The sequence below is a fragment of the Amphibalanus amphitrite genome, unplaced genomic scaffold (assembly GCF_019059575.1).
Source record: "Amphibalanus amphitrite isolate SeventyFive unplaced genomic scaffold, NRLGWU_Aamphi_draft 000896F_arrow, whole genome shotgun sequence".
Lineage (NCBI taxonomy): Eukaryota > Metazoa > Arthropoda > Thecostraca > Balanomorpha > Balanidae > Amphibalanus > Amphibalanus amphitrite.
The window spans coordinates 198,564-270,183 of NW_024882390.1; the positions used below are offsets into that span (position 1 = coordinate 198,564).

The window sequence follows — 71,620 nt, forward strand, 5'->3', positions numbered from 1 at the left end:
GTTGGTAAATCCAATGTTTTTGGCTGATATTTGCATTTGCTTCGATATTTATCTGAAAACAACAGCACTAATCTGCACTCCCACGAAACGTTAAACAAAACTATCAACCAGGCTCAAGGGCAAAGGGGAACTTACTGAATGTGACAACTTACGAAAAAAAAATCCATATGACGGACCTGTGTTGGATACCTCAAATACTCTGCGGCGCACTGTCGGTGGTCCGCACAGTCCAATGTCTAATTCTGCAGCCCGTCCCCATCTGATCATCCCATGGCTCTGTAATGCCCTTTTCAGGTCGAATTAGCTTGCTCCCACCAAAACAAGCAAACGATCAAGCAAGCAATATCTCCAATGAGCGATATTGTCGAGGTGGAGATAAGCACTGCACACTGCTCAGGTTGCTGTTTTCACTTATCGTGCTACAGTGTCGTCAATTCAATAATTCATTTTTTCTCTCCGCTTGAACAAAGCATACCTGCATCATTTAACTGATTTGCCTGTAATATATTCAACTGTAACTATATATCTAAAAATATTTTAACCCTCGCCGGACCTATTGGTTTTCTACATACGCGCCGCCCGAGGGGGGGGGGGGTGGCGGTACGACCCCCTTCGCCGTTTCGCCCCTAATGGAGCCAGAGCGTCGCGGAAAAAACGAGAGTGTGCGTCGTTACGAGACGCAGCGATTGATACCCGATTTTAAGGTCTCAGGTCAACCGGTGACCTCTGTGGTCAGGTCAAGTGGCCCAAGGTACGGGTTCGGCTTTTGGCGAATAACTGCGCATGAAGAATGATCGCAGAGCCGCGATTTTGACAGCATCGTGTTTGCCTTGCTCAGACGCGTCGAATGGTATACTTTTTGTTTGGGTGAGATTAACTTTAGGTGTTGACCTCGGGTCACGGTCAGGTCAGAGCCCCCAGGTCACGAACGTGGTCGAAGGAGGTCATGTCGCATATCATTCGATTTGTCAGGCCTTCCCCAGTTCATTGGTGGCTTTTTCGACTCGCCAGCTTAATTTGATCAGGAGTTATTAACTGAAAACTCTTATGGCCCTAGTGGCTAGTAACGTCATAAATGACGTCACCCAAGGTCAACAATGCAAATGTGAAGCATCGACACTTGCAAGGATTGCATAAAATCACGATTCCGTGTAGTTGAGATGTCTTGAGATTGTTCCCGGCGCCAAAATAGCAGTTTTCATTTTTCCCCATTGACTTAGGTATAGGTAATGGTGAGGTGACGAAAATGACCTGATCTCATAAGTCATATGACCTTTAGGAAAAATCTGAGGTATACAAGTTATGAGTCTCCTAATGGATACTACTTAGGACCTGTAAGTTTCATCTCCCTGAAGCTCCTCTGGCAGTGAGGACGTTGCGAATTTGCGATATCTGAAGACCGTGCAGAGGTTCACTTATGACGTCATATGTCAGTGACCTGACCTGACCCGAAAATGCGGTTGGTGTCAAAAGATTCGGCGGCTTGAATCAAAGGTTAGGTGTGCCAAGCTTCAGCTCTCCATCGCCGGCGTGTTCGGAGCTATCGCGAAAAAAACCCTATGGGGGGCGGCACCCCTCCCTCCTCGGCCGGCGAGGGGATAACCTTTTTTAGCGTCTAACGTTTACACATAAGAGGGATCCGTAAGGCACTCTCCCAGCCGCTCGTTCACTGATCGGGATAGATATGCAGAGTTACGCATAATGCGAGCATTCTGCTCGTGATGAGAAGAAGCCGGTGATACCCAACAGCCGTTTTCACGACGGCCGTCTGGACACATTTAGTGCAGATTGGTTTCAGATTTGGTACAAATTTGGTCGAATTAGTTTCAGGGAGTTTCTTTAAAGTTGTCAGTTTGGCCTGCACAGATGCTTACATGCCTCATTTTCAAATATCAGAAATTATTTTATATTAAAACATTGAAATAAGTGGTCATGTCATTACGATGCGACGACGATTACATTGACTGTCAAATATTGAGAGTCAATGTAACTTCCTGGTACAATGTAGGCATAACTAGAAAAACACAGATAATTGAAGCCTACCTGTCTGAAATATCAGACGGCTACGGCTGGCCTCAGGTCCACGTCTGATACACGGGTTATAAGGAATTATCGACTCAACCCCGATCCAGGCCATCTCTGTCGACGAGCCGGGGTGCCTGGTTTGGCCGGCAGGGGGACACGACGCGCGGAGCTCCAGTGCCAGATGGCAGCACACAAGGGTTACGTGCTGGTGATGGGGTGCGGACGAATCTTCAATCACACAGATTCAGTGGCGGATCCAGGGGGGGGGGGCAAAATGGGCGTTTGCCCCCCCCCCAAACGGCATAATTTTAACATTACGCCTATGGACGATGCATGGAAAGAATCGATAAATTGTTATGGTTTGCCCCCCCCCCCCCTCCCAAAACTCTGAGCTGGATCCGCCTCTGCACAGATTCGTGTCAAGTTAACGTCAGCAAATGTACCGTAGGACCTATCTTAAGTGGTCGTAGGGCATTACGTACAAAAAGACAAAACTTAAGGTCAGGTTTGATTATGATGGGCTGCCTATGATAGGTTGGTTTAGGTTATGCTGAATATGGTTGGGTTAGGTCAGGTTAGGTCAGGTCAGGTCAGGCTAGGTTGGTAAATTGTTTCTTTAGCGATGTGAAGTTTTTTTTTCCAATTACGTACTTTATCGCGTGCGTGCTAGGTCGTCAGGTCGACACATTGCCCTTAAGTCAGATTTTAAAGCTGACCTTTTAATGTTAACTTATATCATTCGAGGAACGTCGATTAGAGAAACACGATAGCGGTAAAAACAATTCATGTGAATTGTTAGGTCAAAAGGTATTGCAAAAAATCAATTTCCCCAAAAAGATGGCAGGTTTTACCCCCATGCAGGCTTAAGCGTTGATCTGAGGTCAAATATGAAACCATCAATCGGAAAGAGAGGTAAAAGAACTATTAAGTACCTACGCGCCCCTTATTAAGTACCTTCCCGCGGAACTTTATCTCTCTTCGTTCCCGAGTTATGCGCCGACTTGTCGAAAGTTGTCGAAATAGGGTAACTTTGCCCATTGATGATCAATAGCCGCGTTTACATAGGGCTAGTTGCCAGATAGTGGAATTCCGATACCAAGACATTTATTCCACTAACGAGACATTTCAGGCACATTCTGCTGGTTCTGACGACCTATACGGCCAGAAGGACCAAACCGATTGATATAAATAAATCCATCGTGGCGGATGAACACTATGAGGTAATTCAGGCCAATGGTGACCTTGACCATTGACCTCACCTAATAAATGACTGAAGTATTTTCCTCATTATCTTCTTACGTTCTTTGGAAACCCCCTGCCGCGTGTCGTTACGTGGTCCTGAAGCCCAATTGGAAGGAGTGGGTGTTACCGTTTACATAGGGCTAGTTGCCAGATAGTGGAATTCCGATACCGATACATTTATTCCACTAACGAGACATTTCAGGCACATTCCGTTAGTTCTGACGACCTAATAGGTCTCAGAACTAGCGGAATGTGCCTGAAATGTCTCGTTAGTGGAATAAATGTCCCGGTATCGGAATTAAACTATCTGGCAACGAGCCCTATGTAAACGGGGCCACTGTTAGCCCCCCCCCCCCCTAGCAGGACGTCCAGGAGTTTCAGCGAGGCGCGTGATATACGAGTAGGTAGAGAAAACGTAACAGGTGTATTCGATAACTCGAGGCTATTGCAACTTGCAAGACCATGCTGTTGTGTGCCTAAATAAGTCAGGCTTTTCCTTTTTCGAAAGGGTTAGTATTTGGTAAGCGAACTAAACGTAACTTTACGAACTTCTGCTGCGTACGAGATATTCAGTAGTAACGCGTTTAATGAAATACGGGATAGTACTTTCATTCAGCGCACCTTTTGCTATGATCCATGACGCATTTGATGTCCCCTCACATCGAGTACGCATGCTTCCTATGAAGTGCATCTGCGTCAAGCATTTGAATACCATCTCTCCATTATACATCCCTACCGTTGTACGCCACTGATGCACCTCGGAGAGCTGTGACGTCACTATGACGTCACGGACAGGTGACCAGTGCGGAGAGGCGAGGTGTACCCGGGCGCGCCGCGGCCAGGACAGACCAGTTCAGCTCTACGGGCCGCCTCCTTCGCACCATCCTCCAGCGGTCGGTTCACACCGTTCGCACAGTGACTGTCAGCAGGTTGTGGCAGACGCACTTCTCCAGAACACTGAACATCTACAGATTCTCACCGATCCGAACCAGCTTACCTATCCAGCACAAGAGACAAACTTCAGCGGATTATCTCCTAAAGAGTATCCGTCCAAATCCGAAACACTCTTCACTCATCTTCTACGTCATCTCAAAAACCTCCACTGTTTTCTCCATTCTGCAACCATGCCCGCCTGGAGTACCGCGCGTGAGGCTCTGGGCCTACAGGAGGTCATCGCCAACAAGGACCTGTGGAAGGCGCTGCTGGCAGAGTTCGTGGGCACGCTGTTCCTGGTGTTCCTTGGCTGTCTGACTACCATCGGCTGGCAGGACGAGGGCTACGCGCCGTCCATGGTGCAGATCGCCATCGGCTTCGGCATCACAGTGGCCACCATGGCACAGGTGAGGGCGGGGTCAGATGTCAGAGGGCAAGGATCAGTGAGCGGGAAAGAAGGGTCAGAGAACAGGTCAAAAGTCAGAGGACGGATCAGAGGTCAGAGAATGGAAATAAGGTCAGAGAGGGGTCAGATATTGGAGAAGGGGTGCCATAGAGTGGGAGCAGGGGTCAGAGACAGAGCCAGAATCCTTATCAGGGGTTAGAAAACGGACACCGGTCAGGGTTCAGAGACTGGATCTTGGTTTTGGTGACTGGGATAGGTGTCACTGGATGTGGGTCGATGACCAGGGAAAGGGTGAGGGACGAGGGTTCTTTGACAAGGGATATTCTGGGCGGGGACACTACAAGGACACTGTGGGTGGTGTCGTGGTCAGGGATAGTGGGTGGTTATCCTGTTAAATGTCATGTTAAAATGTTAAGGTCATGTTAAACTATCTACCAAAATGTGATGGAACAGATAAATACCGGCAGGTATAAGGTAAATTTATGCCTAGGTATGAATTGAACATATTTGTACGGATCTTCATTGCCTGTGAGAATAGTTGTCCGTCTAGCACCGTGTTGACTAGCGATCAGACTTGTAAGCGATTCAACTCTGATTGAATCGATTCTCATGAATCGCTTGAAAATGCCGACTCACTGTGATTGAGTCGGTTGAATCACCTCTTGTCACCATATGAATCCTGATTGAATCGGTCACACACGGCAACTGCAAGTGATTGAGTCGGCAACTCATCGATTCAAGTTGATTGAATTAACAAAATGATTCAATCACCATGTGCTGGAAATTGAAGTTATGACCATATTTAGTACTATATTATGTAGAAATATATGTGGCATTTGCAGCATAGTCACACACAATGCACTGCAAATTTTTCAGGTATTTTGTCAGTATTATAAATGCGCACAGCCATTATTATTGGAAAAAACATAAAAATTTTGTTTTAAGTTTTTAATCAAACTGTAAACACAAATTATACATAAATGTCAGTGCATGTAGATGAAAAAATGAATGTAATGTTTCTTTCCAGTGCCCTAAAATCAGTATAGTAATCAAGTTAACAGTAGCAGTAAGCAGGCGCACATTGCTCAACACACATGTTTTAGATATCATGTTAATCTTTATATTTTCAATACCCTGTTTCATCAGGACATTTGTGAGTAAGCAAAACATATTGATGAATACACAATGCATGTTTACATTATAATTTGGTAACCTTAGTTACTGATTTGATTTTGGGCTAAGGGTCATAAATTGCTTGATTTAACCCATGGTCTTCTCACTCACTTTACATTTCCCAGCAGAATCAGCGTTTACCTATCAACGTAAATAATTGGAATACCTTGGCTTATGATCGTTGATGGATCTGTCACATATTGCCGTGGTGGCTCCCAATTACACAAAAGTAAAGATACAATGGCAAAAAGTAGATACATACCCTACCAGGTATTAAAAAACAACCACCTTCCCATCACCTCCACCATCACCCGAAAACTATTGTTTTCTTAGCTCAACAAACAATCTTTGATCCGTTTGGTGTTCTTCACCTTTTAGTTTTGAGGACCGCTAACAGTTTTGCATTCGATGGTAAATTCGGATTAGAGATTTGCCAGACTGCCCGCAATATTTGCCACATGCAAACCACGCAAAATACGCTTTTATGTCGCAGCTGCGTCAATATACGCTGCAACTACCTAGTGCTGGGCTAAATACATATAGATTTCTACTGTTGGATATTTTTTCTTTAATGAATTGGACAGGATAAAAAACTGTTTTACACGCATGCATAAATATGCTTAATTGAATCTAAAAATATAAACTATGTATTTTATATAGTTAAGTAATCCATGGTTCTGCTGCTAAATTAAAGATGGCTGCGCACTTAGCGCATGCGTACTTCAGTGTTAAAGACCTGGCTACACTATGCGTGTTCTGCGTGCGTTTTTTTGCGAACTTGCATGTTTTGCGTATATTATATAAACGTTAATAAAACCTTTTATGATAATTTAATAATTAATTTTTTTTTTTATAAAAATATAACAAAAAGAAAACATTCTATCGTTCCTTTCTAGAACCGTATATTATGCAAATCACGCAAACTCGCAAAAGCAAAAAACGCACGCAGAAAACGCGTCCTGGTAGCCAGGCCTTTACAACTTGCAACTCAGCTCCGCCGCGTATGAAGTTTGGTGTCTCGTGGGGCGGGCTTGGAATTGTTATTTAATATTTTGTCATTGAAAATATGGACGGTTGAGGTAGTTTTATCATGAGAGCATTCAGTTTATATTATGTAACTATTGAATAACTTCGTATGTGTCGATATTCCGTATTCTTGATAGTAAAGAAAACTTGTAGCACGCCGAAAATGTCTAGTCCTGTGTAATGCTTTACTGGCTTTACCACTGCCTCATAAAGTATCAATCATTTTTTTTTTTTGCATGGCTGATCACCAGCTATTTAAGCTTGGGTATCACAATTGATTTGAAAATTTTGTTCCTTTTCGATGATGCTGATAATATGTGGCAGTGTCCTGTGCAATTTTGCATGTTTCTTTTTGCAAGCGCCAAGCAGATAAATGAATTTTTATAAGTCCTCTGGTAGCTTCATTTGTAACAGAGCTTGTCTTTTCTGTACTTAAATTATCATCTTTACACAGTATTTATGTAAATATCTACAACTTTGTTGAGTTCAGTATAGATTTAGTACTTTTCTATGATTTTTTGGTATTTTTTAGTATATCTGGTTGGCATCTGTTTGGTATCAGTTTCCAAAAATGACTTAAATTGATATCACATATGTATAAATTTTGGATAACATCTTGATTGAATCGCGTTGAGTTAAATCATGAGTTGAGTCATTCCCTGAATCACGGATAATGGGATGAGTCGTGATTGAGTTGAATCACAGGGTCCATGAGTCGTGATTGAATCGCTTGGAAAATCAGTCTGTTTGATTGAGTTATGATTGAATCGGTCATTTCATCAAGTGAGTCGTGATTGAATTGATTGAATTTTTTTGAATCGCTTACAAGTCTGCTAGCGATTACTTAATTCTCAATTTTGAAAGACTCTTCTTCCGGCATTTATCCTGGCTTCTTTTCTCCGCTTATCAAAAACGTAATCGGAAAATGATGCGTCGGCTCAGAGATTTAGCTCAGCGGAACTAATGACGTAACGATTTCTGACAAGAATCATCTCCAGATCTTGTGTTTTGATCCGTGGTGAATAGCGGGGACTGGATGGTTCAAAACACCGTACGCGTGCCTGAGATTATTTCGCATTTAATCACGCACAGCTTAACTCGCCTCTGAATGAATGAAAGATGTTTCGGCACGGATGAGATCACCTTGATTCAGTGTCTTCGACAACTGATTGGCTGAAATTATAGTCTCTTTCGGATAGGAATGATTATGGAAAGTTCGAAATACTTTTCGTGTATATTTCTTCGTAAGTAGGTTATTTAATATTTACACTAGCTGAACTAAAGCGATAGCACCTACTACTGAGTGCTGATATCATTTTTAGATTATTGAAACACCCAAGCAACGCCAACTTCTTGCTATGTAGAACCATGAAAAATAGCAATACCGAACAAGTTAAGGTCAAAGAAAAAAAAAAAACATTAAGCATATTGATGCATGAAATTAAACATTTTCATGAATGTGAAGTCATATTTTCCAGTGGAAAGCATCAACAAAAGACGGAAACTTTGCAGATGTAACTACAATTTGAATTATGACATTGATTGTATAAATATGTATCACATTATTGAAAAACTCAAACCAGGCTCTACAGCAAGTTAAACTTTATAAACAGGGTTTTAAACTAAATTAAACTAGGGTAAACTAAAACTAGGGTTTTAAACTTTATAAACGTTATAAACAGGTTAAACTTTATAAACTTTATAACTTTATATAATTATGTTACATTTAGCAGCTGTTTATCTTATGCTATAACGTTTTGTGTCGTTTTTTCAGAGTATCGGTCACATCAGCGGGTGTCACATCAACCCTGCCGTGACGGTGGCCATGTTTGTGACGCGTAACATCCCGCTGTTCCGTGCCGTCTGCTACATCGTGATGCAGTGCCTGGGAGGCACCGCCGGATCGGCGCTGCTGAAGGTAAGGAAGGATACGGTGGGGCTGCTGCCCGAGGGAGATATGGGCATCGGGAAATAATAGTGCACACCGCATAATAAGTATTTTCAGAAATTATCGGAAGTGCCGACGTAGTTTGCACCAAACGAAAAATGTGCAAAAGTCGCGTCGTTATACCAATTACTGTGAGCTGTGACAGCTCCAACAACTCAATTATGACGCGAACTGCGAACACATTGCTGTCCACTACTGTTAGAAATCAAGCCAAATTATAGTCGTACTCAAACACTCAAACACAAACACAAAGATCAAACTCAGATGATTCAGTGGACTAAAACTGGGTGTATGTAGGTATGTAGCTACGAAACAGCTGCTGCGCATTGCCCCAAACACCACGCATGACATTATTTGCAAGTTAAAACAACGTTATGTAATGATGCACGGATTTGAAGCAGCATATCATGAGTTACTCAACCTTTGCACGACGATCTTTCTTGGTCAACACGTCGTAGGGGGAGTATGTTAACATCGAACGTCTCTGTCATCTGTTTATTAGCATTTTAGTGATATTAGTGATTATTAGTGATCACTAATAGTGAATTAGTGAAGATATCACTGTTTATTAGTGATATCTTTAAATGGCGGTCATATTTGTCAGATCAGAATCACGTGCGTAGCTAAGTTATTACTTAAAGGGAGATAATGACCTTTTTCCACAAAATCTGAGTTAGGACCATTTTCTGACAAAACACAACAAGTTATAATGTAAATTAAAACCATTTTGCTCAATTCGGTACCTTGCCGCAAATATCTCAACTTGAAGTCACGTTAGCGGGGAGCGCTGAAAATGACCGTTGAATAAGTACATCACTTTTTGGTACTTGCATGTAATTTTGTAAAATGAGCGTATTCCTTACATTTGATCTTCATCACATCTTAATTAATGGTCGTCTATAGTGCCTTCAAAAGATATTCATGGTTTGGGGGTGGTTTTTGTCTAAATTTACGCAACTATTTTTCCTGTTCATCATCTGACGCCATATGCTGCTATTTTAGTAGCAACGACTCAATTTTGAATCGGTCCCGCCGACTGCACAATAAAAGAAGATAGATACAACACTTTTGCGGCATCACTGAAAAACTTATGCAGTACTATTATCAAAATTCTCATAACATCGTTCGACAAACCTGAAGTCTTTTTGAAATAAATATGCTTGTATTTTTCGCTTCAGGCTCTGACGCCAAAATAATGAATTTCGTAGTCGCAATCGCAAGATTTGGCTGCGTTTCTGGCGCATGCCGTTCATTTGTGCCGCATGCCGCATGCCGAAACAAAGAAGAGTAGGCAATATGTACCCCCGAATTAGAATCTAATTAATTCTAAACCGAATTACCTCTAATTCAAATTAGAATCCTTACAACCAAGCAACGACAAGGCGATAACATAAACAAAAACCCAAGCGTCGCTGTTTGAAACAAAAGCGCCATATACTGCGACTTTTTTATAGAGAAGGACAACGCATTTCGGTGGGTGTTACAAGTACTGCAAGTACTGCTTCTTTTTTGCAAAAATAAAAACCTTTTTCACATACGAAAATGTGCTAGGAAATTTTCATATTTTATAGAAACTACAGTAGAAATAGTATAGATGTCGAGTAATTTTTATTTAAGAAAAAAGAAAGCTCATTATCTCCCTTTAAATATAACCTGTGTAAGGTGCATGAAACAGAACGCGACTCTGCATAGCAGAATAGAATGTAATGCTTTTTGGTGGTAGTGCTATGACCCATTCACACTTCTTGAGAAGCGGTGAACGTTATCACGGTGTCTGCATTCTCGATTATCCCGAACACCATTTGCGAGGATTGAGAAATGCACCCGTCGGAAATCAACCACGAGCGAATCGCTCATCCGTCCAGGAATAATAGTAGCACTGACAATCGGCAACCGGCATGCATTGCAAATAAGAAAGGTGAGAGCCCACCAACACCAATAATTGCGCAAGATACGACCACACTGTGCGAAGCTTTCAGTCTGCGTGAAGTGTTGCGTGGTCTCTTGAATAGCTACCGATCGCACGTGGAACGCCTGAGCGGACGTATTTACATACAAACGCAGCACACAGAGGATCTCCTTCCGATCTTTTTTTACGTAACCGAACTTCTGAGAGAGGCTCTCCGAGTTTTACCGGCCCAACATCTAGAAGACTCCGCGGGGCCTTTGGTCATCATCTGTCACCGAGCTGGACACGAGTATGAATCTGATGCGACATGACCGGCCGGGTGTGGGCCGGTCGAGGGCCGGCCCTTCAGCCGCTGCCGTCCTTGGGTGGAGGGGGATGTTCTTCCGATCACCATAGTGGGATCACCTACCGGGAGACAGCGTCTCCTAATGGACGCGGTGTCACGCACCCGTCGCGTGGCGCGTGGCTCGATCGGGAGAGACAAACAGGAGGTTTGGTGGTTGACGGTGGGGAAGACCGCCGCCGCCAGTTCCGCTAACCCTCACCACTGGCGACGGTGGCGGTGGGAGCATGGAGAGTTCACAGCGAAGCGATGTGACTGTAATAAATTCAGTGAAGTGAAGATGGCCTTTTTGATAAGGCACAGCGTTTTGTCTTGTGACATCACCATGTCAAACCTAGCGATACAAATAATGTTTGAAATTACGCTCCTCGTGATAAGATATTCCTTTCATATCTTTGCTAATTGACAAAAACAAATGCTAAGCAAATGCTTCGAAGAAATGCCCTACTTAAGTGGGATTGAGAGAGATTGAGAGAAATCAGAGAAGCTCGTACTTACTGCTTGGACCATCTTGGCTTGGCGGCTATTTCGTAAAAAGGAGAACCTGGGCAGCGCTTAAACTAAAAGAATCAAAGGTTTCAAATTCCAGCTGGAAAGCGCGACCCAGAACAAATGTCAAGTGGAGGAAGAGAAAGCATGCGAGTGTGCAGTGTGCACCTTGTCACCTTTTCAGCCACAGTGGGAAGAAAAACATTGTCAGATGCATTATGTAATATGGGTCTAAGCTGAATGCATAATCAATCAAAGATGCATTCTATCACTCGTGTCTGCGTCGCATAGTGGACACGGGACCCAATGACCTTACTTAGTTTTCTGCCACCTGTTCGTCTGTCCTGTGAAACCTCGTGACGTGCAGCGAAGAAACTGGTGCAAACGAGCGAACGCAGTGCGAAGTGATCCATCCTTTCGAGGCCGATCTATTCAACACCTCGTGTTCGCACGGTTTCACCATCGCCCGCTGAAGGACCATCTCACCTGTCCGTCTTGCGCGTGCCTTTACCGGTGTCGGGTCCGGCCGCAGCGGGTCATCCTGCAGCCGGTAAGGACGTGTCTCTGACGGGTTCCGGACAAAAAGTCAAATGATAAAAGGTAAAAGGATGATTAGACAACAGACATTACGTCAAAAGCAAGAAGTCAAAAATCTTAAAAGTCAACAGGTAAAAGGTCAACAAAGAGGAAAGTCAAAAGGCAAAAAGTCAAAAAGGATAAAACGTCAAAAGATAAAAAGTGAAATTGCCAAAAAGTCAATGAACAAAAAGTCAACTAGCATAGAAGTCAAAAGACAAAAAGTCAAATGGACATAAGGTCAAAAGATAAAAAGTAAAAACGGCAAAAAGTCAAATTGCCAAAAAGTAAAAAGGACAAAAGTCGAAAGACAAAAAGTGAACAGGACATAAAGTCAAAATCCAAAAAACCAAAAGGACAGAAAGTCAAAAGGACAAAAAGTCAAAAAACAACAAGTCAACCGGGCATGAAGTCAAAATAAAAAGTCAAAAGGTCAAAAAGTCAAAAAGACATATAGTCAAAGTCCAAAAAGTCAAAAGGACAAAAAATCAAAGGAACAAAAGTCAAAAGGACAAAAAGTGAAGAAGACAAAGGTCAAAAGACGAAAAGTCAACAGGACATAAAGTCAAATTACGAAAAAATCCAAAGGAAAAAAGCCAAAATCCAAAAACTCAAAAGGCCAAGTCAAAGAGACAAAGTCAATGACACCTGGATCATCAGTCATTACATACATGAGATAACATTTACAAACAGCTGTACACAATTAAGCAGGATGCTGCACAATATAACCTGCATCATTGGACATTGAAGCGAGACTGCCTCCATTGCGCGACTGATGGGATTCCCATGGCCCGCAACCGCGACTCAGCTGGTCACACGGGCATGCTTGGCTGAAATCTGACACACATCCGTTGACACTTACGTGCTGGGTGGGAGCTCGCTCGCATCGTAAGGTTGTCATGAGGCAGCGTTACATGATCCTTCGAGACAACTGGCTGTCCCAGGCGCAGTTTACTGGAATTATTTCAACAAATATAGTAACCCGGAATGTTATCGATACGAAAGGTTCGCTTGTTCAAATTTCCTATATTGTGTAGGGAGACGTTTCTCATCAATTGATTCCGTCACGGGTTCTATGAGCGATTTCACACTTTTATTATAGTTCAAGCGTATTGTATGGTGTACAATTGGTACAATAGTAAAGCGCGTCGTTTCTTTTAGATAGGTGAAAGTTGGAACGAGAGGCAATTGTGTGATTGTCGGATTGTCCTGCCTTGAAAGGAACGCTCATATCAGCATCAACAGACAACACCATGTTAATATTCACGGACTGCATACAATTAAGGTGACCAATTTTCATCGAAATGTATAGGTCAATTATCGAGATGCGATTGCTAAAAACACAATTTTTTTAGGACCTCGGAGCTGTGACATCCAAGGAGAGGTGACAAGTATAGCGCATTGTGGCCACCCCAGTTACTGTCCCTTTCCTTCATCTTCGCCTCCGTCCTACGTCTCCTTATCGGAACTGCCCCCCCCCCCCCCCCGCCACCAGCAGGCACAGTACGCCAACTTTATATAGACCAGTAAAACGCCTTTTGGGCGAAGAATGAGCGAGCGAGATAGTGAGCCCTGCACGTGCGGAAGGGCGAGAGGGTACTTCCAACGGGCTTGTGCAAAGCACCCTTCTAACCGGTCGCTAGCGGTGTGCCAAATTTGAACGCAATCGGCCCAGCCGTTCCTGAGATCTGGAAGCGGCATTCTGCACGTGCGCACGTGCAAACGGGGTCCAAAATGACTTTTGCACGGCACCCTACTAACCGGTCCCCAACCGTGTACCAAATTTGAGCGCAATCGGCGCAGCCGTTCTCGAGATCTGGAAACGCCCCCTGCACGTGCGCACGTGCAGTAGCACCCTAACCGCAACACATGGGAATGCATTGCCTGGTGGGTGTCTACCTGTATGCCAAGTTTCAGCAAAATCGCCCCAGTAATTACCGAGTTACTGAAATGGGAACAAATTTGACACCTCTTATTGTTGTATTTTGCACGTGCACTGGGGTTGACCCACATGCATCAAGAGTATCCGTCCTTTGGTAGAAAGGATGCAGCTACCCTATAAAAATTACCGCAAGACAATTGCTCAAGCCGCTACTGAGATATGGGCCTCTCAAAATCACTACTTTTGCAAAACTGCTTGAACACCCTTGACTTTTCACGTGGCACGTGCCACGACGGTGACTTAGATGCATCACAAGTAGTCAATTACGGGGTAGAAGGGATGGGGCTACCCAACAAAAAAGACCGCAGGCCAATCGGTCCAGCGGTTGCTGAGATATAAGCCTCTCAAAAGCGTTACAGGCCGGGCCGGGCCGGGCCGGGCCGCTCATACTGAGATTTTTCCGTTATATTGAAAAGACTCGCTTCGCTCGCTGCGCTCGCTCGCTCGTAATAAGTTCACATTCCCATTATGCTTTTTAAAGCAAAGTAAAAATAGGTAGGAGCGTTCTTATCGGTAGTGTCGGGGCACGCACGGGGACGCGCCGAGACGCGCTATGCGGTGCAGCCGGCGCCCAGCGGGCGGCGGCCGGGGATCAGGTGGCCCGGCGCGGGTCAGTCGCCGACCGGAGACGCGGGCTGCGGCGTACTTGTACCGACTTAGCTAACGACTGCTGTTAAAGACTACTTTTTGCTGTTGACTACATTTCGCGCATCAACTTTTCGCGCACCTATTAACTATTTGCTTGTTGCCTTTTTGTGTGTTGACTTTTAGCGTGTTGACTTTTAAGCATGTTGACTTTTAGCGTGTTGACTTTTAGCATGTTGACCTTTCGCGTGTTGACTTTTAGCGTGTTGACTTTTAGGCGTGTTGACTTTTAGCGTCTTGACTTTTTGCGTGTTGACTTTTTGCGCTTTGACATTTTGCGTGTTGACTTTATGCGTGTTGACTTTTAGCGTGTTGACTTTTAGCGCGTTGACTTTTTGACATGTCGGCTTTTTGTCTCTTTGACATTATGTTTTTTGACTTCTTGCGTGTTGACTTTTAGCTTGTTGACTTCTGGCGTGTTGACTTTTTGGCAGGTTGACTTTTTGTTCATTTGACATTTTGTCCTTTGACTTCTTGCGATGTTGACTTTCTGTCTGTTGACTTAATGTCCTTTGACTTTTTATCCGTTTACTTTTAACGTTTTGACTTTTCATCCGGGAATCGTCTCTGACATCGATATACCTGCGTACGTGGTGAGAGGCCCGCGCGGCGGACACGCGAGCTCAGCTGAGGGGCGCCGCCGACCCGCCCAGGCCACCTGCGCCGGATGGAGGCCGGGTTTGGGAGGCCACCACTCTGCGTATCTCTGTCCTGTCGCGGTGCTGCCGAGGTCACACCCTGCAGGACCAGTTGGGAGTATTGTCCTTCGGGGACTCCATGTATATGGATCAGCGCAGAGAACATGAATAGTTGATGTGGTAGTGACACGCCGACTGGCACGAGGCGAGCACGCGGGTACACGACTGTAACTGAGGGCTGATTATAGACGTGCGTGAGCACTTGTGTAAAATATGTAACAATGCCATGTCTCCTTGAATCACGGATGTATATTTAATGGTTAAACATTGAACTTAGTCTCTTTCTTTCACTCTCATTTTTCGTAATTATGTGAAATATGTAACAATGTCATGTCTCCTTGAATCGCGGATGTATATTTAATACCTGTAACATTGAACTTAAGTCTCTTTCTTGCACTCTCGTTTTTTCGTAATTTTAATTTCCCTTATTTCACACAAACAATAGAGGTACATATTTGTGAAAGTAGTTTTTTTCTAATTTGTCTAAGACGTGGAAAACCTGCATATATTTGGACCACAACTTCTCGCCCCATAAATCTTGCAAGAATTGACGAGGCTTATACGGACATGAGATGAGACATGGACGTACCAAGATTTACGTTACCTATCCGTGACAGATCATTAATGCAGTACACACCCCTCGCCTTGAGCGGTATAATTTTGTCAATAACCCGTTGGCAAATGCCTTGGCACGTCTTGTGACCGTTAAGTCAAGGCGCACTGTCATCAGAGAAGCCGTATATACGGCAGATCAGCTGGTCTCGTGTCCGGTGTTCGTGAGCCAGCATGCCTCATCGGTAATAAACCAAGCCTTGATTTACTCATGCGTTCTGTCTGGGCTCACAGTCTGCAATGACAGGAATTCAAGACATGCAGTCGAGTTGTCCGTTACGGATGTCAGTGTTCGTGATTAAGTCTATTGCGGTATATGCCACTTCATAGCCAATGAATGCGTTGCAATTATTGTTGTATGGCCTCGGCCCTTGCATTGCATCTCGTTGAACCATGCATTCCGACGTGTTTGTCCAACATATTTCTCACATGCGTGCCATGTCAAAAGTGTTACACATCATCACAGAATCATTTCAGATAGGATTTAATATTACATACAAATAAGTGACCAAAATATGCACTTCCTAAAATACCATGCTTCGACTTATCGTGTCAATAATCGCGATAAACAATTTATACCCTACACCTGCACCGCATTCACACGCGCATTGTCCCACATCTGACCTCTCCCTCTCCCCCCGCAGGCGCTGACTCCGGAGGGCATCCAGGGCTCTCTGGGCATGACCCAGGTGCACCCGGAGCTGACGGCCGCGCAGGGGTTCGGCATCGAGGTGCTCATCACCTTCGTCCTGGTGTTCGTCGTGTTCGGTGTCTGTGACGAGAAGAGGACAGACGTGCTCGGCGCCGGGCCGCTGGCCATCGGACTGGCCGTCACCACGTGCCACGTGGGAGCGGTGAGTGTCAAGGGTGTCAGGGGTGTCAGTGTCAGGGGTGTCAGAGGTGTCAGTGTCAGGGGTGTCAGTGTCAGGGGTCATCGGACTGGCCGTCACCACGTGTCACGTGGGAGCGGTGGGTGTCAGAGGTCTCAGGCGTGTCAGGGTGTCAGAGGTGTCAGTGTCAGTGTGTCAGGGTATCAGGAACAGAGAGTGTCACGGGAAGGTCTGACTGTCCCGGGAAGGTCCCTACGTGTTACCCCGAAGCTGTGTCCAGTTGCCAGAAATCAGAGGCGTGAGAGTCTCTGTTGTCAGGGTTTCAGTCGTCAGGGTGTGTCAACAGGCGAAGTATCTGAGCAGCGTCGGGAATGATGAGGCCCTTTGTGTTTTCACCTATTAGTTCTCAGTTTTTTCCCCGGCTATTGATGCTTATAAGGATGCTTTCCGGCGCTACTCTTCTTTGTTGATTTAGTTACTAAGGACCTCCTGCTTCCTGACAGTATCCATCACTTAGTTAAATCAGTCGGCGCTATTTTTGCACACCGACCTCCTGTTGTGATGACTGATAGACTACAGCCGTCACCTGGGGCTATTGTGAAACATGGTGACGGCCCGACTACCCGGAACAACTTCAACAACCTGCCGCCTGGCAACATTCCTGCCAAACCATATGCCCAGGCGCGAGAGAGCCTAATGGGAACATACTGCTATATCATGGTGCTTCTCATTAGGGGCACCAGTGCGATCCATAGATGAGAGGACGTAACATGTGTAAATTTTGGGGCTCAATGGTGCATTATTCATGGTTCTAGAGTTTCCCGAGTAGTGTTGGGTTGAACAGTGATCAGCACTTTATTCGTGTGTGTTTCCATGAGCTTCAATGCAATTGACAATATTGAATGGAATTGAACTTAGTGCATTGAAGTACTGCATCCAACGCATCCATGTGAAACATTACGATGCTTCTGTAAGCTAAGGAAAACAGATCTTACGTCCTGCAATGTTATCTATTGTGATGTTATAACAAATGTGGTGGAGGGGTCGCTCAGACAGACCGAATTTGGCTGTGAAGTGTGAATTCAGTGTTTTTGTCGGCGACTTGATGTATGAGGCTAGTTCATCACACAGCCTAGCTGTTTATGCATTTCAGTAAAGGATCGTTGTGATGTAGAAATTTGCATTTCTACGAGATGTGACCAATTTTATAAATGACTTACTGTACGCAAATTAGTTATGACCTATAACTAGTTCAATGCATGATAAATGCCGACATTTTTTCCTAGCGAAGAGTTGAAGGCTAAATTATAAAAAAGCTCGCAGTCATCATTCAAGTCTAGTCGAAATCCTCTTTCGTCAACAAATTCTTGTCTTGTTCTTTTCCCTTAGCGTTTTGTTGATTTTTTTCTATAATCCTAGGATTGTTTGTTTGAGCGCTGTACGGATCATCGTTCAACATGTTCTCGTTTTTATTTCATAAGGGTAATCTCAACGCAAAAGAGTTTCTTATTTAAGTATGTCTTAACCATTTTCACAGTCGTATCATTTTAGTCATATCCTGTCATATCACAATTTTAGTCATCGAGTCATATCATACGCTTAAGTTATAACAAAAGTACGTATTACATTAACGCATACTTTGTTACATTTAGCTCTGAACTTATTGCTCATTTCTCCGTTCGCAGCTGAAGTGCACCGGTGCCTCGATGAACCCGGCGAGGTCGTTTGGACCTGCCGTTGTCACCGGAATCTGGGCTAACCACTGGGTGAGTAACGGGGTCAGGGGTCGACTCAATGGGTGTGTGTGTAGAAAGGGTAACCTGACGACGCGGTGTGTGTTCTTGTCGTTCGGTTCAAATAGCGAAATGACGTTTAGTGGGGACAGTAAGTTTTTATTTCGGAGGATCGCTCCGTCGGTTAACATCCAAGAACCAAAGTGCTGATATAAAAACACTGGAGCTATCAATCTGAGCCTTTTTCTAGTAACTTTTAGATGTTATCACTTTTATTGGAGTGTAAGTATTCGCTCTAAGTGGGGTTTTCTTGTTAGTCGTGTTACACTTCATTCACTCGTCACCAGCGACATGTTTTCAAGGATCTTATTCTCCTACGAGTATATTTTGCTGTTACACCGTCCTAAGTGGTATCGGAATTTCGTACATCTCAAACAAAATAGCAGCGCGGCTGTCGGGCATTTCCCCAAATACCCTTTACGTGGTGATAGGTGAAGTAGCGCGCTCATTCCGCGAGTCATCGGTCGTGTTTTGTCTCGACGTTGTCTTGTCTCAATAGTACGCCTGGCCACCGAGCCCGCGTTTGGGAATGTTCCGGTCTCTGATCCACGTGGTTGGCACGGTGTCAATATTGACCCGACCGGTCTCCACCGTTATGTTCTGCTCTCCACCGCTGCTTTGTCGGGTCAGTGGGCGTCGGGCGAACAATCCCACCGGATAGGTCCGCCTCCAGATCCAGTAGCTCAGGCGACGGTCAGGTCAGGAAGACAAATCGACCCAGGAAGGGTGTAGTGTTACCGGGAGGTCACAGGAGGGCACAGCGGCCCAGGGAGGGTGCAGTGTTACCCGGAGGTCACATAGAGGTTACATTGTTACCGGGAGGTCACAGGAAGTCACACCGGCCCAGAGAGGGTGCAGTGTTACTGGAAGGTCACAGGGAGGGTGCAGTCTTACTGGTGGTCACAGGGAGACACACTGGCCCAGAGAGGGTGCAGTGTTACTGGAAGGTCACAGAGAGGTGCGGTGTTACTGGAGGTCCCAGAGAGACACACCGACCCATTGAGGGTCTTACAGGAGGTCACAGGGGAGAGCGAGGGTGCAGTGTTGCTGGGAGCTCTCAGGGAGGGTGCAGTGTAACCCGCAGGTCACAAGGGAAGGAAGGGTGCAGTGTTGCTTGTAGCTCTCAGGGAGGTGCAGTGTAACCCAGAGGTCACAGGAAGGGTGCATTGTTACTGGAGGTCACAGGGTAGATGCTCTGCCACATGAGTTCACAGCGGCGAGTGCATACTGTTACCAGGGGACGCCCCGACCCCGCCGGGACGTATGCTCACGGCAGAGAGAGCCGCGGTTCAGGGCCACGGCGCCTGACCGATAGCGTTTATGAATAAACCAATAGCAACAGAGACGTCGTGGTCGTTATAGCTGCAGGGAGACGGACACCTGGGGCAGGTTTCTAGGTGTCAGACAGACGCTGGAGTCACAGGATCGCTGTGTTACTCCTGCCACAAACAGTTGAAAATTCGATTCGATACATCAACCTTGAACAAAAAATTTGCTCTAAGATAGCAGCTTTGAACATTGAACAATCCTGTTCAAAATCGGAAACGGAAAAAGAATAGCTCAAAATATTAAAGGCAAGGTGTATGCTTTCATTTGAAAAAGCAGATCTGTCAAGAATCAGTCCGGGCAACTAAAAGCTAGACCCTTGGCTTGAAATCAATCGTTTTCTGAAACTTTTGCTGAAGCTGGAGCAGCGCACAATAACATCGGATCGCTTTATTTTTAAAGTGATATGTAAAGTGGGAGTAGCTGGTTAAACCAGGAATTTTACTGGTTAAAAATCTTAAATGTAATTAATAAATTTCAAATTAACCGATCACCCCTAAACAATTAACACGTCGGTGACAATAGCCTGCTCAGTGCTCAATCTGTCCGTATGTCAGTGTGTCGGTGTTATGATCTGTGCGACCCGTCTGTCCGTCTGTCCGTTCGTCTATCTGACTGTTCGTCCGTCTGTCCGTCGGTCTGTCCGTCTCTTCATCTGATATCTGTCTGTCTGTCCGTCCGTCCATCCGTCCATACGTCCGTCCGTCCGTCTGTCCTTCCGTCTGTTCATCTATCCGTCTCTCCGTCTGTCTGTCTGTCTGTCTGTCTGTCTGTCTGTCTGTCTGTCTGTCTGTCTGTCTGTCTGTCTGTCTGTCTGTCTGTCTGTCTGTCTGTCTGTCTGTCTGTCTATCTGTCTGTCTGTCTGTCTGTCTGTCTGTCTGTCCGTCCTTCCGTCTGTCCATCTATCCGTCTCTCCGTCTGTCTGTCTGTCTGTCTGTCTGTCTGTCTGTCCGTTTGTCCATCTATCCGTCGGCTCCGTTTGTCCGTCTGTCTGTCTCCCAGCTCAGATTCGTCCCGATCAAAGTGGACAATACCTTCTCCGTTCTCTTCTCCACTCGCTCTTAGAGATAGCATCCAACCACCGTGATCGCTGGTCATGGACGAAGAGCTGATGGTCGGATAAAAACTGGGATCGACGCCCTGTGTCGTGTCAGGTCGTAAAAGGACCATACCCGTGTTGGGAGAGCGCTGTAACGTTATGGCGCTCCTGAGGATCAGGATTCAGGGGTGATCTACGGATGTTTTTATCTGTTATTGTAAAATGAAATTATTCAAATCGATTTTGAATATTTTTCATTTTCTTCATTAGATAGCACCATTGCCACTCTGCCGATTAAGTAAGAACCCAAATAAATGCGATGTGATTAACCCCCTATGTTCACGGTAACTCACAATTGCACTCTCCTGTGTGGCTTGTTTCCACGCTTCAGCCGTATGTGTGCCCTGATTTCTGCCATGTTCCATGAGTGTGTGCAATGTGCATGTCCTGCTTGTGCTGCACCCTGTATGCCAGAGGGAGAACGGGTCCCCGCTCGCTGATGCCAGAGCGAGACACGCTTTTTGGTGCCGGCGCCGGGGGCGAGCCCTGTTTCCTCTGTGCCACAGCAGGGCCCGTGCCACAGCAGGGCCCGCGCGCTGGTGCCGGGGCGGGCCCCCTCTCCCCTGTGCCAGGCTGGGCGGGGTCCGCTCGCTGGTGCCGGGGGGCGGTGCCTGCTCCTTGGTGCCGGGGCCCGCTCACCCTTTGTGCCAGAGGCTGGGCCCGCTCTCTAATTCCCTGCGGGCCCGCTCGCTGGTGCCGGCGGCCCGCTCCGTGCTCTGACGGACCCTCCGCTGGCTTCGGCAGGTGTTCTGGGCGGGCCCGCTGCTGGGGGGCCTCCTGGCCGCCGTTCTGTACTCGGTGGCGTTCCGCGCCGACCGTCTGGGCTCTCCTCGCTCGACAGGGGACGAGAGCAAGCCGGAGAAATACGAGCCCTAGACTCGGCCAGGTATCTGCCGGGGCGCCCGGACAAGTCCGCAGCGCTAACGTAAGCTGCTGCTGGCTGTGGAGCGGGCTTGGGTCGCAGCACTGCCTGATTTTCGAGTAGTGCTCTGTTGTGTTGTTGACTGCATCATTTATATGGAATGTGGCTGGAACGTCTAAATGCTTCTAACTAACGCCTGGGATGTGGTTCACCCTTGAACTAACATCTTTTAAAGATGCTCAATGTTTTTATGGTGAAATTAAGTTACTGGTCTTATTTTGGAATACCATTTTTAAATCGCAGCAATAATTCGTTCGTCTTTATTTACAAACAGCGAATCTATGCCTAAAATATCTGGATATCGGAGCTGTTTCAAAAATGTAAGAGCTCAGAAATATATTTTGCACGATGTACAAAGCTGCTATCTCAGTTCGAATTAAATGCCAAGGGTGAACTTCTTCCCTCAGTCTTGCCTGAGTGTTTCCGTTACTCCATCTATGTCTTTGGGCTAATTTTCAAGTAATTTTCGTTCCGCGCCGCACGCGGAACGCGGGCGGCGCGTACGTTCCGGATGTTATCATGCATTACTTCATTTAACTTAGCCACTTACTTTGATTAGCTTGGTAACAAGCCGACAATAACCATGCTTGGTAAATTTAACACATATTTTATGTGGTGTCGTATTACGTGATTTAGTGATGTAAGCACCATTTGACAATTGACACACATTAAACAAAATTGAAAACGGTTATGCATCGCAATTCAGTTTGGAAGTGGATGAGACGACACATTTCATGATGAAATCCGACAGTGGCGACAAAAAGCAGATGCTATATGATTCACCCTATAAAGGGCCTATTCAATACGCTGATTGGCTGTCGGTGTCTTGTCTTCAATCAGTTTAACCCATGGTGGTGTGGACCAGAACGTTCTTCCTACTCCCAATAGAAACGATGAGATTGGAGCGGAGCGAAGGTCACCGAACACTGAAGAGAATTAATCACGACAAGTCGATGTGGTGATATCGGTCCAACAGGGTTTCAGACTTGTCGGTTATGGATGGACAGGTGCTATCAAAACAAATCTAGGATGGGTGTTTGGAGGGACTATTTTTTAGTTATGGGAGGACGAAACGTGGTGGATGTGAGATTCAAATGCCAACTTCCTAATAAGGAATCCTTATGTGTCCACTATCCAACTTCATACCTATCCTCCTCGCCTGTTTCACTACTGACATCGGAAATCGTAACTATGTTACGCTCGTGCATTATGGACTCATTGCTTTGAAGAAGAAGAAAAACATACCTAAGCAGGCAACGAAACCGTGGAGGTGATAATGATAAAAATTGAAGCGCAACCAGTGATTTGTAATATAGGTATACTAACAGCTGGAAATACTGCGGCACATCTATAGATGTGCCGCGAAGTGTTTCACTAAAGTGCAGCGTGTTCACTCTCAGTGGCCCTCACTCTGATGTTATCCGCCCCCACCCCAACAGGTGTACTGGGTCGGACCGATCCTGGGCGGAGTCCTGGCCGGAAAACTCTACAAGGACAATTTCATGGCGGAGAAGCTCGGAGCCCAGCCGCCGCACCGCTCTGTCGACCGGAGGGAGCTCCGCTGTGCGGAGTGTGCCATGCTGCTGCCGCCTCTCCGCTCTGTGGGCGACCGGACCTCCCTGCCGCACATCGACGACCCGCCGGCCGGACTGTAGGTGGCGCCAGGAGTCTGCTCAACATGTTATAGGTGGCGCCAGGAGTCTGTTCGATGTTATAAATGGCGCGCTGAACGTCTACCGGTCCCATGGCTCTAAGTCAAATTAAAAATACTTATATGCTACATTGCTACACCAGAAGGTGCATTTCCTGAAGCTACTCTCAACATGCCTCAAAAAAATTTGCTGACTTATCGAATCACTATTGAAACTTAGATGGCTCAGGCTGTAAAATGGTTCGTCTCGGTAATCCGTTCGTTTGTAACAGTTTGTATCTAGCATATTCCCTGATCAGTTGGCATTCGTCACCGTCTGCATCAGACTACCTACATGCGTAATGTGTATGTGTTTACTAGGCAACGCCCGATTCTTCGGACCCGTGTGTGCTCAACTGTATCAGTTCATGATGACGCAGCGTAGTTTCAATTTTTGTGTTTCACTGGCAGCTTAATTACACGCGCTGGCCATTCCTGACTTGACAGTAGGTAGTCCACAGTTTGTCGTTCGTATCATCTGGAAAGATATATGAAGTTTAATATGAAGTTAATTTCTTTTAAATGGTTCATGCTAAACGACATAGTTCAGTTCAACAATGTAATGGTAATTGACATCCAATGGATGTGTGTGCTCGTCCGGCTTGGACCCATTGTGGATTTTCCCCATTTAATACTTGGTAGGCGTAGGTAGCTGTAGCGAATAGGGGACCTTGAACTAAGGCATAATACTTAGAGACGTCAGCGCAGGATATCTATGCGTCGGATCGTCAGAATTAGTGGATCAGTTTCGGTTGGAACGGTGCAGAAGGCTGCTCGAAAGCGATAAATATACTATTACAAACCAACTCTGCTTGTTTCGTCGCGAAAATGTTACAATGACTGATGCACAATACAGCTGAGCATACATCTGTCATCTGACCAGAGATAAGTCATATAAATAACGTTTATATATGAAATGCATACATCTGAGGTGTGCGTTCGACAGGTCAGGTGAGGGTTCGTTCGGACGTGGCCCCGCTGCGGACTCGGCCCGTTCCAACGAATCCAGGGCGTTCGACAGGTCAGTTGAAGGGTCGGGTGGGACCCTGCCGTGGATTCAGCCGTTGCTGCTGGCACAGCGAGGGACGCCGGCGTCACGGCTGTACCGGACCATGGGCCAACGGACCAAAGACCATGGACCAAAGACCATGGACCAAACACCATGGACCAAAGGCCATGGACCACCGAATATAGACCATAGTCATGACAACAGACGTCACACCGAGCCACAAACCACGAATCACGATGACCACAAACCAGTGACACTCCATACAGACCGCAGGCTAAAACAGTCGCTCTACCGAACAAACGCGCAATGCATCCGCACATGGATATCACATTGTGCGTGGCACTCAGCATCAAACGACGATCACATCCGTCGCTGATACGCACTCAAATCAGCCTCTCGCGACCACTTTGGAGCGCAATTATCACGGACGCGGTTATTCAGACACATAATCTCGACTCTCACAATCGCTCGCACGTTTCCCAAACGCGGTACCTCACGCAGAACGGATATTCGCCGGTCGGCGTTGTGCGTGTGCCGTTGACTCGACCGACGCGTGCGTGTGTGCGTGCTGCCCACATGGAGGACACAACAATGAAAGACGGTGGCTGCCGGCTGACGGATGCCGCGGGGTCACTGTCAGCGCTGCCGAGAGAAGAGGCCAGCGGCAGCAGCGGCGGCCCGAGCCGCCAGCCGACCGGACGCCCTCCGCGCAGGCCTCACCCCGCCGCCAGGTGGCAGGTCGGTCGCCAGTCGCCGGCTGGAGCGAGTCACAGGTGGCGTTACTGATGTAGTTATAGATGTCGCCACAGTCGCTGCCGGCGACCGCTCGGCACCGGGCGGCGGCACAGCTGGGAGTCTCTCGGGCGGACGCGGCGCTGAGCCGGCTCGCACGGCCGTCCTGGCCACGGGCACGATCACAGTCAGTTCGGGGGTGTTCACAGCCGGCACGCACCGCTGGCACGACTCGAGTGTCAGTGGGCGCGACTTGGCACCGCTCGCCGCCGGCCGTCGGGCGCACACGGCTGCCGTCGGTGTCGACGGTGACGTCACGGCCGACGGAGACGGCTGCCGGCCGACGATAGTCCGGTTTGGCGGCGGTCGGATGTATGCCTGGTAAATCTCCTTCTCCTGTCGACAGACGGCGGCGGGTTACGTCAGAGACAGACCGACAGCCAATCAGGGTTCAACCATCACCACGTATGACGTCAGACACCGCCAACTCATCAACACACAGCCAATGAGACGTCCTACATAACCAACATGACGCCACTGGTTATATCTCACCGACCACACCTGCATTCAGTGGACTCATAACTCCCTCACCACCCAGCCAACTCTCACAACCCGACCCCGTTACCCCCCTCCCCTCGACCTGACGCAGCCCCCCTCCCGTCGGCGGCGGATCCGGTCCCGGTATCCAGTATCCCGACGGCAGCTGTCAGTCGGGGCCGCCAACCATCACACTCCGTCAAGGTCGCCAGCCGTCTGCGCTGCTAGACGCCGACAGGGGGGGGGGAGGGGGCGGCGCTCCGGGGCGGGGCGGGTGGCACCACCGCCAGCCGGGGACAGGTGAGGGGGGGGGGGGGGCAGTGTGTAGTGGGTACCGAGCGACGCTGCAACCTAATTTCAGTTGCAGTGTGGCTCTGTGATATGACAAATGAAACGTCAAGTGAGATTTGACGTTTGACGGCAGCGAAGATCCATGAACGAATTCCCTCTACCCACCTCTTCTCACCTGCCTATTTATTCATCTCTTACGAACCGTCCCATCCCGTTTCCTCCATCTTCTCTCTTTCCCTCTCTACCTTCCATCTGCCTCTCTCTCTCTCTCTCTCTCTCTCTCTCTCTCTCTCTCTCTCTCTCTCTCTCTCTCTCTCTCTCTCTCTCTCTCTCTCTCTCTCTCTCTCTCTCTCTCTCTCTCTCTCTCTGTCTCTCTCTCTCTCTCTCTCTCTCTCTCTCTTTCTTCCTCGCCCTTTCCCACCTGTTCCGCCGTTCGGATATGTATGTGGTTGACGGAGTGGGGGAATTCCTCTCCGTCTGGCAGTGGCAGCGCCGGTGGCAGCCCCAGCTCGGAGTCGCGCTGCGCAGAGAGTGCCAACGTTCGCCGCTGCTCGGTGAGCGCCGCCGCGCCACGGTCACACATCAGACAGCCCTCCAGGGCACCGCGGTCAGCCTGTGATGGGGGTCAGAGGTCAGGTCACAGAGGTCAGATCACAGGTCACACATCAGACTGCCCTCCAGGGCACCGCGGTCAGCCTGTGATAGGGGTCAGAGGTCAGGTCACAGATCACACATCAGACACCTCTCCAGGGCACCGCGGTCACCCTGTGAGGGGTCAGAGGTCAGGTCACACAGGTCACACATCAGACAGCCCTCCCGAGCACCGCGGTCAGCCTGGGAGGGGTCAGAGGTCAGGTCACAGTTCACACATATAAGACACTTCTCCAAAGCACTGCGGCCGGCCAAAGCTACGGGTCACAAGGATCAGGCTACAAGTCACAGATCTGACAGATCATATATTTCTCAATCCTCCAGCGCCTCGTGGTCGACCTGCAAGGGTCACTGAGGTCAGGTGACAGAGGTAAGGTCATCGAGGTCAGGTCTTAGGTCATACAGCAGGCACCCTTCCACCCCAGCAGTCTCCCTGTCATACCGAGCTACAGCAGCACCTTCGGAGCAGCTCCACCTTCGGAGCAGCCTCGCCCCCGACGGCGCGGTGGCTGCGAGGAGAGGGGCGGGGCGGAGAGGGGAGGGGCCAGGTCGGTCGCCATCAGCTGTTCGGACTCGGCGGCGGCGGCGGCGGCCCTCAGACAACCTTGGGCAGACGGCAGACGCCAATTGAGTTCCGCCGGCGCCGCCGCCGCACCTTCCGAGTACCCTCGACGGTCTCTGAGGGCCGCCAGTCGCCACAGTACCTCAGCGGCAAAAACGGGCAGACGCCACCCCGAGGATTGATCAGGTGTTCGATCTGTCTGGTGGGGAGACCCCGACTCCTCAGGGGGATAGAGGGGAGAGATGGAGAGAGGGAGGGAGGAGCGCAGCCCACCGACACCGCACGGCAGCTAGCCGAGACGCTGTTGGCACAGGGCACCGGTCCGACAGGAAAGGCGGCCGGGTGACTGCCAGCCACCGGATGGCAGCCTCAGGGTAGACACAGACCAAACTGACAGGTAGACAGTAGACACAGGCCAGACTGACGGCCTGACGGGGCGGACAGTATGACATAGGCCAGACATAGACAGTTGACATAGACTAGACGGACAGACAGCAGACACAGGCCAGACTGACAGGTAGACAGCAGACACAGGACAGAAGGGCAGCTTGCCTTAGACAGTAGACATAGGCCAGACAGACAGACAGACAGCATAGAGGGAAGACATAGGCCATACAGACAGCATAGACAGACAGCAGACACAAGTCTGACACACAGGCCAGACAGGCAGCATACATAGACAGCACATACGGACAGACAGCATAGACAGACAGACTGAAAGACAGAATGAAAGACAGACGGAAAGACAAACCAGGCAGACAGACAGACAGACAGACAGACAGACAGACAGACAGACAGACACACAGACAGACAGACAATCAGCATAGACCGACAGACAGAAGAGATATCAGACAGAGGTCAGACGGACAGGGCAGACAGAGGTCAGACAAACAGCTGACAACAGACATAGGCCAGACAGGCAAAAAAAAAAAAAACGACAACACACAGGTCACCGATAACAAAAAAGAGCTGAATGCGACACCCCTAAAGTGCGGTAAGGCTGACGCTGACGCAAAACAAACATTACAGGTTTGCAGGAGGCAACGTATGTATGTACTTGGTAAGGCATACCTAACATAATGATATTTGCGGTAGGCTCATTAGTTTTCAGTATTCAAATGTCTGATCATTTTCCATGGAACTACAAACACTAAGGAGCGCCCCCACAAACGACCATGTCATTACAAAGCTGAAGCACCTTCCTCGAAGCACCTATTGCCCGGTGAGCTCGACCACAAAGCCAGCTCCGTTTGCTCGATGCCCGACTGCTGGGAACGATGACGCCGGTATATGGCGGACAGAGGGCCGCGTGGCATGTTCAGGAGTCATCTGCACGAGCCCGGCGCCGCGCGGCGGCCATCGATTTCAACGGCTACCGCACGGCCCGACAATTAGACGGCCTCTAGCCAATGAGCTCGATCGCTGCGGCTGGACGGTGTGGGTCGCGGGGAGCACTGTCCATGCGCGCCGCCCACGGCCCATCAGCCCCTCTCCAAACGTGAGCGGTTGTCTGAAGGTAGGCCAGGCGGCTGACTGACCTGGCCCGACCTTCCAAAAGTATGTCTGCTGGTTGCATGGGGAGGAGAGGGTGCACCAAAGTTGCATGAGAAAACAGCGTTATAATTTCTTCAATGGGACAGTGGAATGCTGTGATAAAATATTTTCCAAAAGACTGTCTGTTGCGTTGTTTGTGGTAAACGCTCCCCCCGTACTGGGACGCCTGGGCACGCCCGTGTCCGCCACCCGCCCGGGGCGTTGAATGACCCTAGGCGGGTCAGCCAGGCAAGGCGAAACTAATGTGCCGCGGGAATGACAGTGTATGACGGGTTTGCCTTAATATAATTGTTTGTGAAGTCGCGCCCACAATTTGTGATACATATATGCTAGGGGAAGTTGGGGCAATGCCGGAGTTGGGGCAAAGCCGAAATTCGAGATATTTCGAAAACCGTAAGACATGGATGCCACCTGTCAGTGATGCTCTGAAGCTTAAAGGGACCCTCCCACCTTAACATTAGTTTTGAGTTGAGATAGCCAAGTTTGCGGCCAGGCTCAGAAACCACCATTTATCCTGGTCGCAACCCCCGCAGCTTTATGGTGTTCAAGAAATTTCTTCCCTTTACTTGCAGGGTGGGACCAGCGTGGTCCCTATCTCTTAACCATTACGGGAATCTGATGACGTCATCAGGCTTTCGAACGTCCGTTAAATGTTTGACTAAAACGTTTTGTAGCACGCGGTGGTATATGCTGCTTTGCGCGCAACAAATGCCGCACTTTCAAATAAAGTCGCTAGGAACAGCGGAGATCCCAAAAAGTAAACAAAAGTAAAAGTCTAATATCTTGAAAACCGGTGAATATTTTTCGATGAAATTTGGTAGATATTCGTTTTTGCTCTTTCTGAACCGAGCGACATCACTTTCATGCCAATTCATTAACTTTTTTGAAGGTGGGAGGGTCCCTTTAAGTGACTACAATTATCGCATGTTTGTTACGAGTCGTCATTCGGAATACTTCGGCTGTGAGGGCGCCAAGAGCGTTTTCAAGGTACGCGTTCCTTGTACTACATGCGCCTTTGAAGCTGCATTTCTTACTCATTATGGCTATGCTACCGTTTGTCTGGCGGCCAATTCGGTCAAGTAATCTTTAGCATGTCTTTGCATAGTGTGCTGCCCATTTGAAATTTATACGGCACGTTGAAAAGTTATGGGCCTGCAAATGAAAATATGGCTGGCTGGGGTAATGCCGAAAACTTGCAATTACGCACGTTAAAGCACGCTACGTGGACTTTACTGCTGTAGAATAGCAATGCGAATTTTTAGTCACACAAATTACACTTTCAACCGACACAACGGCCTGTTACCTATAAGGAATTATTTACCTGGCATTTTCTTACTATATCACACAATTATAACTTCCAGTGTGCACCAAGCGTCCTCAAGCTCTTAAAACGCGTGTCAGCTTTGATAAATTCTGGATAAAGTTTGAGATAAAGTGGCAAAACATCAATGTCGGCATTCCCCGTAGATCATTTCTCCCATTTTCGGCTTTCCCCGCAGTCCGGGGCAACGCCGAAAAAGTCACTTCTTTGATATTTTTAGTTTGTGCGCTTAACGGTATGCGAATTCATCAAATGCGCCTGGTATGTTTGAAAGGCAAAAGACTGGCCTCTCGAATGACGCCAACAAGAATAGCTTATATTGTCTACCTTGCGTGCTACGGGCGTCAGAAAAAAGTATTCGGCGTTCCCCCAACTTCCCCTACCGTATTAGAGTCCTCACCCTTTGGCAACTGTTGAAGTAAACCGTCCGTCTTCTATTCTGCCTGCCCATGCATGATATGCTAATTGATCTTTTTATGTCCGCTCACTGCGATTCCATCTCGTGCCTTTCTAGATCAATGCGTTTGGGTATCATAAAAATCGTTTTGCTTTATCCAATCAGTTCATTAATGACAGTCGCTGTCTATGAAGCCAATCAGTTAGCGATAGTGCATACAGCGTCACGATGTGCACTCTTCCCAATGAAATACTGCTGGTGACCACCAATCGCTACCATTTGTGCCGCTAATAAACCCGGCAGAACGAGCGGCCCCTCGCGTCTAAACTGCACTCGTCGCGTCCAATCAGCGGGACCTTCAATCGGCCCTCTAATTTGACGTCACCACACGTCGTCGGCGACAGGCGGCACCTGGAGCCCCCCCCCCCCCCGTCCCCCGTCCCCCGTCCCCGGTCAGTCGGCCGTCGGCGCCCGTCCCCAGCCGCCGCCGGCCGTCCCCAGCCGCCGCCGCCCGTCCCCAGCTACCAGTCCCCAGCCCTGCCGGCGCTCGATCCGTCTGCCGCTGGTGGCACTCGGACAACAAAGCCGGACATACACAGTCCGGGTGAGGCACGCGCCGACCTCGTCGTCGGTCCGGGGTCACGGGGAGGAGTCGCGGGGGTCACGGGGAGGGGGAGGGGTCGACCAGCCGCCGGCCGGTGCGGCCTGTTTCCGCGCTGGAAGTGGCCTCCGCCGCCACCTGCGGCGCATCGAACAGGCCATCTGTCTGCAAATAATGTAACATGCATAGCGACCGGCGCGGTGTGAGGCGCGACCGGCGCGGCGGCGGCGGAGAAATACCTAGCTTGTGGCGCTGCGTTTGGATTTGTTGGCTGCGTCAGTACGTCTCTCTGACGTCACGGCTGTCTGTGTTTTTGTCTGGCTGGAGGGGAGCCACTGTGGTTGTTTGGTCGACCCCACTGATCGGTCGTGGACGGCAGTGAGATGCTGACAACTCAGCTATCCTCTACGATTAATTTGTTTTGGTTCGCTTGTTTTATAATCTTTTTAAATGGCTCCAACATCTAACTAGTCTGGTCATGACAGTGACAAAATGCATTGATTTTAGCGGTCTAGAACAGGGCATATACTTAGACCAATGCGAAGAAAAGAGCAGACGAAACGACGAAAAGACCAGTAAAGAACTGGAAATAGAAACGGAGATTGCATCAGGGACTTACCCGGGACTGACTACTGTCGTTTGAAATAACCAAGCGGCTAGCGCAATGACCGTCAGAGGCTTCGCCGGAGGGCAGTAACCTATAACTGGTTCGCTTGGGACCGTCGGCAGAAGCACGGAATGTATACGGAATGGCGCACCTGGGACCGTTGGCATTATTTAGGAAAGTGTACGGAATGGTTCAGTAGGACCGTCGGCAGCTGTAATTACGGAATGTGTCCGAATGGCTCACCTGGGGGCTGGGACCATTGGCAGATGCACGGAGTGGCTCACCTGGGACTGTCGGCACCCGCTTGGAATGTGTGCGGAATGGCTCACCTGGGACCGCCGGCAGCCGCTTGGAATGTGTTTGGAATGGCTCACGTGGGACCGTCGGTAGCTGTTTGACTACCAGGTGCCTTCAGCACCTGTTTGGAATGCGTTTGGAATGGCTCACTTGGACGGTCGGCAGCTGCATGGAATGGTTCACCTGGAGCCGTTGGCAGCCGTATGGAATAAGTACGGAATGGCTCACATGAGAATATCGGCAGTTGCACGGAATGGTTCACCTATACTATAGGACCTTCGCAGGCCGCTTGGAATGTATTTGGAATGTCTCACCTGAGACCGTCGGCAGCCACTTGGAATGTGTGCTCCGGAGGGCGCCAGCGGCATCGGCAGGTCACAGGGGCAGAGGTCGGCGGCCAGTCGCAGCAGGCGCGGACCCAGCAGACACACACAGAGCACAGCCAGAAGCACAGCCATTACCAGGATGGCGGCGACAGACACTGAAACGGAGCGAAACGGAGAGACGTCAGAGTTCAGACCAGACAGTCGGCGCAGACGGTAACAGACAGTCGTCAGACAGTTCAGTCGGCGCAGACGGGCGTCAGACAACACAGCTGATCCTGACAGTCGTCATACAATGCAATTGTCAAAAACAGTCGTCAAATGGTAGACAGCCGTCAATCAACCTAGCCACTGAAGACTGAGTTAGGACAATTGTTAAGTTAACCTAAAACTTTGTGTTTTGAAATGCCATGCCTGCTTGCATCTGCTGTTAGTTCGCACAGCTGCCGCTGGCGACTGGCGGCGCCACCGTCGCTAAGGAGAGGGTTTTGTTTTGTTTTGTTTTGTTGGGTTAGGCCCTTTCGGTCGACAAGACCATTGCAGAGCCGGAAGGATGATAGGAATTAGGGGGAGACATTGGTCTGGGCAGGCACCCTAGTGAGTCGCCGGGGCTGAGCCCGTCCAGAGGACAGGCCACCCAGCCCCAAGGCACTCACTGCACCCGGCTACGGGGTGCGCTCCCTCAGGAGCAGCGGTGCCGCTCCAAGGGAGCAGCCCGCATGAGATAAAGTTGCCTGTCCAGCCCGGAGGGGGTTGCGGCGTGGAGGAGAAGGATTTCAGTATCCTGAGGATAGAAGCACGGATAGGTGTAGGAGAGGGTGTGTCCCATGGGCGGCCTTGTCAGCTGTGTGCACTGTGCAGCCCGGATGGCGGGAGATATGTCGGATGGTCGGTTGATGGTGGGCCAGATCAGGTGCCTAGAGGGTCTGTTGTAATCTGAGCCAGAACGGCAGAGACCAGACCAGACCAGACCAGAGCGGGAGAGACCAGACCAGACCGGAGTAGATCAGGATGAGTGAAATAGTCCTGTAGTCAGGTGCCGGACTGTCCTGTAGTAATATGAGCTAGGCTAGTCTGTATCCAGAAAGACCAGACCAAACAAGGTCACACAAGACCAGACCAGGGTACAATGCCTAGGTTGGGTGGGTTGCGGCCGCGGGTCTGGTATTGACATCCACTGCTTGTGGATGTGTCTGCTAACACACCAACAAGTGACAATGGTGTGGTAAGGTCGCCGAAGTAGGGTTCATTTTCTCGCCCAAAACACCGATGCATGAAAATAGATAACAAATCTGCGGACAGTTAGGAATTATTTTTGGATAAACGAATTGCACACGCGGGCTCATAAAACAGACGAGCATGTTTTACTCAGTACCCTTACGAAAAAGCTATTCGTGGAGTAAGGTAACACTGCTGCAGTTAACCTGCTATTATTTCCGGTATTTTTGACATGTCTGTTGCTATTTTTTGTGCATCGGCTTGATGAGTTTCTGTGCGTGACAATGCAATGGGTCATCATATATCCTGATGAGTTCCGGAACTATGGCAGCAGGACCGCATCATATGAGAAAGACACAATTTTCCAGGCCTGTTTCATTCCGTTTAATGGTGGTGAAGGGGTAAAGCTGGTTTGTTTTTATGGACATTATTCCGCTATTCGCTGCACTTAGAAGCTATGTTCGGCAGTAAAGTTGCCGCTGTTTCACAGGAATTCAACAGCGCGTCCTGATAGATTGTGGTTTAAAACAGGTTTCATACACATTAACCGTAAAATATATAATCCTTGTCCGTGGTGCCAAACTGCTGAAATAAGTGAACAAATGAAATAAAATAGATTTAACTGTGCACCGTGCAGTGTCTAAATGAGAACATCCCTAAACCATTAGTGTAATTAGCATGAAGTGATTGTTCATTGTTCAACCTTCAGCTCTTGATTTGATTTAAAGGGACTGAGAATTGAACGTTGTGCACTTATCCACTTCACTATTATAACATACCGTAACGTGAACAGAAAGGACAACATAATGTATCGTTACCAGCTATTTTTCCATCCCAGAAACATTCCGTTGACCACTCGTGTAATAAACCATCTTCTCTCGTTAGTAACATACCGTCCGGTCCCCCTCCCCCGGACGCATGCTGTCTATCCCCCTCCCGGTAACAATCGTCCCCCTCATCCCGGTAGCACAGACCGTTACCCAGGTTTGTATTGTCCGTCTCCCCTCCCCCGGCATCACCTTCCCGGAAACACCTACCTGGCTTCCTCCACCGTAATACCGACCGTGTCTCGAAACAACTAACCATCTAGCTCTTCCCTCTTCAGTAGCGGTAACACCTGACCTGTATCCCTTTACCGGTAACAATTGACCGTCTCCTCGGTGACAACTATCCGTCATCGCTCCCTGGTAACAACTGACCGTCTTCTCTCCCCGGTTACCAGTAACCGTCTCTCTTCCCCGATAACAACTGACCGTCTACCGGCCTCGGTACCATTTGACCGTATCCCCGGTAACATCAGACTGTCTCACCTCCCCGACAACAACTGACCGTCTCCCCAAGTAACAACAACTGACCGTCTCCCCAAGTAACAACAACTGACCGTCTCCCCAAGTAACAACAAATCATGTCCCCCCAGTGACAACTGACCGTCTCCCCCCCCCCCCCGTAGCATGACTGTATTCCCTCCCCAGTAACAACTGACTCCTCCCCAGTAACAACTGACTGTCTCCCCTTCCCAGTAACACCTGAACGTCTCCCCAAGTAACAACTAACGGTGTCCCCTCAGTAGCAACTGGCCATCTGAACAAACTGGTAACAGTTGACCGTCTCCCCCGGTAACACCTCCCCGGTAACAACCGCCTCCCCGATAGCACCTGACTGGTCGGTGGCCGGCCGACGGGTGCGGGGCCGGGGCTGAGGCGCCGACCGACCGGCCGGGCCAGACAGAAAACGGTCGATAGCCGGTCTGAAGTCAGCCTGGAGTGGGCAATCTCTGTCAGAGGTCAAAGGTCAACCGGCCACCTGGGCAGACCGCGCGGCACCGACCCCTCCCCCTCCCCTACCCTGTTCAGCACCGTCCGAACTCAGCACTAACTACGGCGGCATTTTTGTGCTGCTATGTAACTTATATTTGTCGTGGGAATTAGGCATGTTTTGGTGCATTTTTGTTAGAGATAGCATGGATGAAAAACGTAAGACAGATGCTATGATGACCTCTAACTGTTATTCGAATAAGAATATACATGAAAGAAACAAATATAAATCTGGAGCCTTTCTTTGATAAGAAGTATGCCCACGCTGGAAGCATTGGTCCTCATGAAAGCTGCAGGCTTTCCGAGAGACGGTTCCTGGAAGTTCCCTAAATTACGCTCGAAAACTTTTATTTTGTTTTTTTTTTATTTCGACTTGCTATTGAATGATTTCATTCATTTTTCCCCGATAAGCAGCAAGCCGAAATTGAGAAATCTCGCCAGTGCCAAAAGCCATCACTCAGTGGCGGTAAATCCAAGAATTTCACGATCGATTAGAGGAAATCCTGTAGCGTAGACTGCGCCGCCTTACGTAACTGTTAGCCGGAACAGCCTAACCTCCAGGCAGCCGACCGCGAATGACTTAATTAGCTTTTATAAATCTTATTGAGTTCTTGGTTGGATCTTAAGTAGTTTTATGGTAGCTCCTTTCATGTGTCACCTCTTGGCTACGTTGCATTGTGACTCGAAATAGTGAACTATTTGATTCCTGGATATTGTGAGTACTCATCCCGAAGCTAAACATAGTTAGGACAGTCAAGTTTCGTTAAAGGGACTATCCCACCTTCTAAAATGTTGTTAAAACCAGTTAAATTGTGCCTGACTGTATAGATTGGATGACCAGGAACACGGTTCTGGCATTTATTTTTCATTAAACATCTTAGGCTTCCCATATTCCAATCACAAACTTTCAAATATGTGACGTCACAGCCCAAAATTACCTCCTTCCCCAGGCCACATTACTGTCATAAAGCTGATTCTTTTTACTCTGTAGGCACCACAACAAAGTTCAGACCAAGTTTTAAGCGATTATTCAACGAACAAACCCATTTAAATCAGAATGACTAAACGAGGTGACGTCACACTAACGGTCGCTCCATGTTGAAGATAGGGCCTTGTACAAGGCCCATTTTCAAATGAAGGGAACGAATTTCTTCAACACCAAGAGGCCGCGGGGGTTGCAACCTAGATAGATAGTGGTTTCTGAACCTCGCCGCAAACTTGGCTAATCTCAACTCAAACCCCATGTTAAAGGTGGGATAGTCCCTTTAAGCATAAACGGTCGTGAAACTTAATTTTCTAACTGGCTTTTACATACCTCGATGAGAGAAACGCGATACTGTCAAAATCGATTTAATACAAGCTTGATATCAAAAGTTATTGCTGCAAAAAATTATTTGCTATAAAATAACGTCGACGTTCGATTTTTTGCCTTCTGGGGCTTAACCGTCGACCTTGAGTTGAATATGGGAATATCATCCAGAAAGACCTTTATAAGAGCTATCAAATGCCTTTTCCAGCGGCGCTCTACCTCTATCCCTTTCCAAGTTTTGCATGGAATTTTCGAGAAGTGTTGTAATAGGCGAAATTTGACTGTTGGTGACCTCTGGTGACCTAACGTTTGACCCAGATCTAATCATTGACCAAAGAAACTTTCTCATGCTCTTTGATACTTTTGAAGGTCGCTTTGTGCCGTGTCACGTCGCTGCGTGGCCCAAGGGCCGAGTTAAACGGGAGGGGGGGGGGGGGTCAAACATCTTCCCCGGACCGGCGCGGTTGGCGACGTGCACCGGCCCGGTGCGGGTTAACCCGCGCCCCACTGGGGTCTGCGTATAACACGCCCTACTGGGGGGGGGGGCTATTCATAGCCCCCCCTCCTAACTCCGGAACTACTGGGCCGATCGTCAAAATTCAAACGGCATCTGATAGCCCCGAAAAAAATGTCGAGCGAAACCTAATTTTATTGACCTCGAGGTCACCGATGACGTCACAGGTCAGGTCAAAGTAAAAATTATTAGCATTTTGGCTTGTTCACGTTTTGGGCTCTGGCCGCCGTCTTACAAGTCAGATCAGGCTCATTTTTGGTTCACACACTCGTGAACAGATGCTCTAGATTCTCTGAGGGTACCAAACTTGTACTTTGATTTTCAGGTCAAGGTCAGGTCATCACAGGTCACGAAAATATCATATCATCCGTCGGTCACGTGACACATGTTTTATGGTCCATTTAGGCCAAACATTTCGAATTTGATGTCGTCTGTGTCATTTGAGGTCATTTTGAGTCAAATTTAGCTCAGGTCAGGCCACTTTCAGGTCAAAAAAGGTCAAATTTTGAAGTTAAAATTTTTCAACCAAAAAGGTACCTATTGGATGCAGTTTGAGCTCAGGAACACGTTGGTGCTATTTATATTGGCGTACGATGTCAAATTCGTGCTGAAAAATTGATTTGAAAAATTAATAATTGTTAATTTTTTGCAATAATGCGTATAACTTGGCCATTTTTGAAGGTATTTAGCTAAAAACTTGCTAGAGTTAGTCATAATGATGCGTTTTATTACGGAGCGAGCGAAGCGAGCGTAGTCTTTCCTTAGATTAACGGAAATTTCTGAGTATGAGCGGCCGGCCGGCCGGCCGGCCGGCCGTGGTCACGCTTTTGGGAGGCTTATATCTCAGCAACCACTTGACCGATTTACACGCGGTAATTTTTGTAGGGTAGCTTCATTCCTTCTACCAAGTATAGGACTATTCCTGATGCATGTGGGTGACCCCTTATGCACGTGCCACGTGCAAAACGAAGAGGTGTCCGTTTTGTAATTGTTGCAATATCTCGGTAACTACTTGGCCGATTGCGCTGAAAGTTGGCATGTAGGTAGGCACCTACTAGGCACTGCATATCCATGTGCCACAGTTGGGGTGCTGCTGCACGTGCGCACGTGCAGGGGTCGTTTCCAGATCTCGAGAACGGCTCGACCGATTGCGCTCAAATTTGGTACACAGTTAGGGACCAGTTAGTAGGGTGCCGTGCACAAGTCAGTTGGGACCCATTTTGCACGTGCGCACGTGCAGGGTGCCGCTTCCAGATCTCGAGAACGGCTGGGCCGATTGTGCCCAAATTTGGCACATCGCTAGAGACCGGTTAGTAGGGTGCCGGGCACAAGTCAGTTGGAGGTACCCCCTCGCAATTTCGCACGTGCAAGGCCCACCCTCTCGCTCGCTCCGTTAGTCGCCCCAAAAGGCGTTATACTGGTCACATATATTCCGGTTTTTTTCGAAAAGTCAAAAAGTTTTTGAAAAAATGTAAAAATATATCTTTTGAATTTTATTGTATAAAATTTTCGAAATTTTCAAAACTTCGAAAATCCGAGATAGCAGTTTGATAGCGCAGTCTATTCTGCGTCCTCTCATGCAAAGAAATTGGATCTAGCTTAAAAACTGAGCTCTTGGGAGCGATTGCCGTGGTTCAATGTTTTGCGTCGAAATCGGCCGAACATGACGTCACTCTGACGTCATTTCCGGCCGACCTATGGTAGGTACGAAGTTCAAATTTTGACACAAGGTGTCAAGTTGATGCAGCCGAAGGTACTGAAAGTTTGGCGTCGATACGTCAAGCGGTTTGGAAGTTATTGCAGAAGAACGGGAGGGGGGGGGGCTATAAATAGCCCCCCCCCCCAGTGGGGCGCGGGTTAATAATGTGTGAGAAAGTGTTTTGGCTAATTCCACAGGTTTTGATCCAGGGTACTGAGAATCCTAGATCCAGCTCCCTTGTTCTATTATCATTAAGCTAAGCGTCCTTATCAGCTTCCTTTTTGTTCGAGAAATCAACTTCAGCTAAGGATCCGAAAGTAACGGTGACGAGTGTTCCATGAGTAAGAAATTGGACAATGAATAAAAAATGTATATTGTTAACAGCTTGCTGTGATTTTGTCTCATAAGAAAAAGTGTTGCAATTTTCACTGGATCTATTACAATCGAAATTCATAATCCACAGTTATGTGGCACTATAATTTGGCATGGAATCACATGGGATCATGGCTTCAAAAAAAAGGTTTTGGGAGATCCACAAGATCCTGCAATATCTTTGTCCTCCGGATCACCAGATCCCACGATATCAATTAATCTGAGAACTTTTCACCAGAAATCCGCTGGATTCATGGACACTATGATAAAATCACAGATCCCGCACTTAGGCGTAGGTATATTCGGCACACGCAGCGCCCGAGGTCCAACTCCGATTAACAGCTTAAGTGTGTCCTCTAGCCCTGGTTCCACAGTCCACAGTTAGTCTCTGTCCATAGTCCACGGACCGACACCGTCCAATTTACAATCACAATCCACGATCCAAGGTCCACCTCCGTTCACAATCTACAGTCCCCATTTCACCTCGATCCACAGTCCTCACAGTCCACATCCGTCAGTCTAGTCCACAGTCCACAGTCCCCTCAGTCCAGTCCCCATTCTACTTCAGTCCACAGTCCATAGTCCTTTGTCCATAGTTCCCAGTCACGGTCCCCAGTCCATCTCGTTCCCCATTCCATCTCGCTCAAGACTCCACAATCCCGACAATCCACAGCCCCCATTTCAGACCCCACAGTCCCCACTCCACCTCAGTCAGTCCACCTACGTTTCCACACTCGCGGCCGGTGTCCACAGCCTCGCCGGGCCACCGTGCAGCCGTGGTGGCGGCCCATGGGTCGGTGCTGCCTGCCCAGCCCGGCACGGGAAAGTCGCTCCAAGGACACAAGCAACTGCGCGCCGGCCGGCCGGCTGCAGACGAGACGAGCCCGTCTGGTGGCGAACGGAGGCGCTCGGACATATCCAAAGGGAGGTGGGTACAGCGGGGAGTACAGGGGATACAGGGGAGCAGATAAGGAGTGAAGGAGGTCACAGGGAGTGATGAGGGAGCGGTGGCATATTACAGCTATCGACTTGAGCAGGGTTGTGCTCGACTCAAAAAAATTTGCCGACTCGACTCATCATTCAACTTCAGAAAGCCCTGACTCAACTCTGACTCAAACAAGGAGCTGATTTTTCCCTTGATTCGACTCATGACTCAAGCGGCTCAATGAAAATGTGAGTCGACTCAAACTTGACTCAAATTTTTTGTTGAGTCAAGTGAGTTGACTCAAAATTGACTCAGATAAAAAAAGTTGTTGAGCGGGGGGGGGGGGGTGAAAAAAAATCAGGCAGCAGGGCAAGGGCTAAGTTATTAAGCGGGGGGGGGGGGGGGTGAAAAGCTTATATTATAAATTGTTTCTAGAGAGTTGAGTCAGCTGACTCATGTTCCTAAATGCTTGACTCAGCTCAATGTCAAAAGTTATTTTACTGACTCAACTCTGACTCAACTCAACACCTTAATATTTTTGTCCGACTCAACTCTGACTCAACTCAACAGCTCAACATTTTATCCGACTCGACTCAAATCTGACTCATTTGAGTCAGAGTTGAGTCAAATTTCTGACTCGACTCATGAGTCAAGCACAACCCTGGACTTGAGACACCTGTAAGTGAAGCAACGCGTTCTGGAAATGAAGTAACGAAGTCTAGTAGAGGTGACAGACTACACTGAGGGTCACAGTGCCCGGTTCTGTAGTCCCACTCCCGCCCCCCCAGCATCATCTCCGTCCCAGGGCCGGGTCAGGTCGACTGGGGCAGCACTCACCGGAGGGGGACGGCCAGTCGGGCGGGCTGAGCAGCACAGTGCCAGTCAGGTTCGAGGTGGGCCGCGGCAGCTCCCCGCTCATAGTGGCGGCGGGCACTCATCGTGGACGGGCCGGCGGTCCATCGACGTCCGAGCCAGCGGAGCACCCGTCCCGTCCGCGCGCCGCCGCCGCCAGCAGGGCCGGCGCAGCCGCCACTGCCCGCCGCCGACAGCCGGCCGACCATCCCCGCCCCGCCCCGCGCCGCCCCGCCGCCGCCGCCGCCGCCGCCGCCGACTGGGTAGTTCGCCTGTCTGCCACCAGGCGGCCAGACAGACCGAGTGTTGTGTGGCGATCTTGGTCGGGAGAAAAAGGCTGCCGGGGGCGAAAAAGCGTGCCCCAGACAGGCAAAAACGGCAACTTGACGCAGAAAAACGCCATGGCAACGGCCCCATCGACCAGTTGGCTGTGTTGACATGGCGTTTCTCTAAACACTCACCCGACTGAGGAGCCTTCAGCCGAACAGCAAATTGATTGTGGCGGCTGGGGTGGGGGGGGGGGGGATTGGGGTTGACCTTAGATTGTCTTTGTATTTTGAAAATGTGGTCATAGGTGCTAGGTGAGATCGGAATGAAATTGCCGACATAAATCTAAAGTCAAAACATACTTGCAATTCTTATTTTGAGGTCACGGGACAGGTCATGACTAGTGATGTCAAATGTCAATTACGGAAAATCGTGATACCGATACCAAACCAAATACCAACAATAACCATGAGAAAATACCGAAACCGAACCGACTATGGAAAATCAAAATGAGAAATATACCAACTTTTTACCAAATTAGCAGCCTCTTTTACATTAGTCGGGATTCATAATACCAACAAAATACCAAACACATCAGGATTGAAATACCAAATACCAAGCTGGTATCGGTTTGGTATCGGTATGCCAAAAAGTTGGTATCCGATTGACATCTCTAGTCATGACGGTCAGACTGAAAGCCGCTCATCCCACCTGACTGAGCAGGCTCAGGATAAAGCTGTTTTAAGCACCTGCCTATCGACCTTACATAGCACTGGTGGCGGAAGCCCCCCCCCCCCCCCCCAAAAAAAATGAGCGCACGGTGACTATAAATATGAATGAGCGGTGACAACATTTGTATTAACCCTATTAGTGGCAGGGGGGGGGGTTGTTTTTATCCACCCCTCAGGTTTTTCGGGAATATCTCCGAAACCGCTGAAGCTACGATGCTGAAATTTTCTGACTTTTCCTAAAACTAAATTGGGCACATTTCCTGAAAATTTCAAGTTCATACCTTTACCAGGGGCGGCTCCAGAGCACTGGGAATTGGGGGGTCCTATTCGTGAAGCGAGTCATTTGGGGTGAAGATCACGATTCTGATGTATTATAACTGTATACACCAGTTTAACGAACATTGAATGAAAGGTATCATGTGATAACATATACAAAGTTATTGTGCATCCTCTTTTGACACGTTTTTACTATAATAGGCGGATCCAGGCGTCCAAAAAGGAGGGTTATGTTTTACCTCCCAACATAGGTGCCCTGACACCGCCTATGCATGACCAATGCAATTGTAGTCGTTTTCTCATAAGAAAATTGTAACATAACAAGACCATTGCCACCCTTTTTAGAAACAGTACCAACAAAAACCTTATTTACTATACTTTTTGTGTACCCCCAATCTCAATGATCTGTATCCGCCTATGATTTTTGAAAATGCATATTTTTAGGATCCATGTGAATTCCTGGTTCATTCTCTATCGATCGGCAAAAGTTGCGTTAAGATTGGTTCAGAAACCTGGCCGTGATAAACAGTCTAAAATGTATCTGCAATTTGCCCGTTTTTACCCCCCTCTACCCCCCCCCCCTATTGACATTTTTAATTTTTATTTTTTAGAAATGTAGATCACGTTGAGCGAAATCGAATGCCGTTTGAATTTTGAAAATCGGCCCGTTAGATCTCGAGATATCAAGGGGGGGGGTCGTAAACAGCCCCCCTGCCACTAATAGGGGTAGCCAGGAGCCTGCCACTTATAGGGTAACCCTCGCCCCGCTGGGGGGAGGGCAATTTGGCCCCCTGTGTTTTTTTCCTGAATAGCAAGAAAACGGCGGCGCGCATGCAGCGCCGCCAAATTTTCAGTACCTTCCCGGGCATCAATTTGACACCTTCCAAAATTTCAAATCTTGGGTCACCTTAGGTCAGGAGTTATTGAGGTCAAACTGAGGTCATGTTCGAGCAAAAATGAGCAAAAAACATGAAATCTTGAAACGCTCACAAAAGCTACAGTTATCAAGCAATTTCACAGTTCTTTATATGGTCATGTAGATAAAAGACGGCGCTACAAAATTGTTATCTCGGATTTTCAAAATTGTTGAATTTTGACCCCCCAAAATTCAAAAAAATGATTTTTTAGAAAAACGCAACAAAAAACCAAAAATTTTGCGAATATCGAAAAAAGCGGAATATATGTGGTAGTCCCTACCCTCTTCTATCTACATACCAAAAGTCTAGATCGATACCTCCTTTTTTGGCCAAGCTATATAAAAAACTGTTCAAAATTTATGACGTCAAATTTTTTAACTCAATGTTTGGGAATTCTAGACCACGTAGTGCAAAACAACGACCACAATTGAACTCCTTGTGACGAGCTGCATCGAATCGATACCCAATTTATGCAAAAATATCAACTTTGAAATTTGACCTGACCTTGACCTGACCTTGACCTGACCTTCTCCAGAACATAATATCTAACCTGGCCCCAAAGGCTGCCTGACCCATATAATCGTGTTTGGCATATAAAATGGACCATAAACGTGCATCACATGATATTTTCATATTGTTACCCTCAGTGACCTGACCTCTGTGACCTGACCTGGTACCAGTGACCTCAAATAGCAGAATATGTGTTTGACGAACATTTCCCCACCGATGATTTTCAATGAAATGCATTTTAATCGATTTTACAACGCATTTCTTGAAACGGTGAAAACTCGACATTTGACCTGACCTGTGACGTCATCGGTTTGACCTAGGTCAATGAAATTGGGTCACAAGGTAGTTCCCTGGTAGGGCTATCCAACACCGTTTGCCGCTTGTCGCTATCTTGCGTTGTTCTTGAGATCTTAGGGGGGGAAAATTGCCCCCCCCAGCAGGGTGCGTTGCTCGGCAGACCCCAGTGGGGCGCGGGTTAACCCTCGCCGGCACAGGGGGTGATGCAATTAGCCCCTAAGTTTTTTTTTCGCAAATAACTCGCGTAAAAAGCGGCCGATCGCAACGAAACTTTCAGTACCCTCGCGTTTATAAATTTTACATCTATCCTAAAAATTTCATGACCCTGACCCGAATGACCTTTGACCTGTGACCTACTTTTTGAGACCATGTTTGGCCGCAATCGCGATTCAGTCGGCGCATATGTCGGCTCGTATTTGCCACGCATTTGCAGTCTTGTCGTGGTTTCAGGCGTTCAGACATGTGATTTGATGTTTGCATTAGGGTGCATTAGGGTGGATGTCAAGGTCACATGAAGGTCAGGTCAGGTCAATGACCTTTGATGACCTTGGTTCACTTTTTCGAGTTTTGCATATTTCTAGGCTAGTTTTTGGAGCTGAATTCGAATTTAGCAACCATTTAAACATTTACGAAGTAATTTTGGTATCTTCATAACATGTTACAAAGCTGTCAGAGGCGGTTGACACGTACTGCGAATACCCGGCAGGAGCCCTTCTGGTTGACCTGACCTGACCTGACCCGACCTGGCCTAAATGCATAAAGACATCATCTGTGAACTAAGCTAACATGCTATTCAGCACCCCGAGAACCCTCACGCAGAACCTCTCAGCCTGCAAGGGCTTAGTTTAGACTGTCGACTGAGGGATCGAGATTGGACGAAAATTGCCCCACTGCGGCAAATGTTGATTGAACTAGTTGGTGCTCAGGGGCAGAGTCCTGGTTGAGCTCTGCCTGGTAGGTAATGTCAGGAAGCAAAAGCTGATCGGCAGACACAGGCCGCCGGCCGCCTGTACTCGACGGACATACCTACCACCGAGACTGAATGAGGTGTATCGATTGCAGTGTAACTATAGCAAGGGATTAGGCTATTGCATGCACTGGACGCCGTGCTCCTCGTATTAGTGGGATTTGGGTACAAGATACAAGCTGCACCGGTGTGACCGACCGGGAGACCGCCGTGGCCGGGCGGCGCAGCCATCATCGTCTGTGATGACCTCTGCGTTTCCAGGCTGCATAATTTTAGCGGTGCCGAGCCTGGTGTGGAGCGCGTGGAGGCTCTGGCTGTCGGTCGGTGGAGACGACCGAATGTCTGTGGTGGCTGACGCCGCCTACCGGTCCCTCGGTGTACTATTCATTTTGACTGTTGTGGCGCTGTCAGCGATTTTGGCTCGGGTCGGCGCTCGGTACTGGCACATCTGTGTCATGTGATGTGTGTAAGTGTAACTGTAAGTAAATGCCTAGCTAACATAACAAATTGTTTACTATCGGAAGCAAATCACTCAAATGGTAAGCTAGCTCTTCCACTGTCCAACCCCTGCCTGTCATTTGTCTATCGTCCTGAAATAGTTCCATAAGTCGTAACACTAGAATAGACCGAAATGCACCTTGCACGTCTGACTGGACTGGGAGGTAGCGACTATAGCGACACCTAGCATAAGGCTATTTCGCGCTCTGGTGGATGACCACTAAACTACCAGTATTGTCCGCAATCCATAGGCGTCGACACCGTACCCTCTTCTCACAACGCCTACGTCCATTGCATAATGCATATACCTGGGCCACAGAAGGGAGGGGAGGGTACCCCCTTGCCCCTTGCCAATTCCGCGTGTGATTTTACCCCTAATTGACCTCGGTGACGGAACTAATTGAAATCAGGTCAATGGCTGGCCGATGATCTCTAATGTCACCTCAAAGACCCTCAGATTTCAGAATGGCGTCTTTTTATAGCTCTTCCCTAATGACCGTATTTAAAAGGAAGATTTTAGCTCAGATCATGTTTATCATGCTCTACTGTACGTCATTTGGGGAAAGTGGGGAAGGTCAACTTAGCCAGTTGATTTCAGCCCATGGCCAGGTCAAAGTCACTCAGATTACGAAGCTGGTGGAGGCAGGTCATGCAGGGTAACATTCAACTCCGTAACTTATTTCGAGTGCATTGCCTTTAAAGACATCACCATTTGATTGAGCGGGTCAAAATAAGACATAAATATTGCATATATTTACAGACCGCACGTAATGTATATGTAAGACACCACTGTGCCAGTCGGAATGACCTAACTGTTTGACATTCTTGTGAGAGCCACGGCCACTGGGTCCGTCTCTTCTCCGAACTGTCCGTTTGTCACTCTGTCTGCCAAACACACGGTTCGGCGGGCCACATTCCAGCGCGCACCGACCGCTCCGCGCGTCTGTATAGGCGCGACATGACCACTGAGCAGTGAGAAGACTGATGAATGGTGATGTCCATTGCAGATAATTTGGAAACCGATAAGAAACCAGATACCAACTGAAACCACGGGAAAATACTACAAACCGAACCAGCTCTAGAAGTGGATAGAATTATCAATTGACAGATGTGCCATATTATAGTGCATGTATGGCCTAAACTTTTGAATTCATTTTAAAAGGGGGAAAAACGCAAGAAATTACCCAACGTTTCGCACTCTAAGACCCATGACTAAGCAATAAATGCGAAACGTTGGGTAATTTCTTGCGTTTTTCCCCCTTTTAAAATGAATTCAAAAGTTTAGGCCATACATGCACTATAATATGGCACAAGTGGATAGAAATACGGTAATACCACATTTTGACCAATTTCGCAGCATCGAATAAATACATTATAGCGAGCATTCACAATACCAACAAAATACCAAAAGTATGTATCACGACTGAAATACCAAATACCAAGTTGGTATCGGTTCGGTATCGGTATACCAAAAAGTTGGTATCCGATTCATATCTCTAGAGCAGACCCCCCCCCCCCCCTGCTCCATCCTGGTCAATACCCCGCGGGCCGTCCGGCGCCGAGGGTGGGGTTCAACGTGACCCAGACCGTGCACAGTCTGCACACGGCCGTGCACGCGCGCCGCAAAGATCAACGCCCCTGGTGGCCGGTAAACAGTCGACAAGGTCGTCACGTGCGGCCGCGGGTGCTCCAGGACCGCGGTGGACGTCGTTAGTGGTCGCTCGGCTCGATCGGAAGCTGACGGGTCTGCCAGCAGCCAGAGGACAGGCTTCAGACAGTCGCGGCCTCAGCGGTGCGCTCCGAGTCATATATAGGCCCCGGCGGTCACAGGCGTCAGGCCGCCAGATAAGCTAGGCAGTTTTGGCCCACTGGGTCTGAGGATTCCCTAACGGGCTAATGGTCAATATGATTTTTACTGGTACCGATAACAAATTATTCATGAAGCTGATGTTAGGGTTTGTTCATGGAATGCGGATGTTTCTTGCACACTACGAATGCTTGACGTGCTTCGAACTTCACATTAAGATAGTTAGACGTAACTTGTAAGCAATGCTTCGTTCTTGCTTCCCTGCTATGTCGAAATGGCCTGTCAGGCGGTATTAAAGGGTGTCTGTTTCCGCTCTGGGGACCCTCAACACAGATGACATATTATCAGTTGGAGCAGATCCGTCACTGTGACCCAAATAGAGGCGCATTGACGCAGTTCACAGCGTCAGACGATATATCAGAAGCAGACTTCTGACCCACAAAGAAACCTTCAAAATGCATGTTTTAATTAATCATTTGCGTAGGACATACAAAGAGAAATCTGAGTTGCCCATTAACTTCCCCGCGGCGGGGGGAGGGGGGGGGGGGGGTCGCTGTCGCACATCAGGTGATAACGGGCGTTTTTGCTAGGGGGCATATTTGCCCAATCAGATTTTTCATTATTGTCTCCGCCGATTTTGCGACATCTAAAGGCTGAAACAGACTCTTTCCGTATTTAGGAAAACGATGCGAGAGCCTATGCAAATACATTATGTTTCTGCCCGCATCAATCGCATGCGGGAGGTGCGGGCGATTGCTGCGGGCATGCTTCCATGTATTCGAATAGGCTCTTGCGTGCCATTTCCTGACTGCGGGAAGAGTCTGTTTCAGGCTTTAGAAGGGCATCTTTACCACACATGTGGTGAAAATGTCGGGCCCAGTTCATGAAAGGTCATGGGTGACCAGATCAAATGAAGTGCCATGACCCAAGAACGCAGTAAGTGCTCGCCCTAGCTACACCGACTGAACGATTAGTTTAAAACTTCAGGCAATTGTTAAAGGTGACAAATGCGTCAGATAACAGCTTCCGAAATCAGCTTTGTGTCATTTACGAAGCAGGCAAACGCATAAGATTGAAACAAACGACGGACTCCCTAAGCCCTCACCCCCCCCCCCCACACACACACATTACACACACACGTTTCAATCTTATGCGGCATGTGATGCGCACGGTGGTTGACGGCCTGGTCCTCTCGCGCGTGAGGTACTGTATTGCGATTTATGGCTGTGGCACTTCCAAGAATGACGCTAGACTGATGAGCGTGGTTAACTTCGCCACCAGAGTCGTCACTGGCCTGCGGAAGTATGACCATGTGTCTCGCGCGCGGGAGGAGCTTGGTTTTATCTCCCCTCGACTGATGTGTGACGTGTCCACCATGACTGTGGCTCAGAAGGCGATTGTGTGCGGGGAGCCCACGGACATCTCATCCCAGTTTGTGACATTTGTGGACTCACGTCAGCGCTGTGATCGTGGTACCCGGTAGGACCGGCGGCTGCGGCCTCCACTCATGCGTACAGCCGCCGGCCAGCGGTCTTTTACCTACCGTGCCGCATCACTCCTGAACGAACTGCCTGCGAGCACATTGGAGCTGAACCCGGCACGCTTTAAGCGAGCAGTCAAGTCGGTGGTGTGCAATAGGGGTGGGGAGGGTGGACGGGGTTAGCATTTTTTGACGTATGAGTGTTGTTTGACTGTGTGCCTGTTTTTACCCCTCAACCATATTTCCCGTTGATCGTTTTATCTTTTGACTTGTGACACAGAATAGCCACAATGAGTGATGTGGAGTTGTCATCAATTGTCAATACACACAATACACATTATAAGCGAAACGTTTCGTATCAGAGATAAAAGATGCTTAACTGATGAGTGACTTACATGCATTGTAACTGATAATTAAAAAGGTTCTGCTCACTTGATGCTTGTGAATTGTGATTGCTATACGTGTTTATGTCTAGGAGACCATTAGATATGGGCATTATACAATGGTGTCAAAATATCAGATTTAGCTCGCAATTGCTTTTCGCATGACTGATTCCCTCTTGTATGTATTTGATAAACGCAGTCCGGCTCAGCTGCTTTGAAATAGCCATACGCTTTACGTATACATGCGCAATGCAATGAGCATCATCGCAAAAATTGCACTTGTGCTGCAGCTTTTAGAAGTATGTAGTAGCAGCAGCTAGAACGCACTTGGAACAGAAGACGAAGGAGATTAGGCTCACAGAAATGTCTCCGAGAATCCGCAATGTTTGGACGAGTAATTCGAGCAGCCTCAATGTTATGTCTGGTTCAGTTGCGCGGCTCAAAACTGTCTGCTATATCAAGTACATACACATTACACAATGACCTCGCCGCAAAACATCGCAAGCTTTCACTCAGTCTTTCCACGAATGCAGTACGGTCGTGCAAAACATCAGCGAAAGGAACTCAATAAGTGAACAGTTTTAACAACTATTGCTTAGACCATTTTATATCTGCAACTGGAACATGAATCTCTTTTGAACTTGAACGATGCTGCGTATAAGCAAGCCCTTATAAAGAAAAACTCGAGCTTCCAATGATATCTATATCATTGGAAGCTCGAGTTTTTCAAAGCAGTAAGCTCAAAGAGCTGACGGTTGGGAGTTGGGACAAATGATCAACTTCGCATATTCTTCAGTGTCACTAGAGTCATCGCTGCTTAGATAAGGAAACAAAAATGGTTTTCGAAATATTGAATATTCCATGTAGTTATAGCCGTAGACAGTAAAAAGTAACATTTTGTACGCGGGGTGAGCACGGTAAACGGTAGGTATTTTCTAGCCTTTGAGACAAAAAATATAGACATAGCATCAGTTGCAAACATAAGTTTAGAACAAGCTTTTCAATGAAAATATTATCATTGCAGCGCCAGCTATGCCATATAGTCTTCCCACTTCCCAGCCCAGATTGTCAGCGTTACTTGCTTACCTAAGCATTGTAGTCGCATATCAGCGCTACTCATCATTGCATCGTCCCTTAGTCAGCATTATTGTCGCCTCAGAGGACAGGACCGCAGCGTATTGCACCATCACTGTGACGCGTCCGAAGATTGTCAATCAGCGTGGTGGGTGTGTTCGCCTATTTATCACCTCAGGTCGCCACAGTCAGCAATCAGCGTAGTCACAATGACAGGTCTTTAGAGACCTTCTCAACTTCAAAAAAGTATAATGAATATGCATAAAAGTGATACACCACGGTTCAGAAAGAGCAAAATCAATTTTTACCAACTTTCATCGAAAATATTAAGCGTTTTTTTACATTAAACATTCACTTTTTTATCTTTTGGGGACTACACTGTTCCTATGACGTCATTTAGAAGCAATAATTTGGTATCTTAATAGAGCAGCAGATGCTGCGCGCAAAGCAGCATGTACCACTACAGCTCTGCAAAGGTTTTAGTATAAGATTTGAAAAACGCTGATCTGCGCTGGCGTCACAAATTCAGAGAGGGCATTCAAATTTCAAATGCATTAGCCCCTCTGAATCAAAGTACCTACTGCAACTTTGAAATTAAATATTCTCAACTTAAGGCATTTCTCGACATTGCGAGTGCCGAAACCGATTATTGTGAGCCAGGGATCCCAGTTTGGCTATCTCAACTCAAATCTAACGTTAACCTTCCAGGCGGTGGGGGGGGGGGCATTTTTTGCCCCCCCCTTTAGTTTTTTCGATATATCTCGAGAACCGCTGCGCCGATCGTCACCAAACTTTCAGTACCCTCCCGGGAGTAGCTAGCGCACATGGTGACCAAAATTTTTTTCCAAAGGCTATGATAGGTTGGCCGCTAAGGACGTCAGAGTGACGTCATTTTTGCCATTTTCGACCCCAAAAAAAAAGGTTTCGCGGGAAGAGCTGTCAGGCCTACAGCTTTAGAGATACAGAAAAATAATTCGGACATAAAAGGTGTGGAATAAAAAGGGCTACAAAACTGCTATTTCGGTTTTTCGCATTTTTCGGATTTTGACCCCCCAAAATCTTTTTTTTTAAAATAATAGCCGAAAAATCCAAAAAGTTTTTTGAATTTCAAAAAACGGAATTTTGGTGATAGTCCCTACCGCCTTCTATCTACATACCAAATTTGAGATCAATACCTCTTTTTTTGGCCAAGTTATAGCGAAAAAACTGTTCAAAATTGATGACGTAAAATTTTCAAACTCAATTTTTAGCAATTCTAGACCTCGTAGCGCAAAACAAAGACCACCATTAGACTCCCCGTGACGAGCTGCATCGAATCGATACTTAGAAAAATATCAACTTTGAAATTTGACCTTTTTTGACCTGACCTTGACCTGACCTCCACCAGAAAGTGACCTAAACCGTACCTGATGGTCTTATAACCAATACCAATGAGTTGGAAATGAAAAACTGGTCATAAAACATGCATCGCACAACCTTTGTAAAGTTGGGTTCATGTGGTGACCCTTGGTGACCTTTGGTATATCTGACCTGTGACCTGACCTGGTATGACCATTGACCAGTGACCTCTAATAGCAACATATGTACTAGACAACTGACGCCTTATCGCTGATTTTCGACAAAATGCGTTTTACTCGGTGTTATAGCACTTTCCCTAGAAGCCCCGTGAACGGTGAAACATTTTATCTCTGACTTGACCTGTGACGTCATCGTTGACCCCGTGGTCAATGAAATTTGGTTTCCTTCGACAAATTTGACAGGGCTATTGAACGCCGTTAAATTTTCCGGATCCGTCCAGTAGTTTCGGAGATACGAGGGGGGGGGCAAAAAATGCCCCCCCCCCACCGCGCGGAAGGTGGCTGGTAGGCCCACCGCCTGCCGGGTTAAGGTGGGATGGTCAATTTAAATTCCACCATAATTTCCAGGGATGCAACCGAACGGGTCCAGCGATTTTCCTCCTTGTAGACAGCCGGATGAGCCGTCGGAGCCTTTTGGAATTCGCAGTCCTCGGATGGTCGGAGGGGAGAGTCCTCGTTCAGGGTCGCTACATGACACATGTGACACAAGTCACGTGCTGGGCGCGGCTCGGTGCCTGTCTGGAAGGGACAGGCGGCGCGGCGGTCGGGCGGCCAGGAGGGCATCATGCGACCGGCACGCGCATACCACCGCGCGAGCGCCGCCACCGCTGACCAGTGACGGACTAGGGTGGGGGAACGAGCCGACCAGTGAGGGAAGGCTATTGTAGTAACTTTCCATTGGTACTGAACCAGTTGAAAATGATGATCAGGAAACACTTGATAAATGAGCCAAAGAAGCGATCATATTTCATTTTCTTTTAGCTCGCCTACCTAGCTGACATATCTCAGAGTTTGTAACAAAAAATAATAGATAAAATAAAAAGTGTTACCAACTGATGGGCATAAGACTGGACCGAGGGTGCACTGCACTACATCATCAGTTACTTTTTTGTAACAAAATGCTCTCAGGTGTTCAATACTATACACAAACAGCCATGACACTCCAATTACCATGCGTCGAAACGCATACCGTACATAAATGTGGGTGACTGCCATGTTTTCAACTTAAGATGCTTGTATTTTTTTATACTTGGAAACTTATTTGGGTGATTCTACGTTCAAAACAAGGAGGAATATTAGCTCTTTAGGATTTGCCATTATATTGTTTGATATCTTACATGAAAATATTTGTTTTTTTAAGAAAGAGAGTCGTGGCAAAGTCAAAACTGAAAACTTTGCCAGCATGCTAAATCATTATTTTTAACGCAAATAAATATTTTTTCCAGCATTTTTTCCATTGCATGAGGAAGGGCAACCATCCTGCATTGCTTTATACAGGTGAAAATAAAGCAATTTGAGGCTTTTCGTTCTTAAATGATGTACCAAAAAGAGGAAGACACAACTTTTGAATGACGTTTTATTTGTTGACCATCGCAGTAAGATACTGGTATAAGCTGCTTTTAATAATAGACAGTTTGGACTCCTTCAAATTTGACCCAAGGCGATGATTTGACCATTGCAGTGGCTCCAATAAAATGGAGCGCAGTTAGGTATTGAGCGCTAACTTATCTGTCAGTGCTGGTAATATTGGAAGGCCCATTAATTATCTTTCACATGTACATCAAAAATGATTACTTTATAAAATATCACTGGCGATAACCCTAAAACATCGAGAACCGTGGCAAAGTCACCCCGCTAGGCATGGTCACCCCCCGTTTACGGTATAAAAGCTTCGGAAAGTGAATCCTGTACCCGGTGGATGTCAACCTAAACCTTAAAGGGAAAAAATGTCATGCATTTGATTCAGTAGTTAGTACTGACGTTGTAACAATGCCTTCCATATGAAAAGTTATCCGACATGATACGTTATGCAAGGCACAAGTTAGGGCTACTCGCCTTTTGCAAAACGGTCATACAAACGAAACAATTGCTATGCAGTGCAAGTCTTTAAATATTGCATTTCTTGCATAAGATGTCTGATGTTGCTGTTTCCAAGCTGCACCCAATGTGAATGCCATAGACTATTTACCTGTAATTATGTAAATGCGGATACAATATGCAATATATCTGGGCTATGCAATTATATGTGATTATTGCCGTTAAAATGTTTAAAGGTTTCCTGCAGATGTAGGGGTCATTGCCACTGCATCTCTCATCATTGCAATGGAATTTGTATTCAAAACTGCATGTTACGAATGCAGAACGTAAGCAATATCACGAATGATGTTGATTAATGCATCTGCATTAGTCAATGTCAATAGCAAACTTTTTATATCCTATTGATATGGAATATATGGATACAATTGAAAAGAGCTAGTTTCTTATTATGCTTTGTCGCTCATGCTGCTGATTTTGCTATATTGGCTGATATAAATTTTCACTGCGTGAACCATGATACCTGTCATGTGTGCCAGTACTAGCAAGCAATGAACCGAGCTTACAATGAGTCCTGTGAGTGACACCTCAGAACCTCCCTTGGAACTACATAGGTTAACGCCCATTGTGTAACACACTGTTTCCATGAAATATCGTGCCACCTTTTATGGTTTTCCTTTTAAGAATCGGTAAGAGCTGACGTGTGTCAGCCGATGTGGCTGGCACGCGAACTTCAGGCGAAACTGCTTCAACGTCAAAGAAAAAATGAGCATCGTTCCATTTTGGCGCTATCAAAAATCAAAATACACTGGAAGTGGGTGCGGCTGATAAAAAGCCCAGCGTCCTTGCTCATTTTGCAGAAAGCGTTTGGCCTAACGCCGTCACAGTTAGTAGGTCACTTATATAAAAGCTCGCCTATATAGCTTCCGTATATAGGATTTGGCCACTGTGTCCTGTTTTTCTGTGGTGATTAGTCTGACGGCTGGTCGACTCTGGAAAATGTCTGTATTGATTAGGAGAACGTTCTGCCGTCTGCGCCGTATCGTCTGTTTGCGTTGCATGGAGTCCACACCCTTCGCGGCTGCTTTTGAAGTGTCCAATAATGCTAATAATGTATATGGGCTGTGCTTTGTAGCTTGCCTAAAACACGGATGAGAAATACGAGCAAAGCAACGCATCTCTTACCCACGCTTGATGTAATCATGTTCACTTAGCACGGATGTTTTTCGTTTATCCTTTTCATAAATGTCGGTTTCATCCATTCACTTGTTGATTACAGTCATGCCAACGATCTAAGCTTAAGTGTACAAGGCCAGTGTCTTGTTTAGCAATTTACGGTTCAGGAAGTATAGCTATCCTCATTAGTCCAAGCGGCGACTTTAAACCGAGGCATTATCCGTTCAAATTAACAGGGAATTATATCCATATTTTCAATATTTCACAGTACGAAATCAAAACATTTGTGAGGCCAACACTCCTGTATACATTGAGTGGTCTCCTTTCTTGGAACAAGTCTGCGCTGCGACCTTCTGGTGTTCAATGAGGGCTGCTGCACCGAGAAGAGGTCACCACCCTGGCCTAAGTCGGCATACCCCTCCCCTCTAGCACGGTGCTTTCGACGTCTGCAGTCGTTTGACTCAATGAATTCGCATGCGCTTCCGAAACGGTGTTGTTTAGTTTCATTTTCCTACCTTGCCAAGCCATCGGGATATCATACATCCTTCGAGCCAATGCTGCGTCGCCCCCCCCCCCCAGTCTGCAGTAGCTCCCGGATCCAACCACCCATAAAGTACCACAAGTCGCAGCGTCAGCAGGAGGACAGACGGGCCATCATGACCCCGATCCCCGACCCCCTCTGACAGTCTGACCCTCCCCTATCAAGGCCGCTCGGGACCGCTGCACTGCAGGGTCACCGGTCCTCCGGCCCGCCGAGCTGATGGCCCTCCGCGGATTCGCGCCTAACCAGTCGGCCTCGCCGTGGGCGACGAGGCCTCCCGTGGCCTTTGCGTAACGGCCTGCCGAAGGGGTGGAGCTGGCGCCGGTACCGACGGCCAGCGCCGTCGCACACGGCAGCGGCCCATAGCGGCGGCTGTAAACAAACACTGGGATGTCCGACAGCCAGATCCGGGAAACGATTTGATGGATTGGGTGGTCCAGAGGCCTCGCAGAACCTCACCTTGAGTGTATCGCAATGTGGCAATGCCCTCAGGTTGTTTAGCTGTTGGATGGTATTGAAATAGGCGGTCCAGGCGCCCACCAAGCTCTGGTTTTATTTTCAATTTATTTTATTTTACATCATGGAAGATGTCCTGCCTGCTTCGAGGAATGTAAGCAGCCGGTTAGATTCTGAGGCGTCTCCTTATAACGTCGATGTTGCATATGGGGACGAGAGGGTACTGCAACGAGTCATAAATGTGTATCCCCCATTGGTTTTCGTTGAATACTTTAAGTCCATTATTAGAATTATCATAAGCCAGGCAGAAATTCGAAAGCCTTGCACAATGCACATATAAGACCGGTTGAGTGGAAGCATCTGCCGAGGAATGCAATAAACCGTTTATTTGCCATTCATCAATACCCTCTTAACCCTAGAACGCCTAGGCGGGGGGGGGGGGGGGGGGTTGTATCAACCCCCCCCCTGAGGTTTTTTTCGAAGTGCACGCTAAACGGCTTGTCGTAGCGGGCTGAAATTTTCAATACCCTCTGGGGCAACCTTTGCGCATCTTTTGCCGAAAAAAAATTGATCGGGTCATGTCAGGTCACGGAGTTATGACGTCATAAGAGGTACAGCCTCCGGCCGACAGTTACCAAACGTGTGCGCCGAATCCCTAGGTTTTCTGCCGGTGATACCCACATTGTTTGATGGATCATGATAAAACTTCCCATGCATGTTGGGGCAAGCATTGGCTATCGTGTGGTGCAAGAAAATTGACCGGGTCAGGTCAGGTCACGGAGCTATGACGTCACAAGAGGAACAGCGTCCGGTACTATTTTTGAAAAGCGCCCGAACCACTATTTTGCTAATTCTTGTCACCTCAATGGGAATATGCAGCAATATTAGCTTCTATAGGGAGCAAATGGACCTCCCAAATCCAAAAATACAATCAGATTTCAAAAATTTAAATTTTGATTTTTCGAATTTCTGCCGCCGACTGTGACCTTGCCGACTTCCGGCGCTCCCAACGCGCCATTTTTAGAGCTAGGGAAACGAAATACATATGTACCAAACGATAGAGAATTGATCAAGGAACACGATAGTGAAGGTTTCAAGTCGATATCTCCCACCGTTTTGCCGCAATCGCCGCGGAAATTTGAAAAAGTTTGATTTTTTCGGAAAATTTGACCTTTGACCGGTCATAAGTAGGTCAAATGTTGACCTAGGACCAAAAATATACCACCAATCGCGAGATCTCGTTGAGAGCAATCCGTTGGTTTTTTCCGCTAAGCTCTACGACCTTCCGTTTCGAAACGCCAGGGTCGTAACAACCCCCCCCCCCCTGGTCGTTCGTGTTATGAGAAATGGCCTGGTCGTGCGAGGGTTAAAACCTCATCTTACGACCGAGCAAATGAATATTTTTTCCCCAACAATTTGCTTAGACACTGAGCCACACTTCACGTTTTTTTGCGTCCACATGACTTGAAATTAAAACAAAAAATGTATATATTCAGGCGAGAAGCCCGTGCGGTCATTCGGTGATCATTGGGAGCGCATGCATATTTCTTTTTCGATTATGCTTCAGTTCCTGATGGTCATCTATGACTGTAAACAGCCAGTAATAAACCGATACCATCGTCTGACCTCTGATTGATCAAGACTCAAATCAGAGAGTATTTCTGTGTCTCTGGGTTCAACTCTCCACAAGATATCATTGATACGCGGGAGTTTGCAGGAAAATGCAAGAAAGTGACAGATTAAACACATTTTCGGCAGTTTAATTAGTTGTGCAGCTGAAATTTGAATGGTGGTTGATGTTTATGAAATGCATATCATTACACATGTGCACTTCTATATATCATTGGCGGCATTATCAGTGTCACGTGCTCATTTGTTTCAAAAGTCAGCATCTGATGAGTGATGAATGGGGACGTATGTGACCTCACTAAGCTGTGTTTCTTGAACAGCAATATAATAACATGAAAATGGATTGCTTCCCTGACAAAGCTTGCGGAGAACCTTAATAACGAGCCGTCTTTCATTGACGATAAATTAAATCTCTTCCTGATTAATGCTTGCCAGTTGACTGCAAGTTGTAGCCGAACAACCAGAATTAGATTGAAATCTGTCTCCCATCTACATTCTACAAGCCTAGCTATGCACTGAGCAGGATCAGCAGGTTTTACATATGATTTTTACACCTAACTCGTCGGACCGGTCGAGCGGAAAGTCTCATCTCTGCCTCGGGTAGGACGAGAAATGGGGACACTCGTAAATCGCAACACAATTAGGCACAGACTGCTCTTTTCTCACGGCTATTCACCGGTCACCGAACTGGTTGCCGGTTTCTCCAGTCTTGCAGATCAGTTTCAGTGTTCCTCTGCTCGAATGAAGACGTCTCACACAGCACAACTCGGCAATACAGATAGGTGCAGTGGAGTGGAGTGTTAGATAATACAGCTTTGGCGTGTCGAGCCTAACTGTGCGCCTGCTGGTGCGTGTCCCGTGCAGTGCCTGGCTCCTGCGCGCGGCCCAGGTGCTCAGATCGCTCCGGGACCTTCCCGGTGACACGAAAAACTCGGATCGCAAGGCTTTCATAACGATGCAGGCGAAGACATTGGCGGTGATTTGCTTGTTTCTCTGCAGACTAGCTGCCGGAAGACCGCGTCAGTCCCCGACGCCAGTCGAAGAGGAGAATGACGTCGAGGAGCGCGGTTTCTGTCTTTCCGGGCTGTTCGAGACTCTGCGTGCCGCTCATCTGGGCGCGTCCATCGTGATCAGTGAGAAAATCCGCAAACTGGGAGAGCTTCTGCTGCTGGCCGCAGGAAAAACAGCTGGAGGAGGAGGGGGAACGGGAGGAACGGGAGGAGCACCACCATAACTCATCGAAGGGGATCACTCACCCATCTGGCAGCAAATTCTTCAAGATGGTGTTTAGTGACGATCGACTCAGAACTCAGAGGAGACAGACGGTGCAGCAGCTGTGATGGACTTAGTGAAATGACTGAATGTGGAATGCTGTGAGTGAATGAAGACATACGGGGAGGTAAGAGGTAATTGTTGGCACCACAGATCAAGGTGTTCTGAGAATATTGTGTGCCTCGTAAGTCGCAAACGTCTCGATCGACTACGTGCGGTCATTTGCAATGTGCCACTGAGAGTTGTCGTTTTCACTTGCATACAATATTGTGTATTGTGTAATGTGTATGCATTGCCATATTTGTGATTGTTTTCTGCTGTTTTACTGCGCTATGGTATTTCTAGTTTCATGTTTTTCAGTACCTATCTCCACATTCTGATAATGTTTGCTGTTTCACAAGTCACAACATATATAATAGATATTGAGCTATGCATAACACACTCGACTCTTTCAGTCAGATATTTGCGCGACATGCTAACCCACCACCCACCCGGTGGCCCCTGCGCACTGTGACCCGAAACTCCCGCTGGCTGCGCGGTGACCATGACTGGCCAGTTAGGGCCAGATCACGCCATCAGCATTGACGTCATCGCCGTGCCGGAGGCTGCCCCGCCCCGCCGGGGCGTCCCGCACGGATGTGGGCGGAGTGCGAGCGGACGGGACGGTGGACTCGGGACGCCCGGGCCAACAGGTCAAAACCAGTTACGCAGAGGGAAGGGCGGGGGATAGATTCGGTCTCGTGTGCGACGTTCAAGGGATGGAATGAATAGTGAGGTCATACGCACCCCATCGCGGATGTTCTGGAATGTTGTTCACGAGATGGAGGAGAATGAAGCAGGAAGGGTCAGAGATTGAAGCAGACAGGTTCCGAGAATGGTGACTTTCCATATCATCGTGTTGGGGTTCTCAGAAGTGTGACGTAGGTTGAGGAGGGTCACGGGAAGCGGGTGGGGCCTCGTGCGTCAAACTGAGCGAGGTGAACTACGCAATGCTTCATACTGGCGCCTCAATTAGGAGAGAGAACAGACCCAAACAGGAATCAATGAACAGTTGGGTCAAGGGGGAACTGGTTTTTACCAGAAAAACACTACGATCTTCGGAAATCAGGGAGACTGCCGGTGCCTCTATCAGAAAACAAGATCTTTCTGATGTCGTAACATGTTGGGACCTGACAGAAAACCGGTTTAATCCAGAAATGACCAACGTGCGTGGTCAGACACGCACACACCCGTCTTGACTGTTTCAGGGCTGGGAAATGAAGTGCACGTGAGGCACCGTTCACTTTGCAGACGTTTGAGTGCTGTCACATGTTTTTTATGCTGGCTTAGCATTGTCGTATGTGTGATATGATTATGACAGGGGCTTTTAGTTTTAGGCCAGTTGGCAACAATGATCGCACTCACTTTACATGTAATTTGTAATGGTATGCATAGGTGAGTCATATCCTGGTCTGCAGTCACATTTTATGAACAGACGCGGGCGCGGACATTATAATTGACATTACAAAATCGTGCGATACCCCAGTTACTATGCCAACTACCTATCATTTGTTTATCGATATCTTGTCTTCTTTTTTGCTATCTGAGGCCTCTTGCACCAAAATCCTCTTGCACCAATGCTTGGATTATTTTGCATCGTATACCCAGCAGGGTTGTATACCAATCAAGTCGATTGAATTGATTGATTTGATTCAACGCGTATTTTGAGTTGATTGGATTGAGTCGATTGACTTTTCGAGATGACTGGTTGACTGACTCGTTTGACTTTAGCGACTGGTTGACTGATTTGATTCCCGAAAATTAGAGTGACTCGTATGATTGAGTCGATTGAATGGAAAGTTTAAATAAGTTTTAGTTGACGAAAAATAATGACACCAATTGATGACATCAAAGATCACAAAACTACATTCAAAACTGCTTGTCATCACAACTGCAATATGGGGTAGATGGCCAAATAAAGAACAGGGCCTAAACATGAACAGCCAACTTTGACTTTCAACTGCAATAACTGCTCCAATCCTGTGATAGAACCTGGCGATGCACCTACCTACCTTTCTGCACTCAGCAGGAAACTTTTTTTTTAATCTAGATGATAAAGTGCAAGGCCCTATATACTAATAAAGCGTGATTAATTAATAATTCACATCTCCACATCTCCTCAGAAACAACCCACTGAACTCTATAAATATCTGAAACCCCTACAAAAATAACTGAAAAAAGCGTCGTTTTCGTCTCGCTAATTACGTTTACGTAAATTAATAGCTAATTTGCTGCATTGTTTAATTTGCAGCAGAACGTTTGTTGATCCTTTTCTCCTGAGAGCCTAAGCATAACATATTTAATATATTTCATTTTCCTTAAAATATTTTACCGAATATTATCAAGTGGTTTTATTTCAAATGAAATAATAATTAAAACGAAGTTGGTGTTGTACAACCGATTTATTTTATGATGATCTACCATACAACATGATAATCAATGACGTCATCTTACCAAAAAATCAAAAGACGTAGAATAAGGATTTATAAAAGCTTAGCATACTTATCGGCAAAACGTTTTCTTTGTTTTTTTTTTTCGCAGTCGCACCATAAAATGTTTTGAATTCTTCACATATAACCTATCTACCTTTGTTGGTACTGTTGGTAGCCAGTGACACATCTAGGCAGGTAAGTAGGTACTTACCTACTTGCTTTCCTGCTGTCTTCATAAAGCATACCTAATGAAGTTGTCAAATTTGTAGCACATTTTCAACACTTTCATATGGTGTTAGTGTGGCATGAAACCTAGCTAGGTTCATTATGTTCAGGGTTCAATTCAGAAGAGCTCCGCATAACTCACATAAGAGACAGACGGGGGCTTTACATGGGGTAGATGGCCTGATGACTTAGCTGGAATATGGCCAAAATTAAATTGACAACTTTTAGGTGAAAGGTGGTGATTTGGGTTAAGGGGCGTTTGTTGAAGTCAACTACTGGGTTATTTTGCACCCATTAAATGAAACTTCTGCTCCAATTCTACCCATTGAACCTCAATATCATGATCCACCTGTCCATCACTATGTACCCTTCCTTATTACATAGAAACTTTGAATGGCATGGCAATTTATAATTTTAAATGACAATATTTTTATGTTTCTTCTGTAGGTAGGTAGGTAGGTAGGTAGGTACACCAGACTGCTATGGACACTTTTCCAAGTTGATGGGGCAAAAAACCTAATGTATATCTTGGTTTGAGTCGTTTGATTGAGTTGATTGATTCCTTTCATTGTCGCGTTTGAGTCGATTGAATCAATTCCCGAAAACTGCTCTGACTTGATTGATTTGATTGGTTTCCCAAATTTGTCGTGATTGAATTGATTGCTATTGATTGAGTCGTATACAACCCTGAATTACCCAGTCCAAGTCTCAAATGTAACAATTTGCGTGCAAAATTTAGCAAGCACATGTAGGATTATGTATTGGGCTATTGCAAACAAATTTACCACCATTAGATGTCTTGTTATTCATAAATGTCTGACTCTGTCGGGAGGAGAATCAGACAATGGAAATGATGTCATGTTCAGTTATGTAATGTCTTATGTAACGACATTTATATTCAGCATATTTCAGGCTTATTGACTATGCATGATGGCTGCAACCGCTGTTCGGCCTAGCCGCTTGCCGGCTACTGCTAGTCATGCACGAAGGAAATCATGCAAAGCAGAAAGCAGGACCTGTAACCTGCAGTGGAGATTGCATTGAAACAGGCAAAAGGCATCAGTTGACTGCAGCGGTGGGCCATCTAAAATCGAGATTGGTGAATCCAGCACTGTCGACCTAAAAGCTTCCTGAAAATATAATAAAGCTACGTCTATTGTTACAGGCCAATATTGATCTGACAAAGTAAAACTTGTCGCTCTCCGGTAGCCTATCCTGAAAGCACTTTGAAAGGGGCATAGACAACATGAACTACCTCTCACATGCTCATGAAGCTCACGGTATCTATGAAAGGAGCATTTGATTACCCATGCAGGACTATCAGGAATTCTGGGGTACAGCGAAATTATAAGATTGAAATCCAATTGGTATGAAATTCGCTGCTCAATTTTCCCTTAAAAATGCGCCATACTTGTATTTTGTAACATCTTGATGTCATTTCTTTTTGACCGACCAGTCGAACTATAAATGGAAAGCATCTATCATGTTTTACTCGTCCATTTATTGCGTCACTCAGTGTCATAAGATAAAATACGACCAAATTAGCATACCGTTATCAGCGCTGCCATGTTCGGACCGGGGTCCGGACCGAATTTGACCGTTGCCAGATGCCGGTCTGCCAGCGGTCGGCTGATGATGGCCCGACCGGAGCCGTGCCAACAGACGGCGGCGCCGACCGGCCGGCCGGGCGCGCTCCGTTCATCGCGAGGGCTCTCCTATCGTCTGAGTGTTTCAGAGAGCCACGGGTTGAGGATGGACTCCTGACAGATGGACCGGAGAAACCCTCATCCCAGCCCCTTCGCACCCCCCCCCCCCCGTCAGAGTGGCGCCGGTCCGAGATCGTCGAAACGGCTGACGAAAATAATCCGTCAGCCAAGTAACGGTGTGGCGGCTGGCCCGCGGCGGAAAACCCACCTGTGCGCAGCGTCTGACGGCCCGGCTGACGGCAGGGGGGGGGACGGCCGGTCCTCGGTAGGGGGGGCAGAGGAGGGGGCAGTAGGCGGAGTTTCTGACGCAGAGAGGGGCCCGAAGCACGCCATAGTCTGGCGACTGTATTCATTCAGGTATGCGTAGCCTTGTGGATTTGCGTAAGTCGGCAGCTGGCGCATTTGGTAATGCGACCGCCAGCTGAAGGACACGAGCTTTGCGTAGGGGAGAACGGGGCGATTTGGCCGCCCTTTTGTAAAAACGATATTTTGAGAAAACCAGTGTGCGTTTGGTCGATTTCTCCATGGAGGGGTGTGGGGCGTTCAATTGTTGTTCCGGCATATTACTTGCATCATGCCGGGACATCTCGTTTCGGTAGTAATTAACCGTTCTTTCAAAGACTGCACGGCGGCCAAATGACCCCGGTACCGGGGTCATTTGGCCGGGGGAGTGGGGTCATTTGGCCGGGCATGAGATTCAGAGATATACCCATTACAGAGCTGAGACAACCTGAAATATTGACGCCCAAGATTGTGCTTAACTCATGAATTCTGGATTGACTCGACGCATGACTGATGTGACGATCCAGATGCCCCAATGCTGACACAAATGATGAGCATCGTGACTCATCTTTGATTCGCCTGAAATCAAATTTTTCAAGAGACTAGGCTTACACTCGATTCATTTGAATCAGTGCAAGTGAGGATCCACATTTGATTTACGAACTTACGACTCATGAGTTGAGCACTGCCCAGTGATAACAACAGCCAACTGTAATGGCTGCCAAATCGTAGATTGCTTTAGACGACAATCACACTGCAAAAAAGTCATTTGTGTACGAGTTGTTTGTTTATTTCAAACTCTGTCGTAAACATGAAATAAAAACGATTCCAGCAGGCCCCGTCTTCGACCCAGCACTTAAACACATCCACTGTAAAATACGGTCCCAACGGCATGGATGTCCAGTCATCACTGCGCTTCACTGTTTTTCACCTTTGCGCCCCTGTTTCTTCGACGGTCCAGCTCCCGACGTTCGATGGTTCGACGTCCAGCTCCCGAAGTTCGATGGTTCGACGGTCCAGCTTGTGGACCCCGCTTTTTGCTCCTCGCCATACGTGCCTGTTGCTCGCCCTCCAAAGTCGTCCGCTCCGGGCTGTTAGTCATGATTTTAGAACGCCCTTTCCTCCGACCGGCTTTTTGAACGTTGCTGCGCAGCTGCGGAAGTGGTCGGATGGACTCTGGGCTTCCGACAAGCAACTAAGACACGGCGACAGCAGACGGCTGGAGCACGGCCGCGGCAGGCAGCTGGAGCACGGCCGGCCCCGGGGCTGGCGGCTGGAGCACAACCGAGACTGGCAGCTGGAGCACGGCCGAGGCTGGCGGCTGGAGCACGGCCGGGGCCGCGGCGTGCTGATCTGCCGTCGCTGGGGCGACGACCGGTGCGAAGACCGCCGTCGGCGCAGTCTTCGTCGTCGGAGATATCCCGGTTGAGCGGCGATATCCCGGCTGCTTCGAATCCCTTAAAGGGACCCTCCCACCTTCAAAAAAGTTTATGAATTGGCATGAAAGTGATGTCGCTCGGTTCAGAAAGAGCGAAAACGAATATCTACCAAATTTCACCGAAAAATATTCACCGGTTTTCAAGATATTAGACTTTTACTTCTGTTTACTTTTTTGGGATCTCCGCTGTTTCTAGCGACTTTATTTTAGAAGTGTGGCGTTTGCGGCAGATGTTGCGCGCAAATAGCATATACCACCGCGTGCTACAAAACGTTTTAGTCAAACATTTAAAAATCGTTAGATATCTGCGCTGACGTCACACATTCAGAGGGGTATTCCTAAGCATTAGCCCCTCTGAATCAAAATGCTGCAATTTTGAAATTCAATATTTCCGATTTAAGGCATTTCTCGATGTTGTGAGTGCCGAAACCGGTAATTGTGAGTCAGGGACCCCATTTTGGCTATCTCAACTCAAATCTAATGTTAAGGTGGGAGGGTCCCTTTAAGGATGTTCTTCCGCGTGAAGGTGGCGTCTTAGGCACGACGAAAAATCGGCGCCACCTGGTAGAGGTCTATGTGACGTCCCGGGTTCACCATCTGCCGCTGGGTGCCGAAAGCCAATCAGCGGACACCTTGGTTAGGTCGTCCCTTGCATTTAGACTCCGCCGCATTACCATCCTCAGTGGCAGAACTTAGCCAGCGCAGCGCGTCGCTCGCACACTAGGCAAAAAATCAACTGAGTCGCTGGGCGGCCAATTCGCCCCGTATGGGGCGGCCAATTTACCCCAATATGACATTTTTAGGAAAAGGGGTCCGCAGACAAGCAAAAATTGTTACTTAAACTTGCAAAAGGGTCAGACAGCGTCCTGAATTACCAGATTGTTCTACCAATAGAGTTAAAATTTTGATGTCACCCAAATAAGGGACACCATGCAACTTTTCGTAAAGAAGAAAAAGTTACGTTTTTTAGCCAAAATTCAAATATCGTTGGCTTTACAAAAAACTGAGCGTCGCCGAGTTTCCTTAGTTTCTTTCCAAAGTAGTTCTTATGACGGCGGATGATGCCATATTAAAAAATAATCGCTCGGGACCGTCAAAACGCGTAGGCATGGGGCGGCCAAAGTGACCCGGGCGGCCAAATGACCCCGCTCTCCCCTATGTATTACGCATAAAGATCAGGGCCATTTATGGACTTCAGACTACACGCAGAATGGAGCGATAACGGTGATCCTGATCATCATCCCATGATTTTAACTCTACGGGATGACTGGGCAGTGGCTCCAAAAACGGCCATGACCCAAGTGTTAAGGACACAGAATTTAGAAGACTTGTCGAGACGTATGAGAGAGACAACATCACTTTCGTGTAAATTTATAAAAAAGAAAATATCATTCAACCATGTATGATGTTGGCCATGGAATTCGCCAAATTTAGCTGGAATCCCTGCTTAGTAGAGACTACAGTTCTTCCCTGTTCAGACTATACTTTCTAAGATTCGGCATCCCTTGCCTACAGAAGTATACCTGTGGTGCATACTGCATAACAGTATAACCATAGATAACAGTAGAACTGTTACTGTTATCTATGGTATAACATACATATATTGGCACATGGGGACTATTGACTAGAGATTATTTCGCCTAGAGATAAATAAATTCGCCACACATGGTAACAGAGCAGCAGCGATTGTGGCACCCCGTGCTCGCCGTGGCTAGACGCGTCGAATGAGCTGTTTTTTGTTTGGGTTAGATCACTTTAGGTTGTTGACCACAGGTTAAAGTCAGGTCAAAGCCACTCGGGTCACAAAGCTGCTTGGAGGATGGCATGTTGCTTAGCATTCGATGTGGCGGTGCTTTCGATGGTTCAACCCTCGCTACCTCAATTTGATGGGGAGTTATCAGCGAACACTCCCATTGCAAAACAACCTTGTGACGTCTTTGGTCTTATCTATGTGACGTCATGCAAGGTTTGAACTGCACAATTCAATTCTCAGCGTGGTAAGAATCATTTTAAATCACAATGCCGTGTGCTTGAGATAATAACTATTGGTACATTTTCACATACCAAACATGCCTGCAACCGCGTGTGTGTCACTGAATGAGAATACAACGCGAAAGATGTCAGAAATGATTATTTGTTCATGAACGTTTATGAACTTTCACGAGCTGTTTGTGAACAGATAATTGTTCGTGAACGTATGACCTGGAATGAAGGAATTCGTAAACCATCAAATAAACAAACAAACAAACGTTGTTCACGAACAAATATACACACACCCAACCCTGAAACTTATCTAATATCTCCAACCAAGGCAATTTTGATTGATCCTTTCATACAGCGGTTGCCTGGATGGGATGGTCGTCATTCGGAAAAGGCAACGTGAATGGAAATGAGAATGGGAGGAACCTAACGGTAGAGATGACGAATGTCTAGCCGAGGATAAAGAATGCGCACATAATTACACAGCTTAAACAATTCAGGCTTTGTCTATGGATAAGAAATATTTAACAAGTCATACCAAATTACGTTTGTTGAAATGGAGCACTGCGTCTCAATGATAGTTATTTTCTACATGGTTATGAAAGAAGTGGGCTGGGGTCTGAAGGTGCGCAATTTTGGGGAGGGGGGATAAAAGGACATCGCCGGCCACTGGATACGTCAGTGATTGTGTCACAACACCTTCAGAGTGCATCAGCACCGGATACTGGTCGTCCTCGGACCACCATATGCGCAGCGATCGTCCTGCGGCGCCGTATAGTAAATTCCGTAGTAGACGGACGGAGGCGCGGCGGGGGCTCGACCAATCAGCGCGCGCGTCGGGCGCCGGGCCCCCGCACTCGGCTGCGCATCGCTCGCTGACGGTTTACATCAGCCTGCGTCAGCCGCTGCGCCGCGCCGCCGCGCCGCCGCCGCCGCGCGCCGCGCGTTGACTGGCCGACCCGCCAACTTACGTCAGCAGTGGCGGCACCAGCGTAAAAGGGAGCGGCCCGGGCCGGCAGCCAGCAGTCGTTGACGAGCAGTCAGAGGGGAAGCACCTTAGAGAGTTCTGAGAGCGACCGGCGAGCCTCGAGCCTCGAGCAGCACCGGGTTCGAGCGTGCCGATCGTGAGGAGACAGGAGGAGCGGACTTCTCTACGGTGATAACAGGTGAGCTGAGTGACTTCTTTGAGTATTCAGTAAATTAAATGAGCTTCGGCAATCATAAGTCGTTTGATAGTGGGCGACTGGGTTATTTGACTTTTTTGTAGTGAAGAGCAATTTGCAACACGAGTAAAATTGAAAGAAGTGAAATGCCTTCAATTGAATCAGCTGTGCTCGGGCTTAGCTTTAAATGCAATGTTCTCAACTTGCCTTTAGAAAGTTGTCGGGAATGCAATGATGTGTAGAAAGTTGAAACTGAACAAAATCGTCGCACTCCTCTCCCGGTTACGATGGCATCTGCCGGTCATCAGTAACTTTCCACTCGCCCTGTTCCGCGTAAGCCGTCTCTGGTTTTCTGCTGCCCTCCACGTAATGTAAACTAAGAGGTCTGGTACCTCTCCGGACCGTTTGACGAAGGCCACGATCACATACCATCCAGTTACCACCTCCAATTCTCAGTGTGTCCCTAGAGCTCGCGAGCTGACCTGCCTCTCCGTCTTTGCAGAACGTTCAACGACTCGTTCACCATGACCAAGGAGCTGCTGATGGAGTCGGTGGCGGAGCGCTCGGTGCTGCAGATGGCTACCTCCTCTCTGGAGACGCTGTCGGCGCTGATTGGTCTGACGGCGCTGGGCGTGCGCCCCCGGCCAGCTCCAGCGCCGGCGCAGCCCACTTACACCCTGAACGAGGTCTCTGAGCACTGCTGGGCCGACGACTGCTGGCTGGTGCTGTACGACCGTGTCTACGACGTGACGCGCTTCCTCTCACTGCACCCGGCCGGCTCGGACATCATGCTGGAGAGCGCCGGCAGGGACGCCACCAGCGCCTTCCACGGCGTCGGACACTCCAAGGAGGCGCTCGACATGCTCAAGGAGTACCAGATCGGAGTGCTCGTGCCGGAGGAGTGCATGTGGGACTCTGCCAAGTAGCTGCCGGCCCGGCCCGGGGGCTGGGAAGGGAGGGTGGCGGACTCTCAGGGAATGGCAGCCGCCCAGGTCAGCGCGCGGCGGCGCCATCGTCCACTCTGCGAGCGACCTGTGAGTGTTTTCATCGAATATTTATTGTTTTATATGTGTAGCACTTGTCGGTTCATGACAAACATATCATGTGCACGCTGTTAGTCATCGCATCGTCGCCCATTGTTTTGCCAAATGTGACATATCATCGCAATTTGTGTAAGCTCTTGTGTGTGATAAGTGATACCTGAATATATTACCAAGTGTGCTCTATGACATGTTTTGAGACGAGATGGGAAACATGAAAGAAGATAGACACAGAAATATTCAATGGGAGAATCTATCAATTACACGAACGAAGTCTTGCGTTTTCTTAAGCGTGTTTTTTTCTTTTTGAGAGCAATCTATTGAATTTTGGGAGCACTCATTCTATGGTCATACACATGAAGGCAGCCATTTATCAGAAAAAGTGCCTTTTTTGGCAAAAACTACAAATGTCTCTCCTTAAAAAAGTTCCTGGGTCGAGAGTAAAGCGTATTCCAAAGACTACGGCGTAAGAACAATGCATAAAATTGCCACTCATTGCACACGAAGAACATATTAAAGACGTCTCCTCATCTGACCATAAAAAACGAAAAAAGAGGAAAAGTTGAGTATAGCGCAGACAAAATTGTCAATTCGATGACTAAGATGCTAGAAGACTCACGCTCTTCCCATTAATGCAATCATGTGAATGCGCACGCTGCACTGATTAATATAATGCAGTTTGTGCAATTATTTAGTCTACGCTCCTCAAGATTGCTCCACTGACTAAAGCGTGCAATACCTCGGATGCACTGGTGCAGACGGCCCAGCTACCGCTCTCGGAACGGTCTGCAGGTCCAGAGACTGAGCCCTGAAGTATGCGAAAACATTCAGATACGGCGCCGGCTGCCAGTCAGAAGCCAATGGTTTGGGTTGACGGGCGCCACGGCCGATTAGTGATACATGTGTACCGATTAATATATACCATGTTTTAGTCGAGCCAAATGCACCAGGGATCAGTAAGATGGGACTGGATGGTTCTGCAGGAGCCCCAGTCCCGAATTCACCTTTCTGAACTACCGCGCTTATCTAAGCGGTATGTCTGCCGTATACAGAACGGTATTGAATAGATAAAAAGACATTTGATAAATGTATGCGAATTCCGGTAGTTGGATAGCGAGGATAACGGTTCTCTTTGGGACAGCCAGTTGAAGGCCGAACATACTGGCCTAGCCTCCGTTCTCTTGCAGTGCTCTTCTCTCTATCGAATCTCAGCGATCAATTGATGACACTTTATAAGATTGACTTCTTCATCTTAACGGCCAAACAACACCGGTAATTGCAACTTTCAAAACATTGATTGTACTTCTCGGCAATTACACGTTTACGTCCAAATCTGTTTCACTCTGTATGGCAGCATTGTGTGCGGAGGACTGCAATATGCGCTGGTAGCTAACCTCTGTTGACATCCGCTGTGGACGCGCCCCAGTTCTGAAGGTGAGCCAGTCAGCGCTATCGGTCATCAGGCTTAGATATAGCAGCCGTGGCTGCTCTGCACGCCATATACAAACACTGAGGTCGTATTTAGATCTCGGCGACCTTCCGAGACAAGCCTCCGCCGACTGTTTCCACACGACACTGGCAAGATAGCAACAGCATGCCACAGAAGGCCTGTGCAGACCAGGGGCGGATCCAGAAAATCTCCAAGGGAGGGGCCATTAGAAACCAGGAGGCCCCCCCCCCATAATCCCACCTGTTGGAGGCCCCATCTTCCCACTTGTTGGCCCCCCCCCCCCCCAAAAAAAAAACTGCGTCTATTGAGCTTATCTAGCTGTTCAGGCAACATCTCAACATCTGTGCAGGCTTGGAGGCCCTCTGTGCAGGTTAGGAGGCCCTGTAAAAGTGGTCATCTCTGTGAGTATAAGAGACCTCCAAGTTATGAAAAGCTTTACCAATCTTCTAACAAAGAAGTCTTCTCAGCTAGTCTTCTAAGAAATAACTAAGTGGGTAGGTTAAAAAAAACTCATCGGATTTCGGCCACTTTATTTTCAGGAGGCCCCCTTTTCAGCTTTTTAACTTTTTAACTTTTTATTTTATTTTTGAAAAAAAATCGGCCAAGGGGGGGGCCATGGCCCCCATGCCCCCCCCCCTTGTATCCGCGCCTGGTGCAGACGGCACCAGGCATGCCCGGCTGTGTACTAGAGCTGGTGGGGCCTCTGAGAGGTTCCAACATAAAACGCCTCACGACTGACACGGTGAGCGCGATGACAGCCTATCCAACACGGACTTGTGGCTATTTCGGTACAAAGCTTCTCCAGGTGTTGGCTGGTTCTCTGAATGCGGTCGAAAGAATCGTTTTGTGTCAGCGGAATAGAAACGTGAGGAGCCAGGTGTTCGCGTTACAGCATATTTAACATTTCGATTTTTTTGTGTTCTTGCATTCGTTGATGGTTTCTGAGTATGCTGAGATTTTGAGTAATTATTTATTTTCGA

The 71,620-nt window shown here is 47.6% G+C and overlaps 3 protein-coding genes across 6 annotated transcripts; 2 read left to right on the forward strand and 1 right to left on the reverse strand.

Annotated features, from left to right (window-relative positions):
* Positions 1-4,093: 4,093 nt before the first annotated feature.
* On the forward strand, positions 4,094-24,494 carry LOC122367782 (aquaporin AQPAe.a-like). 4 transcript variants are annotated; one of them, XM_043341194.1, is made up of 7 exons: positions 4,118-4,607; positions 8,580-8,723; positions 16,612-16,784; positions 16,900-16,936; positions 18,483-18,563; positions 21,760-21,901; positions 23,377-24,494. In XM_043341194.1, the coding sequence occupies exons 1-6, from the start codon at positions 4,392-4,394 to the stop codon at positions 21,889-21,891; spliced, it is 783 nt and encodes a 260-aa protein (XP_043197129.1). In that variant the 5' UTR covers positions 4,118-4,391; the 3' UTR covers positions 21,892-21,901; positions 23,377-24,494. The 4 variants fall into 4 exon arrangements, with proteins under 4 accessions (XP_043197127.1, XP_043197126.1, XP_043197125.1 ...); XM_043341192.1 differs by lacking the exon at positions 16,900-16,936 and having other exon boundaries at positions 4,094-4,607; positions 16,612-16,821; XM_043341191.1 differs by lacking the exon at positions 21,760-21,901 and having other exon boundaries at positions 4,117-4,607.
* LOC122367783 (protein FAM110A-like) lies at positions 24,437-41,425 on the reverse strand. The gene is made up of 4 exons (XM_043341195.1): positions 41,198-41,425; positions 32,501-32,667; positions 26,618-26,809; positions 24,437-25,764 (listed from the first exon to the last, which is right to left on the reverse strand). Exons 1-4 carry the CDS (start codon positions 41,277-41,279, stop codon positions 25,273-25,275), a joined length of 933 nt encoding a protein of 310 aa, XP_043197130.1. The 5' UTR covers positions 41,280-41,425; the 3' UTR covers positions 24,437-25,272.
* Positions 41,426-67,969: 26,544 nt separating this feature from the next.
* Positions 67,970-69,376, forward strand: LOC122367788 (cytochrome b5 type B-like). The gene is made up of 2 exons (XM_043341199.1): positions 67,970-68,153; positions 68,653-69,376. Exon 2 carries the CDS (start codon positions 68,675-68,677, stop codon positions 69,074-69,076), a length of 402 nt encoding a protein of 133 aa, XP_043197134.1. The 5' UTR covers positions 67,970-68,153; positions 68,653-68,674; the 3' UTR covers positions 69,077-69,376.
* Positions 69,377-71,620: the final 2,244 nt, after the last annotated feature.

What these genes read in the sequence shown, in the direction of transcription:
- LOC122367783 (XM_043341195.1), bottom strand. Translation starts at nt 41,279, where the DNA reads ATGAGCGGGGAGCTGCCGCGGCCCACCTCGAACCTGACTGGCACTGTG. An exon ending in CGACTGGCCGTCCCCCTCCG is followed by an intron (nt 32,668 to 41,197) that starts GTGAGTGCTGCC and finishes GCTCCGTTTCAG; the next exon opens with TGTCTGTCGCCGCCATCCTG. An exon ending in ATATCCGAACGGCGGAACAG is followed by an intron (nt 25,765 to 26,617) that starts GTGGGAAAGGGC and finishes GTCTGTCGACAG; the next exon opens with GAGAAGGAGATTTACCAGGC.
- LOC122367788 (XM_043341199.1), top strand. Translation starts at nt 68,675, where the DNA reads ATGACCAAGGAGCTGCTGATGGAGTCGGTGGCGGAGCGCTCGGTGCTG.
- LOC122367782 (XM_043341190.1), top strand. Translation starts at nt 4,392, where the DNA reads ATGCCCGCCTGGAGTACCGCGCGTGAGGCTCTGGGCCTACAGGAGGTC. An exon ending in CCGGATCGGCGCTGCTGAAG is followed by an intron (nt 8,724 to 16,611) that starts GTAAGGAAGGAT and finishes CTCCCCCCGCAG; the next exon opens with GCGCTGACTCCGGAGGGCAT. An exon ending in CCACGTGCCACGTGGGAGCG is followed by an intron (nt 16,822 to 18,482) that starts GTGAGTGTCAAG and finishes CTCCGTTCGCAG; the next exon opens with CTGAAGTGCACCGGTGCCTC.